Below are 72,089 nucleotides of genomic sequence, written 5' to 3'. Positions count from 1 at the left end.
GTTTCACTTGAGAATATATTGGTAGCAATCAGCACTTACTCGTTTCTTGTGGACTATATACCTTTTTAGAGTGAATCATGTTGGTATAAAGAATTCTATCCACTCTTGTACTTTGGTCAAGCTTCATATCCCGAGTAAAGTTCATGAGAATTCTGGCTGATTATCCCGGTCAGTTTTTTGCTCCAAGCGAATTTAAGCTTCACATGTGAAAATCAAAGTGCTATGATATCTCGGCCAGGGAAACATTCCCCAGCAGATTTTAATAAACACTTGAAGGTTGAAATGCTGATATATTTCGACCGGGAATGTACTCCCGAGTGAATCTAAACTGATGTCTAGAGGCTAGAATATTGATATATTTCGATCAGAAATGTACTCTCGAGCGAATCTGCATTAATATTTGAAGGCAAGAATGTTGATGTATTTTCGGTCGGGAATGTACTCCCGAGTGAATCTGAATTAATATTTGAAGGCCAAGAGGTTGACATATTTCGCTTGGGAATGTACTCCCCAGCGAATTTGAAATAATGTCTAAAGGCCAGATGGTTGATATATTTTTGTCGGGAATGTACTCCCGAGTGAACCTGAATTAATATCTGAAGGACAGAAGGTTAACATATTTCGGTCGAAAATGTACTTCTGAACGAATCTGCATTAATATTTGAAGGCCTAGAGGTTGATATATTTCGGTCAGGAATGTACTTCTGAATGAATCTGGATTAATATTTGAAGGCCAGGAAGATGATATATTTCTGTCAGAAATGTACTCCCAAGCGAATTTGAAATAATGTCTAAAGGCCAGAAGGTTGATATATTTCGATCGAGAATGTACTCCCGAGCAAACCTGAATTAATGTCTAAAGGCTAGAAGGTTGATATATTTCGATCAGGAATGTAATTCCAAACAAATCTGAATTAATATTTGAAGGCCAAGTCATCAGGATAATTCGATCAGGATGCTATTCCCAAGCGGATCTGAGCCTTAATCAGGAATATGCTTCCATACAAATTTGATTCTGCTCAGAGTCTATAGTCTCCAGCTATTTTGACGAGAGCTAGACCAATCTCTTCTCAAGATATCCTAGTTGACTATTGTCGAGCGGAGGGAGCACACTCAACTCTTAGGGGTTTAAAGTCTCTGGTTCCCCTTAAAGAAGTCAGGCCGGTCACTCCTTAAGGTCCCCGATCGACTGTTACAGAGCAGAGGAAACACGCTCGAATAGTATTGAGTGAAGGAAGCACGCTCAACTATTAAGGGTTTAAAGTCTCTGGTTCCTCTTAAGGAAGCTAGGTCGGTCACTCCTTAAGGTCCCCGATCGACTGTCACTGAGCGGAGGAAACACGCTCGAATAGTACTGAGCGGAGGAAGCACGCTCAACTATTAGGGGTTTAAAGTCTTTGGTTCCCCTTAAGGAAGTCAGGCTGGTCACTCCTTAAGGTCCCCGATCGACTATCACTGAGCGGAGGAAGCACGCTCGAATAGTACTGAGTGGAGGAAGCACACTCAACTATTAGGGGTTTAAAGTATCCGGTTCCCCTTAAGTAAGTCAGGCCAGTCACTCCTTAAGGTCCCCGATCGACTATCACTACGGAGGAAGCATGCTCAAATAGTACTGAGCAGAGGAAGTACGCTCAACTATTAGGGGTTTAAAGTCTCCGGTTCTCCTTAAGGAAGCGAGGTCGGTCACTCCTTAAGGTCCCTGATTGACTATCACTGAGCGGAAGAAGCACACTCGAAAGGAGAATCACCTGATCTATTCCAGCAAATGCATGTATTGATTAAAGAGTAGATGCTTGCATTTTTTCATTATATCCAAAAAGTAAATGAAATATATGGATAAATTACAGGCGTACTTGTTAGGCTCTGTATGGTTGCAAGTGATTTGCACTCCAAGGCCTATCGAGATTCCTTCCTTATGAGTCTTGGAGATAGTAAGAGCTTGAGGTCAGCTTCTGTACAACTTTATATGGTCCTCCCCATTGGGGTGCTAATTTAGTAACATCTCCCATAGGTCTAATACGCTTCCACACTAAATTCCCTACTTGAAAGAATCGGGGGATAACTCTTTTATTGTAATTTTGCCTCATTCTTTACCGGTATGATATAAGGTGCATTGCTACCTTATCTCAGACTTCTTCTATCAAATCTAACTGCATAAGGCGCCGACCTGCATTATCTTCGTCATATAACTGTCTTCGATCAGATTTCACCCCAATGTCGATGGGGACTATTGCTTCTCCCCCATATACTAACTAGAATGGAGTTTTCCCTGTAGCCTCTCGAGGGGTGGTACGGTAGGCCCATAGTACACTAGGTAACTCATCTACTCAACTACCACCAACGTGATCTAATTTAGTTTTAAGTCCTCTGATAATTTCTCTGTTAGTTACTTCTGCTTGCCCATTACTCTGTGGGTATGCTATAGAGGTGAATGTCTGTGTAATGTCATATCCTGCATACCATTCTCTAATTCTCTGTCCATGAAATTGTCTTCCATTATCAGAAACTAATTTATGGGGAACACCAAATCTGTAGAGAATGTGTTGCCATAAGAATTTGATAACCGCATTTTCAATAATTCTTGCTAATGGTTCAGCTTCCACACATTTAGAGAAGTAGTCCACAGCTACCAATAGAAACCTTCTCTGATTCACTGCCAAGGGGAATGGACCTACTATATCCATACCCCATTGGTCATTAAGGCAAGATACTATAGAAGTTTTCAATAGTTGAGTAGGATGATGTGAGATATTCTGATGTCTTTGACAAGACATACATTTTCTTATGAATCGAACCACATCTTCTTGTAAGGTAGGCCAAAAATACCCGGTCAATAATATTTTACGGGCTAGAGATCTTTCCCCCATATGGCTACCACATGAACCTTGATGAACCTCCTGTAGGATATATTGTATGTCTTCTAGTCCAATGCATTTGAGCAAGGGGCTAGAGAAAGCCCTCTTGTAGAGGTGATCCCCTATCAGAGTATATCAAGTGGCTTTCTTCTTAAAAACTCTAGCTTGTTCTGCATTTATTGCTAAGATGCCCTGTTGCAAAAATAATATGATTAGTTCTCTCCAGTTACCCTGTATTTCTGTGTCAGCCTGCCTTCCAATACAAGCTACCAACACTGTCTGTTCTACTGGTCGGCCTAGGCTCCAAGGCACTATTGCTGATGCAAGCTTTGATAATTCATCAGCCACTTGATTTTTTGATCAAGGAATCTTTTGTATATTCACTTCTTGGAATGTAGTTTTCAGTTTATCAAATGCTTCGGCATATAACCTGAGTCGATCATTACTGATTTCGAAGTTACCTGCTAACTGTTATGCTGCCAACTATGAATCAGAATAAAACCATACTCGAGCAGCTCCGACATGCTGAGCTGCTGGTAGACAGGCTATCAAGGCTTCATATTCTGCTTCGTTGTTGGTGACCCTATAATTCAGTCGAATAGAAAGTTGGACCTGACCTTTCCTCGGTGATATAAGAAGAATACCAATTCCACAGCCTTGTCTGGTGGAAGACCCATCCACATAAATTTGCTAAGCCCCTTCTTCTTTTGGACCTTGCACCTCTGTTATGAAATCTGTCAGAGCTTATGCGTTAATGGCTAAATGAGGTTGATACTATATGTCATACTCACTGAGCTCAGTCGTCCATTTGATTAATCACCCAGATGCTTCAGGATTAAGAAGTACTCGTCCAAGGGTACTGTTGGTTAATACTATAATTGCATGCGATAGAAAGTAAGGGCACAGTCTTCTAGATGTTAACACTAATGCATAAGCTAATTTCTCGAATGTAGTATATCTACACTTGGCTCCTTTTAATAAATGACTGGAGAAATACACAGGTTGTTACTCTTTACCCTCCTGTCTCACCAACACTGAGCCAACAGCGTGCTCGTTTGCTGAAAGATAAACCCTTAAAGTATCTCCTACTACAGGTTTGGCTAAGACAGGTAAGGTTGACAAATAGTCTTTGAGTTCTTGAAATGCTTTGTCACACTCCTCGTCCCATTGAAATTTATTGGCCTTCCAAAGTACCTTGAAGAAATGGAAACTTCGATCGACCGATCGAGAGATGAAATAAGACAAAGCAGTGATTCGCCCAGTTAACCTTTAAGCTTCTTTCATATTACGTGGGGACTCCATATTCTGAATTGCTTGAACCTTGGTAGGGTTTGCTTCTATCCCTCGCTCTATCACCATATAGCCCAGGAATTTGCCACTCTTAGCTCCAAATAAATACTTACAGGGATTGAGCTTGAGTCTGTACTGCCGTAGAGTCATGCACGTCTCTTCTATATCCTTGCATAGGTCACTAGCCTGGAGAGATTTAATCAATATGTCATCTACATAAACTTCCATATTCCTACCAATCTATTTTCGGAAGAACTTGTTCATGAGCCTTTGATAAGTTGCCCCTGCATTCTTTAGTACAAAAGGCATAACATTATAACAATAAGTACCCTCAACTGTTATAAAACTAACATTTTCCTGGTCATCCTTGGTGAGAGGGACCTGATGATAGCCTTGATAGGCATCCAGCATACAGATATACTCACACCCAGACGTAGAATCCACCACTTGATCAATGCGAGGCAAATGATAATAGTCCTTTGGGCAAGCCTTGTTAAGATCCCAAAAATCAATACATACTCTCCACTTATTTCCCGGCTTAGATATCAGAACCACATTGACTAACCAACTAGGGAATTGTACTTCTCGAATGTAGTCAGCTTCCATTAACTTGTCTACCTCCTCCTTGATGATCTGATTTTGATTGGCCCCAAAATCTCTCTTCCTTTGCTTGACCGGCCGAGCATCAGGATAAACATGTAATGCATGTTCCATCACAAATGGAGATATACCTGTAACTTCATTGGGGGTCCACGCAAAAAAATCATTGTTCCGCATCAAACATTGTACCAGCTCAGTCTTGAATGGGAGGTTGATGTACGTAGATTGTATACACTTGTTTAGTATGTTTTGGCGCACATTCACATACTTTGTGCATGCTTTGTCTACGTATTTTCGTACTTCCAGCTTTCCTTTTAGCATATTTACTCTTTTTGTTCGGAGATATGCTTTTGTGCATTTTCTATACACAGGAGTCGAATTTGGTGAAGGTTTCGTGTTCAAGGCTAAATCTGCAAACGAAGCAAAGGAGGAAGGCACCATTCTTGTACCTCACACGGCCCTGACATGGGGGGTTGCCCAGGCCGTGTGTGGATCCTGCCCGTGTAATTGCAGCAGGAAAGAAAGTGGCCTTGGTCGTGTGAACCTCACATGACTGTACCAAGATGAGAAGCCAGAGGAAGCCAGGCTGTGTACACTACACGGCTGTGCAAGCCTTCCAGAGCCAAAGAGTGCCCTGGCCGTGTGCTACACATGGTCCGTGCAACAATTCCAGAGGACAAGAATGCCTTGGTCGTGTGCTTCACACGACCCGTGCAAGAGCTCTAGAGCCGGAGGAAGTGCAGGTCGTGTGGATCTACATGGCCATGCAAGGAGTGCAATTGCAGAGCCATACATGGTCGTGTCTCACACACGATTGTGTGAGACAGGCAGAGAGGGGAGTGAGCCAGGCCGTGTCCCACACACGGCCAGGTCCTGGGGCCGTGTGGCGCCCGATTTTCTCCCTCTATATAAAGGTTTCTTCTTCATTTCAAAGGGGATCTTCTCCCTTTTGGGAGGGAAACAAGATTGGGGTGTTCCTTACCATTCTTGGAGGGATTTCCAACGATCTAAGGGCGGATCTTCACCGAATCGACTCCGGCGAAAGCAAGGATTGGATCCGAAGACGCACTTCTTTATAGATAAGTTTTCTTTCTCTCTTTTCTTGGATTTGAGGGGTAAGAATGTTTGTAATCTTCATCTCTTGGGGTTTCTTTCCTTGTTTGATGGAGTAGATTTCTTGTTCTAGGATGGAGGGAGTAATTGTAAGGTTGATTTGATGTAAAACTCTTGTGGATGTGCTAATTTCCTATCTCTATGATTTTGTCCTGTTTGTATCTATTCTTTCTTGTGTGGATTGTTGTGATTAGGGCTTAATTACCATACTTGATTGAATGTTTGAATATCTTGTGGATCTTATAGAGGTAATACCTCATTCGATTTTCCGAGGGACGTTCGTAACAGGAACATGCCCGTGTAAGGACGTTTGAGGGGTAATCTTGAAGGGGAAATTAGGTATTTCAAGAAGGTAGGATAGATTGTATGTGTTTATATATTATATCTTAATGTGGTTGAGGAGTGATGGATTCTATGTTGATTTTCCGAGGGACGGACGTGACAGGCAAGCTCGTGTAAGGACAACATAGGTTCATTCCTAATTGATCACATTTAAGTATAGATTTCAATCCTAGGCCGGTTGTCTATTGCAAGAGAGAATCGGCAACCTTCTACAAATGGTGGACAATTGAGGAATAAGATTTGGTAGATCATTTACATTGAACAATCCTTACAACGAAACCAAAACTCCTAGAACATACCCTTTATCGTTGCCCTATTTCTTGTTTCTTATTCTTTCATTTCTTTATTTACATTTCATAGTTACACTTAGATTTTGTAAATCAATTGATTGGTTGTTTAGCTTACTCACGTTGAGACATCTTTAGTGCTTATTCCAGTCCCTGTGGATTCGATATCATTTATTATTACTTACGACATATCCGTACACTTGTGAAGAGTCAACAAGTTTTTAGCGTCGTTGCCGGGGATTGCACTATAACATTAGAGATTATCAATTGAGTTAGCCTAAACATAACATAACTTTTCTTTTCATTTGCATAGTTGTAACTAATCTTTAGAATTCTGATTTCATAACTTTTTCTTGTATACCTTGTTACCTTTAAATAACTTTTGATCGTGGTAACTGTAATTTTGCATCTCCTATTTCTCTTCATTGCACATCAAACATGGTATTCAGGTTATTAGGAGATTATGGGGCCCCAAGGTCTGCCAAAGGATTAGGGCCAATTATTTACCCTGAAATTCGAGAAAGAGATTTTATGCTTAAACCATCCTTTATCTCGATGATTCAGCAAGCTCAGTTTGGGGGTCTAGAGATTGAGAACCCATATTCACATCTAACAGAATTCTATAGATATTGCTATACTATGAAATATGAGGAGGTCCCGTCTGATGTTATACAGCTACTGGTTTTTCCTTTCAATCTGAAAGATGCTGCGAAGAGATGGTATAATTCTCTGAAATCTCAAAGTATTAAAACCTGGGATGAGCTAGAGCAGAGATTCTTGGGCAAGTATTTTCCCCCTCAGAAGACTACTTATTTGAGAAGTCAAATCTTGAATTTTAAGCAACTTGTTAGGGAGGAGCTACATTAATCCTGGGAAAGATATTCATCTCTTTTACAGTTATGTCCGCATCAAGATATTGAGAGATAGTTAATCATGCACTTGTTCTATGTGGGGCTTTCTTTCTCAAATAAAAGTCAACTAGATATAGTCTCTGGAGGATCTTTTTTGAAGAAAAGCTCAGAGGAAGCCAATGAGATAATTTGCAGGATTGCATCAAATTTTAATGATTGGTCAAGACAGAATAACACAATACTAACAGCTAAATTGGTTGAAGAAAAGGGAAATGGTGAGAAAGGAATTACTCTGAATCATAATGACCTTCAAGTATTATTGCCTTGGTGTTATGAGTCTCTTTCAAAAATTTTCAATGAAGAGACAGTTTCAACGGAGGAGAAGAAAGGAGATGATTTTTCTCTAGAAGATGTAGAAGATTTGGAGAAGGGATTTCAAGAAGAAGAAATTAAGTTGATAGAGCAAGAGCTAACTGTGCCAGAAATAGTGTCACCTCAACTTGAACTTAAGCCATTACCATCAACCCTAAAATATGAATTCCTTGGACTAAATTTCACTTTTCCAGTTATAATCAATGCCAATTTAACTGAGTCTGAAACACAGAGGTTGGTTGAAGAGTTAAAGTTGCACAGAAAAGTAATTGGATATACTATTGATGATATCAAAGGGATTAGTCCTTCCCTTTGCATGCATAGGATTTTACTTGAAGAGGGTTATAAAAATTCAATTGAACATCAGAGGAGGTTAAACCCAAATCTGAAAGAGGTAGTAAAGAAGGAGGTGGTCAAACTTCTTGATGCGGGGATCATTTATCCCATTTCAGATAGCGAATGGGTGAGTCCAATACACGTAGTCCCAAAGAAAGGGGGAATGACTGTTATCAAAAATGAGGATAATAAACTGATTCCAACACGAACAGTAACAGGGTGGCGAATATGTATTGATTATCAAAAGTTGAATAAAGAAACTAGAAAAGATCATTTTCCCTTACCTTTTATTGATGAAATGCTTGAGAGATTGACTAAGCACTCATATTTTTGCTATCTGAATGGATATTCAGGATTTTTCCAAATTCCAATTCATCCTCAAGACCAAGAGAAGACTACTTTTACATGCCCCTATGGTACTTTTGCTTATCGTCGTATGTCATTTGGGCTTTGTAATGCTCCAGCTACTTTTCAGATATGTATGGTGGCAATTTTTTCAAATTTAATAGAGAAAATCATAGAAGTGTTCATGGACGATTTCTTAGTTTATGGGAATGACTTTGACACATGTTTGTCAAATCTTTCTACAGTTCTTCAAAGATGTGAAGAGGCGAATTTAGTATTAAACTGGGAAAAATATCATTTCATGGTTAAAGAAGGAATTGTTTTGGGACATAAGATTTCAGAACATGGGATTGAAGTGGATCAAGCAAAAGTGGAAGTAATAGAGAAGTTACCCCCACCAATTAATATAAAAGGAATAAGGAGTTTCTTGGGCCATGTTGGATTCTATAAGCGTTTTATCAAGGACTTTTCAAAAATTTCTAAGCCTTTAATAAATTTCTTAATTAAAGATGTTGAATTTTATTTTGATAGTGATTGCATGGAGGCTTTTAATAAAATCAAAAGTGCTCTTACTTCAGCACCGGTAATCCAAGCCCCGGATTGGAATCTGCCATTCAAGATAATGTGTGATGCTAGCGACTTCGCAATAGGAGCAGTTTTAGGACAAAGGAAGAATAAGATTCTACATGCAATCCATTATGCAAGTAAAACACTTGATGCAGCTCAAGTGAATTATTCCACCACGAAAAAAGAACTCTTAGCCGTAGTATTTGAGTTTGATAAGTTTAGATCATATCTAGTGGGTTCAAAGGTGATAGTTTATACTAATCATGCAGCCATCCGATATCTACTAGGTAAGAAAGATGCTAAACCTCGGCTTATCAGATGGATTTTATTGCTTCAAGAGTTTAACCTTGAGATTAGAGATAAGAAGGGAGCGAAAAATGTAGTGGCTGATCATCTATCTAGAGTATGGCAAAGTAAAGAAAAGGATGCAGATTTTGACTTACCTATTGATGATATTTTTCCAGATGAGCACCTTCTAGCTTTGTCAAGTGTCAAAATACCATGGTATGCAGATTTTGTCAATTTCTTGGCAAGTGGAGTTTTACCCCCAAATTTCTCCAATCAACAAAAGAAAAAGTTTTTTTCAGATGTGAAGAACTATATTTGGGATGAACCCCTCCTTTATAGGAAATGCAACGATGTGATTTATTAAAGATGTGTACCTGAGGAAGAAGTCAGAGATATCTTATTTCATTGTTATTCTTCTTCTTATGGAGGACATTTGGGGAGTTCTAAGACAGTAGCGAAAATTCTTCAAGCAGGTTTTTATTGGCCAACTCTATTCAAAGATACTAAGAGATTTGTACAGTCATGCGATCAATATCAGAGGACCGGAAATATTACTAAAAGGAATGAAACACCACTGAATTACATACTTGAAGTAGAATTATTTGATGTATGGGGAATAGACTTTATGGGGCCATTTCCTCTTTCATATGGGAACATGTTTATCCTTGTAGCAGTGGATTATGTATCCAAATGGGTAGAAGTTATAGCCTCTCCTACAAGTGATGATAGAACAGTTATCAAATTGTTTAGAAGCATAATTTTTCCAAGATTTGGTATGCCTAAAGCAATCATTAGCGATGGTGGATCGCACTTTATAGAAAGACAGTTTGAGAATTTACTCAGAAAATATGTAGTGAGCCACAAAGTAGAAACACCATATCATCCACAAACTAATGGGCAAGCTGAAATTTCTAATCGTGAAATTAAAGACATACTAGAGAAAATAGTATCTACTTTACGAAAGGACTAGTCATTGAAGCTAGATGATGCCTTATGGGCATATCGTACTGCTTACAAGACTCCTATTGGGATGACTCCATTTCGGCTAGTTTATGGAAAGCCTTATCATCTTCCAGTAGAATTAGAACATAAAGCTTATTGGGCAATTACAAATCTAAACAAGAATCTCAAGGAAGCAGGAGAGAAAAGGAAGCTTCAGTTAAATGAGCTTGATGAATTAAGATTGGATGACTATGAACATGCTAGATCTTATAAGGAAAGGACAAAGCAATGGCATGATCAACACATTCTCCGCAAAAGTTTCAAGGAAGGAGATCTAGTTTTATTGTTTAATTCAAGGCTAAAGCTTTTTCTGGGAAAGCTTAAATCAAGGTGGATAGGTCCATTCGAGGTTAAAAAGGTTTATCATTTTGGAGCGATAGATATTTGGAATAAAGAACTTGGAATGATTAAGGTAAACGGTCAACGGTTGAAGGAATATGTGCATGGTATGAAATTAGAGGAGAAACAAAGGTTGTATTTTTCTGAACCTCGTCCTCCGGATTGATTATGTAGTTAGTTCCATTTTATGTTTCCATTACAGCGTCTTTACTTGATTTTTTGTTTTGTTTTTAGGTTAAATTCTACTTCCATGAGCTGGCCATAATATTTTCATGGGCATGGGAGTGTAGTAGAAGTAAGGAAGAAGAGGAACTTTCCTTTGGAACGAAATAGAGCATGGTCGTGTGCCATACACAGCCAGGCATATGCTGTAGAGAAGGGAGATGCTTGGGCCGTGTCTACATGACACGACCGTGTGGAGTCTCCAGAGAAGAAAAGGTGCATGGTCGTGTCCCAGACACGACCGTATGAAGAATCCAGTGGAGGAGAGCTTCTTGGTCGTGTCTCACACACGACCGTGTGAAGAAACTAGCACAGAAGCATGTACTGACCGTGTCATCCGACACGGCCGTGTGTTGATTCCAGAGAAGGAAGCTGGTGAGGCCGTGTCCCAGACATGGCCGTTCAAGGATAGCCGAGGAAGAGAAGGTTACGGCCGTGCCAATTGGCACGACCGTGTAAGACATCCCGAGAAAGAGATGGGCATTGTCGTGTCTCAGACACGGCCGTGCGAAGAAAAACGAATTAGGCCGTGCAATAATACATGGCCTAGTCCACACCCTTAAAAGCGGTTAGGGAACGGGGTGTGGGCGGCACACGGCCGTACACACCTTTCTTCTTCCTCTTCCTCTCTCACCTTATCTCTAGGGTTCTAAGCTGCCACTTCTAATTTATTCCTCTCATTCTTCTTTTAAAGACTCAAATCTCTTCTACCATGGAAAATGTGATAAGGGAAACTTCTTCTACAAGAAAAGGGAAGGAAAGGATGGTTGCAACAAAAGAAAGAAATTCTTGTTTCAAAGGTATTTCTAATGGCTTTGGTATTATTTTCTCTAGTGAGGAACAACATCTTAGGTATTCTTCTTTATGTAAACACACTCTTGTGAGTACCAAATTTATAGATGATGCAACTTTGGAAACATTAGGGTTTAAGGATGATTTAAATTGGTTATTTGAAAGAATAGGTTGGAGTGGTTTAATGAATATGAAATACCCTACTTACCCTAGAATTGTTTTTGAATTTTTAAGTTCTATAATGGTTGATAATGTTCAAGGTGGGCGTAAACTAAAATTTTGACTATTTAATGAGGATTATGAATGGACGTTAAGCGACTTTAATACTTGTTATGAGTTGCCAAGGAATGATATGTGTATGATTTTACCTCAGTTTGGAAATTCATGTTTTTGGCAACATATTACTGAACAATCACACTTTAACCCTCACAATTCTAGAGCTCTTCACATCATTAACCTCATTTTTAGATATGCTCATTTAGCCATGAAAAAACACTATATTTGGGAGAGAAGATAAAGAGGGGATAGTAAGACTTGTGGACTTGTATTGTTTATGGGCAATGGTTGAGAATGTTGAAATCAATTCTGGTTATTTCTTCCTTAAACATTTAGTAAAACTCAGGAAATCTGACTCTACCACACCTATTGTTTTAGGAGGATTGTTAACTCAGGTTGCTTTGGTGTTGGGATGTGATTTAAGTGAATTGGAAATGATTGATAATTCTTCTAGATTAGACTTGAATTCATGTTTAGCAATAAAGGTGATAAGGCATGAAGAACATGAATATAGTCTTCTTATTAAGAACAGTTTCCCTTTAAGTCTGCCAAATCATGATCTCACTACCATTCATGTTAAGAAAAATTGGCATTTGAAATTAGCAAGTCAACATTCTAAAACATTGTCAACTTTAGCTTCAAAAAGAGTTCCTTTGGTCAATCATGATGTTCATAGTTTTAATTTCCAAGAACTTCATTCTGCTCTGGATAATGTTCATAATGATTTAGATGTGACTAAAAATTTTCTCACTAGTAATGAACCCATAGAAGAGGAACAATTTAAAAAACTATTAGAATGTTTCAAAAGTGAGAGAGAATTGTGTGAAAAGATTTCTCGATTTATGAATTGTTATAGAGCTCATATGGAATTTAATGAGGATTTTCGAGGCTATATGAGATTTTTCCAAGATGATGTTGATAAACTGTTTGAGTATCATATATTTTTTAGAGATGAAGTAAGGTGGTTTATTAATTCCTTTCCTTTTCCTCTTCCTGAATTTTCTGATTTACGACCTCCTCCACCATATTGATTTCATTAGGACGATGAAAAGTTTAAGTCTGGGGGGGTGTTGAACCTGATTTTTCTTTTTCTTTATGCATTCTAGTTTTCAGTTTTTGCTTATTTTCTGCATGTTTAGTTTTGTTTCTGCATTTTATTTTGATTATCTTGCTTTGATTGCTTGAGTTTTGATAGTCACTTGACTATCTTTTGAAAATTTTGTGGCATACATCTTGAGAACATCAAAACTTCACTTACATGCTTTCTTGTCTTCAAGATTAAATGTTAGCACGTTCATTATCTAGATTCATGATATTGTAAATGATGCTAGTAGTATGCTTAACGTACCTCTTTTCTCTATGTTGGGTAGCATGATATAAGCTAAGTATCATATGGAGATAGGTTTTAGTTTTGGCTTGACCTTAAGGATCTTATCTTCACTACACCTATACTTGATGCTTGAATGGTTGATATTATTGAAATAGTCATGATTCATCTTGTTTGTTTAGTACTTAGTTTCCATGGTGATTTCTCAAACTTCATTTTGGTTACTGGATGAGGCTCAACTCATGTAAGCTCATTTGGAAAAATCAAAATATCCCAATATTTGTGCTAAAAGTACATTTGTAAATAAGATTTGCACGATGCAAATACTTATGAAAAAAAGTGTGAAAAAAGAAGAAAAAAAAAAGTGAATAAGGGATATAAAAAATAGTTGTCGTGAGTGGAATCTAGCAAGTCACCCCTTTGAGACCGAGTTAGGTTACTGGGGAAATGACTGCTTAGTTTCTCTTGAGATTGAGCACACCTTTGAGACCTTGGGTTGATTGAGAAATATGAACCAAGTGTGTGGCAAGTAAGTGTCTATCACTAGTTACTTGTCTATCACCAGAAACATTAGGAATTCAAACTTGATGATGACTTGACTAGGATATATATTGAAACTTGAAGAGTTTTTGAGTTAATTTGCACTGTGCATAAGAACTTATGCTTGAGCCATACTTAACTTGTTTTCATGATCATGCTTGTCAATGAAACTTTTTGATAGAGTTAGGAGAATTCATTAGGGATATGAGAACATGGTAGAATATATGAATTTAGATTGCAGCATTTTGCTTGAGGACAAGCAAAGGTTTAAGTCTGGGGGTGTGATGTACGTAGATTGTATACACTTGTTTAGCATGTTTTGACGCACATACACATACTTTGTACATGCTTTGTCTATATATTTTCGTACTTCCATCTTTCCTTTTAGCATATTTACTCTTTTTGTTCGGAGATCTACTTTTGTGCATTTTCTGTACACAGGAGTCAAATTTGGTGAACGTTTCGTGTTCAAGGCCAAATCTGCAAGCGAAGCAAAGGAGGAAAGCATCATTATTGTACCTCACACGACCCTACCATGGGGGGTTGCCCAGGCCGTGTGTGGATCACTGCCCATGTAATTGCAGCAGGAAAGGAAGTGGCCTTGGCTGTGTGAACCTCACACGACCGTGCCAAGATGAGAAGCCAGAGGAAGCCAGGCCATGTACACTACACGGCCGTGCAAGCCTTCCAGAGCCGAAGAGTGCCCTTGCCGTGTGCTACACATGGCCCGTTCAATAATTCCAGAGGCCAAGAATGCCCTGGCCGTGTGCTTCACATGACCCGTGCAAGAGCTCCAGAGCCGGAGGCAGTGCAGGCCGTGTGGATCTACATGTTCGTGCAAGGAGTGTAGTTGCAGAGCCAGACATGGTCGTGTCTCACACACGGTCGTGTGAGACAGGCAGAGAGGGGAGTGAGCCAGGTCGTGTCCCACACACGGCCAGGTCCTGGGGCCGTGTGGCGCCCGATTTTCTCCCTCTATATAAAGGTTTCTTCTTCATTTCAAAGGGGATCTTCTCCCTTTTGGGAGGGAAACAAGATTGGGGCGTTCCTTACCATTCTTGGAGGGATTTCCGATGATCTAAGGGCAGATCTTCACCGAATCGACTCCGGGGAAAGCAAGGATTGGATCCAAAGACGTACTTATTTGTAGATAAGTTTTCTTTCTCTCTTTTCTTGGATTTGAGGGGTAAAATGCTTGTAATCTTCATCTCTTGGGGTTTCTTTCCTTGTTTTATGGAGTAGATTTCTTGTTCTAGGATGGAGGGAGTAATTGTAAGCATGATTTGATGTAAAACTCTTGTGGATGTGCCAATTTCCTATCTCTATGATTTTATCCTATTTGTATCTATTATTTCTAGTGTGGATTGTTAGGGCTTAATTACCATGCTTGATTGAATGTTTGAATATCTTGTGGATCTTGTAGAGGCAATACCTCATTCGATTTTTCGAGGGGCGTTCTTGACAGGAACATGCCCGTATAAGGACGTTTGAGGTGTAATCTTGAAGGGGAAATTAGGTATTTCAAGAAGGTAGGATAGATTGTATGTGTTTATATATTATATCTTAATGCGGTTGAGGAGTGATGGATTCTATGTTGATTTTCCGAGGGACACACGTGACAAGTAAGCCCGTGTAAGGACAACATAGGTTCATTCCTAATTGATCACATTTAGGTATAGATTTCAATCCTAGGTCGGTTGTCTATTGCAAGAGAAAATCGACAACCTTCTACAAATGGTGGACAATTGAGGAATAAGACTTGGTAGATCATTTACATTGAATAATCCTTACAACGAAACCAAAACTCCTAGAACATACCCTTTATTGTTGCCCTATTTCTTGTTTCTTATTCTTTCATTTCTTTGTTTACATTTCATAGTTACACTTAGATTTTGTAAATCAATTGATTGGTTGTTTAGCTTACTCGCGTTGAGACATCTTTAGCGCTTATTCCAGTCCCTGTGGATTCGATATCTTTTATTATTACTTACAACATATCCGTACACTTGCGGAGAGTCAACAAAGGTCCAGGTCGACTGCCACATAGGTCATAGCTTCTGGTCGCCCGATTTGTATCTGTATTTCTTCTTTTTCTTCATATGTCAGACCAGGCAATTTTTCCTGGATAGCATTGACTTCCATCCTCTGAGCTCCACGGGCGACATTGACCTCTGTCCTGATGATCTCCACATAACATTTCCATGCCAGTAATTGATCTCTACGGACTTCTCCAACTTGATCATCAACGGGGAATTTCACCTTCTGGTAGAAAGTAGAAACAACAACCCGAAACTCGTTCAGGGCCGGTCGACCCAATATGACATTGTATGCAGAAGGTGCATCCACCATCATGAAATAAGATCTCCTTGTTCTCATTAGGGGTTTCTCCCCTAGAGATATGGCTAATTTTATTTGGTCGAGTGGCTGCACCTCATTGCCCGTGAAATCGTAAAGAGGAGTCACCATGGGCTAAAGTTTGCTCAAATCTATCTGCAGTTAGTTAAAAGCTTTTTTGAAGATAATATTAATAGAACTACCAGTGTCAATAAAAGTACAGGAAATATTGTAATTAGCTATGATAGCTTTAATTATTAGCGCACCATCATGGGGTACTTCTACCCCTTCCAGATCTCTAGGACCAAAACTAATTTATGGTCCTGCTGCTTTTTCTGTGTTACATCCTACCGCATGGATCTGTAATCGCCAAGCGTGTGACTTCCTTGCCCGGTTTGAATAGCCATCAGTAGGTCCGCCTGCTATCATATTAATATTACCTTGGGCAGCATGACTCCGATTTTCCTCCTGCCGAGCTGTTGTTATCTCGAACTGTGTTGGTTCGAGTGCTCGCCTGGTAATTGCAGCGCCCCCTGTTGTGGCTCAGTCGCACGATATTCCAGCTTGAGCTGACTATTTTGCCTTTGATATGTTTGACGGTTGGGAGATCGTCGACGATACCAATTGTTATTTGCCCTCTGGTTTTTCAGGGTAAAATAATTTTCAGTGTAATGGGTGCCTGACATATGGTAGGTACACCATCTCCTTGGGATGTCTTATGGTATCTCCACATGTTGAATTGGCTGAGGTCTAAACTCTAGCTAACGATGTGGAGGAGGGGTCGCGCGAGGTCTACGTGGTGGATGAATAGGAGTTGTGAGCTTGTCGTTAACTGGGGTAGGGACAGGTACCCCACTTTCTTTCTTACGAGCAGCTTAAGCTTCTTCTACATTAATAAACTCAGTAGCTCGCTCAATTAACAAATCAAAGTTTATTGGAGGATTACGTACCAAATCCTTAAAGAAGTCGTTATCGTTAAGCCCTTGAGAGAAAGCACTTACCAAAATTTCAATAGTGGCATTGGGGACATCAATAGTCACTTGATTGAATCTTTTTAATATAGGCTCTGATGCTTTCCTTAGGCCCCTATTTAATAGAAAAAAAGGCTCCAAGGAGTTTTATGATACCTTCTATTGCTGGAGAAATGATGAAGGAATACTTTTTGAAAATCTTTAAAATCTCTGATGGAATTTTTTGGCAATCTCTTGAACCATCTCTAAGCTGCTCCTCCTAGAGTAGTGAGAAACATCCGACACTTGACTCCATCAGTAAACTACTATAATAGAGAAATACTTTCAAATTTAGACAAGTGATCTTCAAGATTAGTGGTCCCAGAATATTCTCCAATGTTCAGGCTCTGATAACGCTTGGGTAGCGGATCGTCAAGAACTCTCTGAGAGAACAGAGTAACAATTCTCTCCGGGGAACTATTGCTGGTCACCACCTTCCCTCTGCATTTTTCCTTCATAGGTGCTTCATCAGAGGATTCTTGAAGCACCAGTTTTCATCCTCCTTGCTCCATAGGAGTACTAAAGAATGCACGAGGATGTCAAGTGGGAGAAACAGGAGCAAGAGTTATGTAAGCAATATCATCTTCCTCCATACCTTTGTTTTTCTGGCAATCCATGGTTGAAATTACAAGATGTACAACTACAGGCAAGGTACCTCCCGTATTAGCTTGATGTTGTTGCTACAATGCCTTTTGGACTATGGCATTGATGAGTAACTCCAGATCTTCTTGAGTCATAGTAATGGTGTTGGGTTTTGCAGCGTCCTCCATCACATAGTCTCATATTCAGGTAAAGTTTCCCACAGACGACGTCAAATTTGATCATGTATAAAGTTTACGGGATGAAGTGATGGGCGATGATGGGCGGTGATGAACAATAACTCCGATGTAGTGAACAGAGGAGGATCCGAGAAAACCACAGCGAATCTCACAAGAGCTTAAATACAGAATAATAGATCTGAGAAAACCAAAGTGAATCAGTGAACAATACCTCACAAAAATGAACTCCGGCGAGGTACCCTTGTCGGAAGGCGAACTCCGATGAGGAACATCGTGGATCAGCAATGGCTCGGCGGTCCAATGGATGAACTTCTCTTCCTGCGCACTATGAGACCAACCAACAAAGCGTTAGCGACTTAAGACCGAGGTGGGTATCCCTGGCTAGGCCCTCCGGTGCTCAAGTCAGTCTCTCAGAGAAGAAGAAGTACGGGAAAATGGAATTAGGGTTTGATTCTGATGCAATGCGTATGTTTGCGTACCTTGCCAGTGGAGAGGATTCCCCTTTTTATTCCACCTCATCTAACTTCCACAGTCATGAGGTGGACCTTGATTCGTTAGAGTTTGTTTAGGAGATGATATAAACTGAAACTATGATAATAGTTTAAGGAATCTTTTTCTTACCCCAGATGTACCTTCTTTGCATTTAATATACCTATGGAGACTTCTAGAAGCTATTTGCTGCCAAATTAATTAAGCTGGCATATGATCACATATTTTTATGGTTCACCTGTTACATATACTTGGTTAGTCACATAATCCCATTATATATATATGAGGACTATCTTCTGTTGTACTAGTCTCGACCGGTATTTTATACTCGATCTGTTATTTATACTCGACCGGGATTCTACTATTATAAATATGCTTGAAATCGTGTAAGGTTGAAGACCTTTATGCTCGATCGGCTTTCCATATTTGAGTAGTCTATTGTGTCCGGCCCCAAGTACTGAACTTAAAAAGATTATATTGACAATAAAAGATTATGAAAGTAGTCGTCGATTGTCAGAACAGCAGTTGAGCATCATTGAGTCATTTTGGCATAGAGCGCAACTTCGAAGATTAATTGTAGAATTGTTGTTTTTCTACCTCTCCTCGAACCAGGCTTATATAAGTTGTTGAGGGCGCCTCCCATCCCCATGCGAGTCGCCTCCAATCAAGACTTCTATCTCGAATCCACAATGTCGATAACCTCCGCAGCGCTTGCTGCTTATCCACTCGAAGACGCCTCCAAGATCCATGGAAGGTGCCCTCCATCAAGCATCCAAGGTGCCTCCAGTAGCCTTGGAGGGCGCCTTCTGCCCTGCTATGCGGAGTCTTTGACTAATGCACTCGAGGCGCCTCCAAGCTCCATGCAGGGCGCCTCGGGTACTGTTCATCCGAGGCTTTTCTTGTGCAACTCCCTTCCTACAAAGCATATTAGTCCACAAACAAAGTATACCCTGCAAAACAAAGTTAGCAAAATAAAATAAGATAAATACATGTAATTGATAGTCATCGAATTGTCCGATTCTAACTTCGAGTTTCTCGAAAACCCTAGGTTGAACCAACGCCTACTTTTCCCTCTTCGCGGAATGTGTCCTCACCTACTCATCTCAGAAGAAGTTACCTGTTGCCAGATTGATCCTCCATACTGTTAGAGTGTATACTGAAAGCCTAAGCTTTTGTAAACATTTATTTTGAATAAAGAATCATATTTGGTCAAATTGTCTACATTTAGTTGTAGTTGTTCAATTAATTTATATTGTAGATAACATAGTATGTGATGCCACAAACAGAAGATGATGTTATCAGTACCTTATAAATTATAAACAGTAGCTCACGGTCAAAATGGAAAGGAATAAATCATTGGAAGGTCATAGTGTAATTAGGAATTAGTTTATCTTAACTATATAATTACACTAGTACACTTAGAGTGTATTGAGTAGGACCATTAGAGGTTGTTTCTTTTATACTGACTTTATAAAGGAACAAAGACCTCAGTTATTATGGAAGTGTGTGCTCTTAATCCTAATATAATAACAAACACATATATTTGATATTTATTTCTTTAATTGATCAATGGGTGAGATTTAGTTTGATAAATCAATAAGCCCGATAAGTTGGGAAATGATATCACTTATAGTGTGTGTTGTTGATTATAGAAGAAAACTGTGTTCTAGAAATCTAGGTTGGTAATGTCCCCAAGATGAGCTCATAAGGATTGTCATGTTAAACCCTGCAGGTGGACTCAGTCCGACATGATGATAAGGTTGAGTGGTACTATTCTTGAATTAAGATATTAATTAAATGAGTTGTCAGTAACTCACTTAATTAGTAGACATTCGACATCTTAAACACAGGGAGACTAACACACTCATAATAAGAAGGAGCCCAAAAATGTAATTTGGGATTGGTGCGGTAGTTCAATAATAGTTCTTTAGTGGAATGAATTATTATTGATAAGATTAAGTTGTGTGTTCGGGGTGAACATGGGATGCTTAATTTTATCGGGAGACCAAAACCAATTCCTCCTCTCGGTCCCTATCGTAGCCTCTTATTTATAGAGAACAATACCCACCTATACCCACCTTCATACCCATGATATAGAGGTCGGCCAAGCTAGCTTGTGGATCAAGCTAGGGTCGGCCAAGCCTTGGTTCATGGGTGGCCGGCCCTAGCTTGAACCCAAGCTTAGGTGACCGGCCCCCATTAAATTAAAAAGAATTTTAATTTTAAATTTTTCTTATGTGAAAGATATAATTTATTGGAGAGATTAAAAATTAAAATATCTCTTTTAAAAGGATCTACAAAAGATTAAAGAAAGAGATTAGATCTCTTTCCTTATTTGTAGATTGGAAAGATATTTTATTTTTCTTCTTTATAAATTATTCACATGTAGAAAAATTAAACTTATAGAAATTTATTTTTATCAACCATTAAGGAATTTTAAAGGGAAATTTTATTTTTTAAAAATTTTCGAAGACAAATAAGGAATTTTAATTGTTGATTGAAATTGCCTTGTTTGCTCTTATTGAGGTGGTCGGCCATGATATAATTGATTAGGAAATTTTATTTAATTTTTCTTAATTAATTGTTGTCAAGGAAAGTTAAGGAAATTTTATTGTAATTAAATTTCCTTATTTACCAAAGCTAAGGAATATAAAAGAGGGGGTTGGGTGCCTTCATGACACACAACTTTTATTATTCTCTCCCTCTTTTTCCTTGGTGTTGTGGCCGGCCATCCTCTCTCCCTCTCTTCCTCTTTTGTGGTGGCCGAAACTCTTTCTTGCTTGGAGCTTTTGTGGTGGCCGGATACTACTTGGAGAAGAAGAATAAGAAGGAGAGAAAGCTTGCATCCCTTGGAGCTTAGTTGGTGGAAAAAGTTCTTCATCCTTGAATTTTAGTGCTTGGCCGAAACTTGAAGGAAGTAGAAGAAGGTGCTAGGTGGTCCTCATCTTGGAAGATCGTTGCCCACACAACGTCCGAGGTTAGAAGAGAAATACGGTAGAAGATCAAGAGGTCTTTCTAAAAGGTATAACTAGTATTTTTTCTTTTCTGCATCATACTAGTTATTTTTGGAAATAATACCAAATACAAGAGGCATGCGATTCTAGTATTTCGAATTTGTTTTCGATGTTGTGTTCTTTTATTTTTCTTTTCCTTGTGATTTGATTGTTGTTTTCGGTTAACCTAAAGTTATTTAAGGAAATTAAATATTAACTTTCCTTAAAAGGCTTTGTCTAGGCGGTGGTGGTTGTTCCCATATCCAAGAAGGTCATGTGCCTCGCCATGCAGTCCTGGAAGCCAATTTTGGAAACTAATATTTAATGAAATTAATAACATATGTGATTTGGATCGAACGTGTTAAGTTCCGCAGGAGATCCGAGTCTAAACCTAAAAGAACAAATAGATTAAACTTTGGATCAAACGTGTTAAGTTCCGCAGGCGATCCAAGTTTAATTTAAAAGAACACATGGTAGCTAGGAAAAGGTTCAGACCTTTGTATAAATTTTTTGTACAGTGGAACCATTAGGTTTTCCGAGTACTAACCAACACATACCAACTAGACTTTTGCTCAGCGTTCGAATCTTCTGGTCTTCATGCTGGACGTCCGCTCCATTGCCCATCCAGACTTTCACTCGGTTCGCGACAATAGGATTTCAACCTAGAGTCCCCGACTCTAGGATTTTGCCTAAAGCACTCGACCTGCCAAGACTTTCCGCCTAGGGTTACCACCCCCGAGGGGTTTCCATTTACATAACCGCAGCTAGGGCTTTTGCCTAAGTACGCTTAGGACTTTTCTGCAATCTAATTCAAACTCGTTAAACTATAAATAACCTTAACTTTGAACCCTTTTCCATTATCAAAACTTAGGTTCAATCGTTTAATGCTTCCCGCACCAATATTTCAATCACCAAGTGTTCGGTCAACCTTTGACTCACTTGGACCTTTTTCCTGTCCTAGCCTCATTAGGACTTCCATTGTCTAGTTCCCAACTAGGTCTTTCACTACCTAGCCTTGCTAGAACTTCCATTACCTTACCCTGCAAGGACTTCCATTGCCTAGTTCCCGACTAGGTCTTCCACCTCCTAGCCTAGCTTGGACTTTTTGTTACTTTGTCTAACCTCTTGTTAAAACTTTCTCAGTCAAGTATTCAATCCTCCCTTGACCTACTTGACTTCTCTTTGACACATTGTCAAACATCAAAACTCAAGCTTGAACTAACCCGAGCTTAGTCAAAATGATCAACCTTGACTCGAGGATGATTGCACCAACAATCTCTCACTTTTGATATTTGATAGTATATTTAAATTAGGCTAATCCATATTAGCCAAACTTCTTTCATCCATGTTAAAACAAAAAATGAGGGTTTCCTAACTTGAATCCCACATTCTTGCCCTTTGACACTCATCAAAAATCTTCTCCCAAGATTTATTTAACTATGATAATGAAGGTTCCCTACTTTCCATTGTCTCTAATGCTTAACCTTGAATATACATCCATTATCCTTCTATAAATCTCTTTTTTTACCCAAATCATGCCTTTAAAGTGTATCTCCCGCTCAAAGTATGCTCCAACTTATATTATTGTACTAACAATGATTTGGAATTTCTAAACCTTTAGAAGATCCCAAAATTGAAGTCATGAGATTAAAAAAATTAATCCTAAATCTAAACCTCCTACTTAACTCTAAATTAGTCCCTTTTAACCATTCATTTCTAATTATCATAAATAAAATTACCTTTAAATACTTATCTAAACATTTCAGAGATTTACGAAAAATTAAATTAACTAAATGCAACTTAATCGACTGAAATTGAACCATTTCAGCCAAATATAGTCATTGTCAATCAATTGGTTTCAGCTACCAATCTATTTTGACCCGTGTTAATCGATCAGTGTTAGCTCTCAATCTATTACTGCATGAGTCAATCGATTGGTAACAGTCCTAATTGATTGGCATATCTGATTTTTAGATTTAATTTCATACCAAAATTCAAAAATGCATAAATAATTCTACGATATTCAAAAAATCATAAAATTTTACATAGACATTACTTATATCCAATACTATCAGGGAAAAATAGTTTTCTACGAAAATATGTCCCATTTTCAAATAATGATACAACATTGAAAATTATTACAAATTTTAATGTTTCACTCTAACTTTGTAAAAGTATTTAATTAATCAATGACGATTTCTAACAAATATACTTTACCAAGATTTTCTAAAATATTTATATTTTTTAAAAAAATAATTTTCAACAATGATCTTTAGGCGAAATGCACATGACTTGTACATTTACTTTCCCCATGATTGGACAACACAAAATTCATATATTTTAATGAAACTAAAGCTCAAATAAATGCACTAAATTAACATCTTCAGTTTTTTTCATTGTTCTAACATCTCATTTGTACCTAATGTATCTCAATCCATATACAAGTCAACTTTATAGTCTTTGTGAGATGTAAAATAGGTTTTCTTGAAAACTAAGGGATCATGCATCTCTAACTAGGTATTTTAACTTTAATCATTCTACCTAGAATGTCAATTAATGTCATTATCCTTAATCATAAGGAATTAAAATATGCATGATAGTGAATATGTCATACATCAAATGAATATTTTTCAAAAAAGAATATAATAGCTTAATGATGTATGTATAACATGACATATAATATTTTTCATAACAAAGTGAATGTTGTTGGTGCAACCTTAAGGTCAAGGTTGACCTGGTTGACCTGACTCGAGTTGATCTGACTCGAGTTGTGTTTTGATGTTTGACGATGTTTGACGAGAAGAGAGTTGTATTCTTGATGTTTGACAAGAATAGGTGTTTGGAAGATTGTAGGTGCAACCTTAGGTCAAGGTTGACCTGGTTGACCTGATTCGGGAAAAGTCCAAGCAGGAAGCTTGGCACGCGAAAAGTCCAAGTATGGAGACTTGGCACTGGAAAAGTCCAAGCAGGGAGCTTGGCACGCGAAAAGTCCAAGTATGGAGACTTGGCACTGGAAAAGTCCAAGCAGGGAGCTTGGCACGCGAAAAGTCCAAGTGTGGAGACTTGGCACGGGAAAAGTCCAAGTATGGAGACTTGGCACTGGAAAAGTCCAAGTATGGAGACTTGGCACGGAGAAGTCCAAGCAGGGAGCTTGGCACGAGGGAAAAACCTAACTGGGATGTTAGGCAGGTGGAAAGTCCTGGTGAGTGAAACCAGGCAGTGGGAAAGTTCTAACTGGGATGTTAGGCAGTGTGGAAAGTCCTGGTGAGTGAAGCCAGGCAGTGGGAAAGTCCTAACTGGGATGTTAGGCAGTTGGAAAGTCCTGGTGAGTGAAGCCAGGCAGTGAGAAAGTCCTAACTGGGATGTTAGGCAGTGTGGAAATCCTGGTGAGTGAAGTCAGGTGAAAGTCCTGGTGAGTTAAGCCGGGCAAGGGAAAATCCAGATGGATCAAGGGTGATCGGACATCTGCTGTTGGGAAGTCCAAGTAGATCAAGGGAGTGATTGGATACTTGGCACGAAGAGGAAAGTCCAAGTGGGTCAAAGGGATTGACCGGACACTTGGTGGGGAGTCTTAGCAGGTCAAGGGAGTGACCGGATGCTAAGCATGATGTACCAATAGGTCAAGGTTGACCGGATATTGGTTTGGAAGGTTTGGGACTTGGTTTGGGCAAAAACCAAGCTTTGGATAGGTCTGCAGACCGATCCAGTGATACGTTTGTGTATCTGATCGGTCTGGTGACCGATCATATAACAAACAGAAGGCACGCATCGATTCTGTGGGCTTACTGATCGGTCTGGGGACCGATCAGCATGGAGCCTGATCGGTCCCCGGGACCGATCAAGGACGCTACCACCTGAGCTGGGATCGGTCCGGGGACCGATCAGATTCCACACAGAGAGTTGGGCAACTCTCTGTGAAGCCTTCTGATCGGTCTGGGGACCGATCAGCACAGGGCCTGATCGGTCCCCACGACCGATCAGGCAAGCCCCAGACCGATCAGGAGCATGCCTGATCGGTCCAGGAGCTCTGTGGACCGATCAGGCTGAAGCCTGATCGGTCCAGGTCCTAGCCGTTGCGTAGCAACGGCTAGTTTCTGCTGTGTCTTCTTCGCAGGTTATAAAAGGAGTTCAAGGGTTTCTACAGTGAACAACTCTTCCTCCTCTTTTTTGTTCCTAGTTGCTGCTACTGTTTCTCTAGAGCTTTGCTGAGCTCTCATTGTGTTGAAGCTTCGGGTGAGCTTTCGTGCTGGTTTTCTAGCGATTCTAGGAGCCGTGAAGCTGCTGCTTCATCAACAAACTCCGACGAGAAGGCAAGCAAGTGTTGTTCACATTTCTGTTAGTCTTGTTCTTCTTGTTCTATTTTGTTGTACTCCTTATTGCTGTTGCAAAGGATTTGTGGTGAGGTTTCTCCACCCAGAAGGAGTTTTCATTAGCCGGTTCTCCGGGGTTTCATCCACCGACGGATTGATAGGCTTCGTCCACCTTACGGACACGCCGAGGAGTAGGAGCCCTAATCTCCGAACCTCGTTACATCCTTGTGTTAAGGTTTGGTTTTCTTCTCTTTCGTTTCTTTGTTGTATTTTCCACTGCGCTAACCCTAGTTTGTAGAAAGAAACGGAAGATTTGGGGTCGGCTATTCACACCCCCCTCTCTAGCCGCGATCATCGGTCCTAACAAGTGGTATCAGAGCGAGGTCGCTCTTCGACGGATCAACACCCGGGGGAGCACGGGCTAGAGATGGATCTCTATGGAGAAGATGTCACGATTCAACCTTTCTACGAGTCTCACGACAACTTCACATATTGGAAGGTAAGGATGATGTATTTTCTTAGGACTAATATGTTAAATTGGTTTTGTGTACAAGAAGGGTTTTCCCCTCCGATGGATGAGGAAGGAAAACCTATCAAGAAGAAGGAGTGGACGAAAGAGCAAATCCGACAATCCGAAATCAATGACGAGGTAACAAAAATTATTGAATTTGCTTTACCTAATAATGTTTTGTGCAAGATAGATAGGTACAACAACGCCAAGGAATTATGGAACAATTTGGCAAAATTCCATGAAAAGGAGCCTAGTGAGCCAAGTAGATCACATCGTGGAGGTGAGGAATTAGAAGTTGAGGGCTACTCAACATCTAAAGAAGAAGAGGAGGTGAGTTCTTCTTCAAAATCGAAGCACGAAGAAGAAGCTTCTACCTCCGGGAGGGATGAAGAAGAGAGCATCCATCCATCCTCAACCCTAGGTAACTCAAACACTTTAAGTTCAAGTAAATTGCATATAATGTGTTTTAAGTGTAGGGAATTTGGACATTACAAGAGTAAATGTCCAAAGAAGATTAAGAAGACACCACCGGCGCCAAAGATCAAGGAAGTCAGAGTCCCAAAACGCAAGGGCAAGGAGCACGTGGTGTGCTTCCAATGCAAGCAACGGGGACACTATAGGAGTCAATGTCCAAGGGGGAGGCAATCTCACAAGGACAAAAGACCAAGCACGTGTAAAGGGGGAGCGAAGGCAAACCCTAAGGTATCCTCTAAGGTTCATTCTTGCACTTCTAATAAGATACATGCTAGTAGTCTTATTGCAATTGTCAAGAATGATAAGCATGTTAACTTTAGGAACCAATATATGTGCTTAGGTGCTAAACATGTTAGCCTAGATAAGGATAACACTAGGAAAGCCAACCCTAGGATCAACTCATCTAAGGCTAAGGAAAATCTAGGTAGAAATCCAAAAACTACTCGACATATGCCTAGGAGTACCTCAAGGAACAATGACAAATTAAAACTTGAGGTATTAGAAAAGGAGAATCAAGTCTTGAGGTCAAGACTTGATACTTTGGAAAAGGCTCTTAAGAACTTGGAGAAGTCATCTCTAAGGTTTAAGGGTCAAAAATCCAAGTCCAAGGACAAGAAAGGTTTGGGTCACAAACCTAAGTCCCAAACGGTCAAGCCCACTTATCACAATGTTCCATTCGATTATGGAACAAAATCTAGGGCTAGGAAGACCAACACCAAGGTCACAAGGGGAGTCACCCCTAGAGTTGATCTTGATGAGTCCCAAATGGCCAAGGCTTTAAAGCCTAAGAGGGTCATTAGGAGGGTTGCTAGGGAAGTCATCCCTAGTGAATATTTAGTGAACCCAATGAGCTCAAATAGGTATTGGGTTCCTAGGAGCGTGATTTCATCACGCTAAATGAGTTAGGGTGTGCCAACCTTACTTGAATAGGTAGTTAACCTAATCATGGCAAAAGGTGGCACTTTAGGATTTTTCAAGGTGTAATCAAACCTTGAAAATGAAATTGAGAATTATTCCTAAGGTAATTAGGATGTGCCAATCACATTTGAGGAGTTCTCTTAGAGTCAATCTAATTGGCACATAGTGATCGAAAAATCTTTGGTATATGATTTTAGGTCTATTACACTTAGGAATATAGAACCTATGGCAAAATGATCAAAATTATCAAAAATGGCAACTAAGGCTAGAATTAGGTATTTCCTATACCTTTATGTTCTATTTGCCATATATCATTTGCCATATGCCATGTCATGACATCATTTTTATTTTATGATCATTTAAAATATCATGATAATGCTTAGGTTATTTATATGTCATGCTTTATTTAAGTTTCATACTTTATGCCATGACATCATGACATTGGCACATGTTATTATGTATGATATCATTTTATGCCATGTCATCATTTCTTGCATTTATAATCAATGAAATTGATCTAAGGATAAACAACACAATTTGATATGGAGATCAAGTTGTTGTTTTAGAAAATGCATGAAAACTTAGCCTAAGATAACCTAAACCCATATCTCACATCAAAATTGACTTGGATGTGTTTGATACACTTTAGATGTGTGTGAGATATTAGGATCATGAGTTAGGATCAAGGTACATAGTTCTTGTACCTAGATGAGCCTAATTCAAGAGATTGGAGGATCATAGGGAAAACTTGTATACAAGTCATGTACATATAGTCCTAAGATTATGGTCTTAAATTAAAGGGTTTAAAATCATTTTAAAATTGATTTGAAAAACTTTGATGAAGCTTTTCTAGTGATAGCATTCATCATTGAGCAAGATGATACAAAGATGAGTTAAACTTTGAACTATTTCAAAAGTTTTTGAACTTTGTATCAAGATTTGAAAATGGAACTTATTTTCGTAGAAAACTATTTTTTCATGATAGTATATGTTATGAGGAATGTATCCTCAAAATTTTATAATTTTTGAAATTTTCTGTGATTTTCTAGAGGTTTCTGAATTTCGGGAGAAGAAATCAGAAATCTGATATCAGACTTGTGGACCGATCAGGAGGTTGCCTGATCGGTCCAGGGGATGCTGGATCGGTCACTGTGGCCGATCCAAGGAATCCCTGATCGGTCTGGTGACCGATCAGGGCGTGCCAAATGCTGATTTTTCGACTGTTTTGTCGGAAATTTCAGCTGGGAGTTGGTGTTTTGGATTTCTAAAGGTTTGAAACTCACCAAGACATTGTTAGTGCAATGGTCAAGGGGGAGTTAACCTTTAGGGGGAGTTTTACCTATTAGTCAAGGGGGAGTTGACTTTTAGGGGGAGTTTTTACTCCTAAAAGACTTGAGTGATATGGGATTATCACTAAGTTAATTATTAACTCTAGTGTCAAGGGGGAGATTAAGAGTTTCAATGAAAGGTATGGGACTTTCATTAGGAAGAAACTCTTGACCTTGATTCCCTCTTTTTGATGTGTGTCAAAAAGGGGGAGAGATGTCCCAAGGGGGAGAGTGTAGGTTTTGGAAGAATGTTCAAGGAAGAACATTGGAAAACCTAAGTTAGGCTATCGGGTTAACCTAACTTGATTTTGGATTTTGTCAAACATCAAAAAGGGGGAGATTGTTGGTGCAACCTTAAGGTCAAGGTTGACCTGGTTGACCTGACTCGAGTTGATCTGACTTGAGTTGTGTTTTGTTGTTTGACGATGTTTGACGAGAAGAGAGTTGTATTCTTGATGTTTGACAAGAATAGGTGTTTGGGAGATTGTAGGTGCAACCTTAGGTCAAGGTTGACCCGGTTGACCTGATTCGGGAAAAGTCCAAGCAGGGAGCTTGGCACGCGAAAAGTCCAAGTATGGAGACTTGGCATTGGAAAAGTCCAAGCAGGGAGCTTGGCACGCGAAAAGTCCAAGTATGGAGACTTGGCACTGGAAAAGTCCAAGCAGGGAGCTTGGCACGCGAAAAGTCCAAGTGTGGAGACTTGGCACGGGAAAAGTCCAAGTATGGAGACTTGGCACTGGAAAAGTCCAAGTATGGAGACTTGGCACGGAGAAGTCCAAGCAGGGAGCTTGGCACGAGGGAAAAACCTAACTGGGTTGTTAGGTAGGTGGAAAGTCCTGGTGAGTGAAACCAGGCAGTGGGAAAGTTCTAACTGGGATATTAGGCAGTGTGGAAAGTCCTGGTGAGTGAAGCCAGGCAGTGGGAAAGTCCTAACTGGGATGTTAGGCAGTTGGAAAGTCCTGGTGAGTGAAGCCAGGCAGTGAGAAAGTCCTAACTGGGATGTTAGGCAGTGTGGAAATCCTGGTGAGTGAAGTCAGGTGAAAGTCCTGGTGAGTTAAGCCGGGCAAGGGAAAATCCAGATGGATCAAGGGTGATCGGACATCTGGTGTTGGGAAGTCCAAGTAGATCAAGGGAGTGATCGGATACTTGGCACGAAGAGGAAAGTCCAAGTGGGTCAAAGGGATTGACCGGAAACTTGGTGGGGAGTCTTAGCAGGTCAAGGGAGTGACCGGATGCTAAGCATGATGTACCAATAGGTCAAGGCTGACCGGATATTGGTTTGGAAGGTTTGTAACTTGGTTTGGGAAAATACCAAGCTCTGGATCGGTCTGCAGACCGATCCAGTGATACGTTTGTGTATCTGATCGGTCTGGTGACCAATCAGATAACAAACAGAATGCACGCATCGATTCTGTGGGCTTACTGATCGGTATGGGGACCGATCAGCATGGAGCCTGATCGGTCCCCTGGACCGATCAGGGACGCTACCACCTGAGGTGGGATCGGTCTGGGGACCGATCAGATTCCACACAGAGAGTTGGGCAACTCTCTGTCAAGCCTTCTGATCGGTCTGGGGACCGATCAGCACATGGCCTGATCGGTCCCCACGACCGATCAGGCAAGCCCCAGACCGATCAGGAGCATGCATGATCGGTCCAGGAGCTCTGTGGACCGATCAGGCTGAAGCCTGATCGGTCCAGTTCCTAGCCGTTGCGTAGCAACGGCTAGTTTCTGCTGTGTCTTCTTCGCAGGTTATAAAAGGAGTTCAAGGGTTTCTACAGTGAACAACTCTTCCTCCTCTTTTTTGTTCCTGGTTGCTGCTACTGTTTCTCTAGAGCTTTGCTGAGCTCTCATTGTGTTGAAGCTTCGGGTGAGCTTTCGTGCTGGTTTTCTAGCGATTCTAGGAGCCGTGAAGCTGCTGCTTCATCAACAAACTCCGACGAGAAGGCAAGCAAATGTTGTTCACATTTCTGTTAGTCTTGTTCTTCTTGTTCTATTTTGTTGTACTCCTTATTGCTGTTGCAAAGGATTTGTGGTGAGGTTTCTCCACCCAGAAGGAGTTTTCATTAGCCGGTTCTCCGGGGTTTCATCCACCGACGGATTGATAGGCTTCGTCCACCTTACGGACACGCCGAGGAGTAGGAGCCCTAATCTCTGAACCTCGTTACATCCTTGTGTTAAGGTTTGGTTTTCTTCTCTTTCGTTTCTTTGTTGTATTTTCCGCTGCGCTAACCCTAGTTTGTAGAAAGAAACGGAAGATTTGGGGTCGGCTATTCACACCCCCCTCTCTAGCCGCGATCATCGGTCCTAACAAATGTATGATATGATGTCATAACATGTGATAGAGCATGCAAATATGATAGTTATAGTGCAAAAAAAAAAAAACCCAACACAGAGAAAATACCTAGATTTGTTATCTAAGTTTCAATAACTAATTTGTTAGGTCAAATTAACAATTTGCTTATCTTGCAAAAAATGTCATTAGGCAAAATACTAACTAGTAATCTAGTTACTATATCATGAGCATTAAATTTTTGAACTTGCTCCTCAACCCATTTATTTTATGAGGAGTTTTCCTTTATTACCCATTGGGGTTTCAAACCCTTCCATTAGAGCAAACCATTGCTCTATGTCCATCATCAAGAAGTTCTCCATCCTTGATTTTCAAAGATCGAAACTTTCCATGTGGACGTGCTCAGATGTCAAATCTGAATCCATCTTAGGAATCCATTTTGAAGTTGAGCTCCTTTGATAATTAGTCTTTGATTTGTTGAAATTTAGGGCTTCAACTTTCAACTTCCTCTTCTTCTAGCTCATGCTTCTTCCACCGACGATTAGTCCGATGAAGAGTTACCTCGCTATGATGCTACTTGTTACGACACTTATGAACTAGAGGGAGGAGGCGCAGGGGGGATGAATAGGTCGCTTCACTTCTTTAACTTTGAATGACAGCAGAAACTTGAATGCAAAACAACCACGGTGCTAAATCCTTCAATTTTACTTGGTATCCACCTTTATGAGGTGACTAAACCAAAGGTTCATTCCTCACACAGAGCATCCACTATGAACACATCCTTCTCATAAACTGTTCAGAGACAGAGAAGTCTCATACAAGTTTATGTACGTGAATACAACAAGAAGAGCAAAACCATATACAAAGGAAACCAAAAATGACTTTGCAATAATAAAATCTTCCTTAGATTCCTATTTTGTTGTTTAGAAATGCCTCTTGATCAGTTGGAAATGCAGCAACACTTCGCTTCAAACTTCTCAAGAACTGGTAGCTCATTCTCTTCGCGAAACTACCTTTTCTAGGGTTTGTTTTGGGTGGGAAAACACCTAACAATAGATTGGCCTTACCCCCAATAGATTAACACATCCGATTGACCATTCAACATGCAGAACAACTATTTTAAATTCTATATAATGGATTGGTGAGTCATACCAATTGATTAACAACTTTTAATTGATTAACCTAATCATTCATAAGCTTTATATTCTTCACGACAACATTTCATGGTGGTAAAAGGTGAATACGCTCGCTCCCAGCGCTCCTGCCAACCCATCTCAGGGCCAACATAGAGGAGGTAAATCACGGGTAGCTACTAGTCTTTTGGATAGTGACTAGCACATAAGGGAGGCATTTATCTTGGCTATGCCGAGATTCGAATCTCAAACCTCATGGTGGCAACACCTCATGCGCTAGACACTAGACCATCCCGAGGGAACTTCATGACAACACTTCAATCAATTAGCCTAATCAATTAATCTTTGTTGAATTTATTGCACTAATTGATTTCAATACTTTCTGTTCTCTCACGAAAATACTTCCAATCGATTGGTCATGCTAAATCGATTAGGCTAATCAATTCGGCAACCTACTGTGCTTCGTGAAAAAGGCTCACAATTGATTTCCCCAATTGATAGACCATGCTTAATCAATTAAGCTAATCGATTCAAAACCTACTGTGCTTCTTGAAAACTAGCCTTCCAATTGATTACCATAATAGATTGACGATGTTGAATCGATTAAGCTAGTCAATTCAGAAACCTTCTGTTCCCTTATGAAAACCTTACCTATCGATTGTCCCAATCAATTCGGCAATATTCAATCAATTATGTTGGGAGATTGTTGGTGAAATCGTCCTTGGATCAAGGTTGATCAATTTGACTAAACTCAAGTAGATTTGAGCTTGAGTTTTGATGTTTGGATAATATGTTTAAAAAATATCTGAAAGAGGTCAAGTAGGTCAAGGTTGACCGGATACTTAATGATATATGAGAGGAAAGTCAAGTAGGTCGTGGAGAATCAGATACTTGACTAGAAATGTCCTAACTGGAGGTTAGCCAAGGTAAAGTCCTAATTGAAGGTTAGGCAAGGCAAAGTCCTAACTCGAGGGTTAGGCAAGAAAAAGTTCAAGTGGGTCAAGGAGGATCACACATAGGCAAAGGGAAGTTATAACTGTGATTAAGCAAAGGAAAGTCTAAGTGAGTCAAGGAGGACCGCATGTTGGCAAAGGGAAGTCCTAACTATGGTTAGGTAAAGGAAAGTCCAAGTAGGTCAAAGAGGACCGCATGTTGGAAAAGGGAAGTCCTAACTACAATTAGGTAAAGGGAAGTCCAAGTGGGCCAAGGAGAACCACACGTTGGCAAGAGAAAAGTCCTAATTGTGGTTAGGCAAAAGGAAAATCTAAGTTAGTCAAGAAGGATGACACTTGGCGATGGAAATCCAATAGGAAGTTGGCATGAGATGGAAAGTCTAAGTGGGTCAAAGGTTGATTGGACACTTGGAGAAGAAGTCCAAACAGGTCACGGTTGACCGGATGTTGGATAAGGGAACCCTAGACTCAGGTTAAGTGAGTTAGGGTTGGGTAATCGATTAGATAATCTATTGGGTAATGGATTGGGTCAAAACCAATCGATCAGGTGATCGATTGGGAGTCGTTATCATGAGAATAGAGAGGCACTAAATCAATTGGCTAATTGATTTAGTCCTCTTCAATCAATTGGGTAATCGATTGAAGTGGAGTTTTTTTGCGAAGCACAGTATGTTACTGTGTTGAATCGATTGGGAAAGTACTCAATCGATTGGGAGAAGCTCGTGACAAACAGTGGACTTATGAATTGATCAGGTGATCAAGTAAGCCACGTGAATTGATCAGGTGATCCATTGGAAGAAGTTCGTGAGCAAACAGTGGGCTTCTAAATTGATTGGGTGATCGATTAAGAAGCTTCATAATTGATTGGCTAATAGATTGAGAGAAGAAGAAAAGAGTCGTTGAGAGGTTTAGATGGTTGGATTTGCTTGGATATGACGTGTTATCTATTGGGGGTAAGGCTAATTGATTGGGAACCCTAATCTATGGAATATAAAGGCATTCAAAGATTCAAATCATCTCTTCTTCTTCCCCACTATTCACTACCAGTTCTTGGATGATACAAGGTGAAGTGTTACTGCACTTCTGAGTCTACAAGAACTGTTTCCAAGTAAGAAGAAAACAAGCAAGGTTCTCATTGTATTTGTGTATTCATTTCCTTGTTATTGTCATATTTTTCTTGCTGTGAGTTTGTATGAGGTTTCTCTACCTCTAGATTGTTTCTGAGAAGGAGTGATTTTCATAGTGGAGTGTTTGCACTGTGTGGATCCTTGGATTAGTCACTTTAAGAAGGTGGAGACCAAGTAAATCCGAGCGTTAGCATTGCTTTGATTTTTTTCACTGCAACAAATCAACAAGACGAAGCGATTAGAGCTAATCGCCCCCTCTAGCTCCCAGAGTGTCTAAACAAATTAGGCCAATCGATTTGGTATCTTTCGTTTTCTTGCAAAACTACTACTAATCGATTGTTTGAATCAATTGTTTTGAGCTAATCAATTACCCTAATTGATTGACCAACCCTAAACTCTGAATCTAAGGTTAGAGTCCTTTTGTCCAACCCTAAAGTCATATGTAATTTGTTGGGACTTCCCCTTGCCTAGCATTCAGTCAACCTTGAGATGCCAAGCTTTTTTTTACCAAGTGTCCCATCAATCTTTGACCCACATGAACTTTCCATCTTGTGTCAAGTGTCCGATTCTTCATGACCTACTTGGACTTTTTTCTTGCCAACTTCCTATTAAACTTTCGATTACTAAGTGTTTGATCAACTTTTAACCCACTTGCACTTACTAATAATATAACAAGAATACAAATATATATAGACAAATATAATAAAAGTAAACTACTTTATAAGAAACTTACTTTGATCACTTTATTATTATTTTGAATTATCTTTTGATAGTCTTAAAATACAATCGCACTTTCTTCCAAAATCGATTGGAAAAATCTACTTGAAACCCTTCTTTTATAGCCTCAAAGTCAGTCGATTGATCATCACTTTTAAGTCAATTGCTCTATTAAATTCACACTACAAGAAAATCCTCATTCAACAACACTCAAACGACAACGATTTTATACTAAATCGTTGTTTTTTTTTCCTTTTAACAACGGTTTTAACAAAAAAATATTGTCTTTTAGCAATTTTTTTAGCCTACGACAATGGTTTTTAAAAATCGTTGTCTATTTATACTTTTTTGGGGCTACGACAACGATTTTTAAAGGCTACGACAACATATTTTGAAAATTGTTGTTTATGTGTACTTTTTGGGGATTACGACAACGATTTTTGAAAATCGTTGTCTATTAAGTGTTGTTGAATACCGTTATTTTTTTTTCTTTTGCCACTTTTTCCCCTTCGTAATTTTTGCCGCTGCGTTTTTTCCTTCCCTCGCTACAAAATTTTTTGCCGCCTCATTCCGCCCCTTTACCTTCTCGATCTCAAAGCATTTCCGTCCAACCTACGATCTCTTCAACTACTTCGTGTTTTTCTTTTTGATCTCTTCTCGATCCCTAAGCATTCCCACCCCCCACCCCCCCTACCACCACCTCACTGCCACCAGAATCCCCCCAACGTCCTCGACAAGCTCTTCTTCATCCTGAAAGAGGAAGGTAGAATGAATCTGCGCTTCTTTTGTTGTCTCCTCTTCTTCATCTTGGAAGAGGACGCGAAGGGCTTAGGGCATCTCAAATCTTAGCGGCGACTCCTCTCCTTGCTTGTGCTCGGTCCCTCTTCGCCAAAACCTCTTCCCTCCACGTCGGTCTTCTTCCTCTTCCGGAGGGTGTTGTGATCAGTGTGTGATGACGACTGGCAAGGCGGCGGCGGCGACGTCTCCGAAGGTGGGTGCCACGTTCTCCAACCGCCTCCAGCACATGGAATCCATGTCCCTGCACCCCTCAGGCATTGGTCGGATCTCACACCTTAACGTCGTCATCCTCGGTGAGCCCTTAGAATCCGAGGAGAACGACCTCGTCTTCCCCTCACAAGAATTTTTCAGCCAGGTCCTCGTCTCCTCTCCCGAACAAACCTTGATCTTTCGGGAGAGATTGGTCCAAATCAAACCTTTATTCGTCATGCTTTGCTTTTTCCTAACCTTAGGTTTATGATTCTGAAGCTGTGAGATATAGATATGGAATCAAAGGAGATGTGCACGAAAGCTAATATCAAATATGATTGCCTTTTGTTTGGTACATTTTCACATTTGGCTATCTGGTGATAGGTTTGAAGTTATAGCATATGAATCCTTTCTTAATTCACTATTGCTTGCCTTTGATTTTTTTTTTCAAATCTTGATGACACCCTCTATCCGTTGAATTCCGGAATTGCCACCGAGTGCCGCAAGAATATTTTAGGTATGGTCTCTCTTTTGTTTCTATATCAAGTTTTCCCTAAGAATTGAGACATATATTTTATCATTTTTCAAAATATATGCTTGAAAAATTAGGGGTTGAAGAAAGCAATTTACTAAAGTTGTGTACTGTTTTGTATAAGCACTATGGAACAATAATGGCTGGTTTAAAGGTAATTATTATATTCATGTTCGACAAAGGTGCACTTGCAGTAATGAGAAGCTTTCTACTTGTTTTTTAGGCCATTGGATATAACTTCGATTATAATGATTTCCATAGGTTTGACTCTATCATTGTTTTTTATCTTTGCTTCACATGTTTTATTCTATGGTTTTAGTGAAGCAAAGAGTTTACTGATTTCCTGTGGTTTAATAGCTTTGTCCATGGAAGATTACCATATGAAACATTAAAGCCAGATCCTGTTATAAGTCAACTCTTGGTGAGCCTTCCAGTTCGAAAAGTTGTGAGTTTCTGGGGCATGGATGTTGAAACTCTCTGATTCAACTTTGTTTTTTTTTTTCACTTCACTAACAAGCTCATGAATCAACCTAAATGAATAGATATTCACTAATGGTGATCAAGCTCATGCTGCTAAAGTGCTTAAGAAGCTGGATCTGGAAGATTGTTTTGATACTGTTATGTGCTTTGAGACACTAAACCCTTCATCTAGAGAAGATAATTCAGCCAACATCTTCGACATAATTGGCTACTTATCGAAACCTGATCCAAATGTTGATCTACCAAAGACATCAATATTGTGTAAAACCATCCATTGAAGCCATGGAGCATGCTCTTAGGATTGCAAACATTGATCCCTAGAGAATTGTAAGTTGCATTTATGAATGGGTCTTCATTTCTATTTGGCTGTTGATAACCCATGTTGGGATTTAATAAGTATCTTGACCTTCTAGTTGAGATCTTAGAAATCAACATAGTCATTACTTTCTATCACTAGTTGTTACATCATTGCATGCTATTATTTCCTAAGAAAAACTGTGTACTAGTCTATTATGTTACAAGATTGTTGAAGAATACTCTCTAACTTGATTGGTTGGGTGTTATATATATATATATATATAACAATTCTCTCTCTCTCTCTCTCTCTCTCTATATATATATATATATAGAGAGAGAGAGAGAGAGAGAATTGTTATCCTACAGACCTATTGCTGCGGAATGCTACGGACTTGTTAATGTGGTAAAATCGCGTCATATTTTTTTCTAAAAATATCTGTGTCATTTTTTCTCCCTCACCAAGGGTGCCATTTTCCCCCTTTCTTCACCGTCCTCCAATGTCGTCGTCCTCTGCCACGACCTCCCACTTGACTCCGCCCGTGGCACCGGTATTCGCCTCTTCCTCCCCTCACCCTCTTTGCCTCCCACCGGATCCAAGCTCCCGGTCATCGTCTACATCCACAGTGGTGGATTCATCATCTTCCGCGTTGCTTCCTCCCCCTTCCATGGCCTCTGCTCTCGTCTCGCGGCTTCCCTTCCCGCCGTCGTCCTCTCTGTCGACTACCACCTCTCTCCGGGGCACCGCCTGCCCCTGCCTTTGAGGACGCCCTCTTCTGGCTCCGGGCCCACGCCATGGGGGCGTCTGCGGAGGGAAACCTCCCCTTCCTGCTCACTGAATGCGCCGACTTCTCCCGCTGCTTCCTCATGGGTGACAGTGCAGGCGCAACCATCTCCTTCCACGCCTCCCTCCGTGTGGCGGCGATCCAGGACTCCTTGGCCCCGCTGAGCATCACCGGCTTGGTGTTGGACTAGCCTTACTTCGGAGGAATCGAGCGGACTGATTCCAAGGAGAGGCTGAAGAATGGAAAGATCCTATCTTTGACGGAGAACAATTTAATGTGAGAGTTGGTGTTGCCAGAGGGCGCTGACAGGGACCATGAGTACTCCAACCTATTCAAGAACAAAGAGAAGCTATTCGTCGGACTACGTGATTTCCCACAGTGCTTGGTTAGAGGACACACACACGATTCCTCGCCTATGGAGCCATGTCCTCTCCGCGCCCTTTCCTCCCTCGTCATATGTTCTTAACAGCACCTATCCGAGGGGTTGGTGGGGGAAAATAAAAGGGAGAAAAATGAGGAAATTTATAGACAAAATATGACATGATTTTACCACATCAACAAGTCCGTAGCATTCTGCAGAATAGAGTCCGTAGGATAACAATTCTCTCTCACTCTCTCTTTCTCTCTCTATATATATATATATATATATATATATATATATATATATATATATATATATATATATATATATATATATATCTATATATATATATATATATATAGATATATATATATTTCGATGAATGTATAAGAGCATTGATTGCCATTTAGATTATTTAAGCTCATCTTATTACTTCATATCTTGTTATAAACTTTGTAGAAAATGGTAAATGGTGGGAGAGTGAATAGCCGGACATGTATCAATTTTACAAAGAATGTGCAAGATAATTTGGCCAGGGGGATTTTGTCATGATCTTGCTCAGATATGCCAGATATCAGGAATGGTATGACTTCAACATTTTCACTACAGCATATGAATTAAAACATGCAACTTAATTCTTAATTATCTTATTTGAAGAAGAGCCACATAGATCATTATTTTTATCTACATATTTTATAGGAATTTTCTCTACATCCTATGCTTCATCCTCTAACTGCTAGGCCTAATCATGTTGAAAGAGCGCTTTCATCACGCTATCATGATGCAATGACCATACTCCAACCTCAGGGAAAGGAGCTTGATTTTCTCATTGTCATATTGCCTAATAATGATGGTTCTCTTTATGGTATGATGTCTTTCTTGCACTTGATCTTGTTCGACACAACTTGATATTTTTGCTTGTTGACAAATATCAATTGGCTAAACCTTTTAGCTTTAATTTTTTCCCTTTTCTTGTTCGCTTTATTATTATATGCCATAGTTATTACAGGTGATCAAAAGTAGATATGTGAGACTGGTCTTGGTTTAGTTTCACAATGTTGTTTAACAAAGCATGTTTTCAGGATGAGTAAACAGTACCTTACCAATGTTGGCCTCTAGATCAATGGAAAGGTGAGTACGTGGAAGGTGGATCTATTTTTCTTGTTATGCTTTGTGTTACTAAGGCTTGATTCATAGGTTGGAGGAAGGGACACAGTTCTTGTCGATGCATTGTCAAGGCGCATTCCTCTTGTTAGCGACCGAACAACTATAATATTTGGTGATGACGTAACACATCCTCATCCCGAGGAAGATTCTAACCCTTCTATCATAGTTGTAAGTAATTTTGTCAATCTTCATTTCCTGCTCTATGTATAGTTGCCTTGATGTATTCTTACTATCTTGATAATATTTGGTTTGTCAGATTGTTGCGTCTCAAGACTGGCTCGAGGTGACAAAATATGCTGGATTGGTCTGTGCTTAGGCCCATCAAGAATTAATTCAAGATCTGTTTAAGGTCTGGCAAGATCCTTAGTGAGGAACTCTTACTGGTGGCATGATAAAGTATGAAATACAATCTAAAACCAGTTTTAAATAGAATGTTGATTTTATTTTTCAATTTACTTGGCTGGGTAGAACATCTGTCATGCAAAATCCAGGGAGCTACTTATTTCCTTCAAAAAGGCTACTAGACAAAAGCCTCAACGGATTATATTCTACAGGTATGAATCTTTGGAAAAATTTAAAACACACTTGATTGTTTAGATTAATATAGCAAGTTGTACATTCAGGGATGGAGTGAGCGAGGGTCAATTCTATCAAGTTCTACTATATGAACTAGATGCGATCAGAAAAGTAAATTTTCCAATCATTTATACTATGATTCTTGTTTCAGTATTTTTGTACTCAACACTCCATTTGTGTTTCAGGCCTGTGCCTTTCTAGAACCAAACTATTAATCTCCAGTGACTTTTGTGGTGGTCCAAAAATGTCATCACATTAGACTATTTGCTAACAATCATGGTGATCACTAATTTGTTGATAAGAGTGGAAACATATTGCCTGGTTAGTTTAGTTAATAGCATGGATGCATCATTTTCAGGACAATTCTATTTTGTATATTTTTTTCAAACCTTGTTTTCTCAATGGAGCTTTCCATACTTGAAATTCCAAGGACTATTGTCGATTCTAATAATATGTCATCCTATTGAATTTGACTTCTACTTGTGCAGCCATGCAAGCATTCAAGTAACTCATCTCACAACTAATACCTTTTGTATGATGTACTTATTCAGGTAACTGTTGTAAAAATATATGTGTGTTTATTATTCTTTCAGAACAAGTTTTTTCATACATATAATAGTGTATTTCTTTTGATATCAATAGGTTGTTGATCTCCTAGTACCTTATCAAAGAGGTAGAAAGATTGAACTTTTTAATGGAGCTGGTGTGGGAAAGACTAGATTTATTATGAAACTAATGATCAATAATATTGGAAAAAGTTGTCATGAAAGAATCAGCAAGTGAGAAAGAGGATTCCAATGAAATCCTACAAGTTGAAGATTGTGATGGGACTTGGGTTGACAATAATTAAGTGCAATCCTACATGGCATGAACCACCATCACAAGTTTCTAGTCTTTTGGCTATATTATTCATTAGTTGTAAATGGAGTTTATTTGTATTGAGATAAATTTTATTTGAATATGTGACATGTTTCTTCTTTTGTGATTATAATTCTTGTATAAGTAACATTTTAAATGATATTGATATGAGGAATATTCTTTCTTTTGTGATTATGAGCCTTTATTATATATTTATATTGAAATATGATATATTGGTATTAAGAAAATAATAGTTTAAAAGACAACAGTTTAAAATCGTTGTTGTTGTCTATCGCCCTCAAAGACAACGGTTAAAAACCGTTGTCATAGTCCCAAAAACCGTGGTAACTGACAGTGTTATTAAAAGTGTTTTAAACAACAACGGTTTTAAACCATTGTCTTATAATTCAAAGACAATGGTTTTAAACCGTTGAAAACCATTGTCGTTTCATTCTATGACAACGGTTTAAAATCGTTGTCGTAGCCCTCACTTTTAACAACACTGCCAATTACAACGATTTTAAAGGGCCTACGACAACAGATAAAATTCGTTGTCTTTTAATGTTTTTGTTGTAGTGTCAATCATTATACCTATAGAACGACTCTTAACAAATCTATTTGACCACAAGAAGTAGACTGTTCGTGTTCAACAATTGATTGGTGTTTAAATAGTACTACAATAGACTAAAAACTTTCAATTCACTACAATACAGTGTCATCAGTCGACTGTTCAAACTTATCAATCCACTGATGGACAACTAGTTAAATTCATAGTCGAACTCTAAACTTTCTGTTAACTCAATCAACTGATCAACTGGATCGATTCCCTAACTTTATGTTTTCTACAATAACAATCAACTATTTCTATTTATCAATCGATTATTAATATAGCATAACACCACATCAGTTGAGTTGATGAATCGGGGTTTAAACTTTCTATTTATTACAATAACATTCGATTATCATTGTCCATCAGTCAACTATTGCTATAACAGAAACTCCAAATACTATAATAATAACTCTTAAAACAATATAGCAAACCCCTAATCACTATAACAGCCTCCTGAACACTCTGGCAAAAGATTAATTTTATATTTTAACTCCTTTATTTTATCCTAATCTATAGCATCCTCTTCACTGCTGTGCTCGCTGTGGTTATAGACTTTTTATTAAATTATAATCTAAGCTCACAATTTATTATAGGTCATTGAAATTGAAATGTATTTCAATCAATTCACGATTACAATGAACTCCAACAGTTGATTGATATTAAAAGATCAAAATCAAAAATAACAAAAATTTAAATATTTATCGTTCTTTTTTTATTAAATAGCTGGACCACCGCATATGATTTTAGAGTTTTGCTCGTAGTAAGTGTCACAAACTTAATTAAAATAATTTATACTCACACCATCCTCCAATACTTTCCTAATCCTAGAAGATTTACCTACAAGATTTGCTCCCGAAGACCACTGAGAGGTTTAATTATTTGTTAAATTGGACTTTCATAGTATTATAATCATAAAAATGATTATAATATAATCATGGTGGCAATTATAATATAATCATGATCCAGAAGATTAGAGTTAAATTAAAGTTGATTTATATAAAATAATTTTTGATATAGTTAAAATGTTTTTATTAAAGTTATTTGAGAGATAATAAATATTTAAAAAAATAGAAGGTAAATTTATGTATTAATTAATGAGAAAAAACTAAAACAGTATGAGGAAACATTGTATACATTCACTGTATATGGTATTGATTTTTGATTTAAAATATTGTATACATTATATATAGATACCATCATTTCATTTATAAATATGGTCATTTCATCGTTAGTTTAAGCATGCATTATTACTCCTCGTACTACTATTTTCACTATTCAATTCAATTATTGGTTGTTGATGAATTGGAGCGCATGTTTTTTTAATTCAAGGTGTCATGGAAAAAACACAAAAGAAGAAAAGGGTTTTTATATATCCTGATGAGTATTATCTTAAAACATATTTAATGTGCATTGTTTAAATTATATATTGAGTCAACCACATTAATTATGGATATTCATCCAATTTGTACCGGAACCTAGCTTATCCCGCCAACTCATCCAACGTGTTGCCAAAAGATGATGACACTTGTCATCTCAGGCGTCCCATCAAGTTCTGTAAACGACAGAGATGCTCTCAGCTCGAGCAGTGACAGTACATGAAAGAGGACATGATATGATTGTTAGCAAAGAATTGACTCCGATATTTTAAGAGACCTCATTCATGTTTTTTTATTTTGGCTGATAATAATCATAATTATCATACTTAAATTTCTAAATGTTTTACTCAAGTTAAATAGTTACGATAAAGCTATGTAATCTAGAAAATATATCTCTAATCGTCCAAATATGTAAAAAATGGTTGGATAAGATGGTGGTCCAAGTGCGAGTAAAATGATAATATAACACACGAAGTTGAGTATAAAGTTGGACTCTATCCCTATAAAGATGAATTTGTTCCGTACTCGGTGCTCATGGAGCACAATAATCATCTCCCAACATACAACAATTTTATCTTGCGATAGCAATCTTACAAATCTCAAAACGATCTATAAGATGAATTTATTGTAGTGTATGTAAATTCTGTTGATAGACTTCTGAAATTCAATGAGATAATAAGTAGATAATTATTGAAGTAGACGCATGTAAAATTAAAAAGGATCAGTTTATTATTTAACCATAAATGTAACTTGTTCAAAGCAAGTTCAAAATTGAATCGATTTCGAAGTAAAAAGGTTCCTTTTACTTTATTGGTTTCGTAAAAATATCAAAGTAGTTGGCCATATATGACTTCACATGTTACATTGATTAACGAAGTAAGTTATTTATATGACTTCATAGTTTTTGTATGTATACGACTTCACTGTGACGAAGTAAATATTTTTTTAAACTACACCACTATTTAATTTTGTCGAAGTATTTTGTATTGTATTACTCCACTATTTATTTATATTAGAGAAGTAATTAATTATATTTTACTGCAACATAATGTTAATTGAACAAAATATTTCCACCACTAAAATTAAATAAATATACAACAAATATCTAACAAATACAATCCAAAAAAGTAATAAAAAAAACATGTTTAATCAACTTCACCCAAAAGAGAGTATCCATAAATCTTTAAATTCAACCCAAAAAAAGAGTATCAACGACTCTTAGATATTCATATAGAAGTAGATAAATTCGCTTTATTCACTTCATATTTCATCACACTAAGATTGATTATAATGTTGATTCTTGATTAATATTGTAAACTGAAACATTAATAAAAAAATTGAGGCTCAATGTAAAATGACTTAATATAAAATGACTTAATATTTCATAAAAAATAAATTTATTTTTTTCTTTAATTATAGATCTTCATTCAATACTATCTTTTTCACCAGCTTATTACACAATATTTATATTAATACCACTTTATTTTAGATTATCCTAATGAAATTAAAAGGATAATATAATTAGTCACAATGTACATAATAAAAATTATCAATTGATGTCAAATTATATAGTGACAATACATACCAGTTTGTTTTAATATAATTATCACGGCAAAAGGATGGCTTGCTATTAGGATGGATCTATATCACTTGTTAATTAAATAAATTGATTTGTAGAGCAGTGGGACAAATCTAGCCAAAAATGTCCCTCCAGTTTAGCTAGGTTCGATTGGAAATGAGACTCATATATTTCTATAAGATATACAAAAGAGTAAAGTTATTAACAAAAGACAAAAAAAAATTATTGAAAATTAATGATTATGATTTATGTAGGGTAATATATAAATTGGAGTGATCAAGCCGGAGTGCATGTTTTTTAAATGTCAGTATAGTAAATACATATAAGAGTGCTAATATTGGATGAAAAATAATCGTGAGGATCTTCAAGGCAAAATCAAGTAAAGAGAATATCTATAACTTGTACCATTTATCAAGTATGGATGATGACTTACAGGTAAGCAGAGCCTATTTCTATCCCGAAGTCTTGTGTTATTTTAAAATTTATTGGGATCGATTAGGCCTGGGTCGGTACGGTATATCGTACTCAAAATTGAATACTGTATATCGTACTAAAAAAATCGGTATTTTAAGAAATGATACCGATACCGTACCGACATTTTGGTATACCGAATTTCGGTATACCGAAATGTCGGTACGGTATCGATAAAATACCGTCATGCCGAAGTTATATATATATTACATATAATATATAAAAAATAATTCTCTTGTAATGAAGGGCAATAATCATATAAGAACAAGAGTTGGGATTTCGGATCCAAATATGCAAGATTGAAGATTAAACCAGTAGCTGGTGGTCCCAGGGTGATGTTTCACCGGAGACTCGTCGAAATCTTGCCAGAAATAACTAAATGCTAGCTGGAAAAATAGGAGAAGCATATATATGCTTCAATCCCTACTAAAAATACCATAAATCCACCAAAGAAATAAAAGCTAAAACTCACCGGAAAATCGGACAAGAAATTGCGTAAGCACAGCTCTCAGAACAGAACTCGGTGATTAGATTTCTTCAGATTCAATGAAGAGAAAAAAAATATTAGGGCTGGAGAAGAAGTTTCTAAGTTGTTGTGCATCTTCTCCGGCGACTACGTGCGGTGGTCGTGCGGTGGTCGACTATGGAAGGAGAGAATCGCGAGTCGCGACGTGTGCGCCGACGATGCAAGGAGAGAACATGGTTTGGGGTCGTTTAGGGTTTGGTTTAGGCTTTAGGGGAATCTAAATTAATCATTTAATCTATAGTTACTCGGTATTTCGGTATACCGAAATATTTTAAATCGTTACCGTTACCGTTACCGACAAATTCGGTACGGTATGATACCGTACCGAATTTTTCGGTATACCGAAAATTTTGATATATACGGTATTTTTCGATACGATTTTTCGGTATTTCGATATTTCGATATTTTTTTCCAGCCCTAGAATCGATGCGATGTTAGAGGGGTGAATAACTTCTAGTTTTCCGTATTATATAGGTTGTATGATAGAAACTTGAGGGAGCCCTCCCCTAGGCATAAGAAGGTTTTGCATATATATATCAGTGTAACGAAATATTTTCTGATGAGTAACTATTATTTTTTGACAGATGATTACGATTCTTTGACAATACTATCGCCTAAAAAGAGTTTGATCAGCTTGGTGCTGACGAGGTTTAAGTTGGGAGTCATTCTCATGTGAGGTGAGGTGCTAAGTTCCGTTGAAGTTCGATCAACATGTGTCGGTCAGATTTATATTTGGAATCATGCCCATGAAAAGTGAGGAGCTGAGGTTCGGAGATCCAATCGGCTTTAAAGCTGATCGGATTTATATTGGGAGTCATGCCCATGAGAAGTGGAGAGTTGAGCCCCGGAGGTTCGACTGACTCTGGGGCCAATCGAGTTTATACTGGGAGTCATGCCCATGAGACGTGAGGAGCTGAGCCCCAGAGATTCAACCGGCTCTGAGGTCAATCAGGTTTATGCTGGGAATCATGCCCATGAGAAGTGAAGAGCTAAGTGTCGTAGGTCCGACTGATTCTGGGGGTCGATCAGGTTTATGCTGGGAGTCATACCTATCAGAAGTGGGAAGTTGAGACCTAGAAGTTTGACCGGCTCTGGAACCAATCGGGTTTATAGTGAGAGTCATGCCCATGAGACGTGGGAAGCTGAGCCCCGGAGGTCCAACAGGCTCTGGGGTCGATCGAATTTATGTGGGAAGTAATGCCCATGAGATGTAGGAAGTTGAGCTCTGGAGGTCCGACTAACTCTGAGACCGATCAAATGTATACCAAAAGTCATACTAATAAAAAGTAAGGAGCTGAGTCCCGTTGAAACTCCGAGAGAGGTAACCTCGTTTCATATTCTTTCTTTCTATTCTCTATTCTTCAATTCCTCAAGTTCCCTTTTAGTTAAATCCAGTTCTTCAGTGAATGGCAGTCTTCTCTTTGTTTCTGCCTCATTATCTGACATTTTATCAATTTTAAAACCCTCGGACTCTTGTTCCAATTTTGCTTTCATATATGCTACTAATTCATCCTTGACTTTAGATAACAATGCAGAGGATGTATCTAGTTTCAATTTTAGATTCTTTGTTAACGTCAACAGCTGATAAGGCTATTGAGCCTCTTCTTCAGCCTATTTTAATTCCTTCTCCCATGTTAGGCAATCTTCATCTCGTACCAAGGTCGCACCAATTCTATGTTCATTTGCCTCAAGATATGCAGCACTAGCTGATTGCAATGGTCCTTTTGTTGAGTTGAGCTCCATCGTAAGTTCCTCTACTTTCTTCTCAATCTCCATGGCAACAAAAGTAGCCTAGCTCTTTAGATTTCCTAATTGCAATATCCCTTTCATTAATCAATGAAACCATCTTTTCTTATAAATCTTTTAGTTCCTTAACCGATGACGGTCTCTCAGTCATTATGGCTTCATGTCTTTCTCTAGCAAACTCTAATTGTGCTCAGGGGCGTAGCCAGGATTTTCAATTAGGAGGGGCAATTTTTAAAAATTCATAAAACGATGAAGGAATAACTTACAATTCTTGAAAGATCATTGTTTTTGAGAAAAATAGAGAAGATAAAATAGAGAGGAAGAAATAAAAAAAGGAGAATTTTACTTTCTTCATTAGCAATCTTGACTAGTTTCGGTGAGCTCGGCAATAACAAAAAGAGAGCAAGGTAAGACAAGACATGACTATTTTGATGTGCCAATAAAATTCTAAAAAAATATCAGAAGAGGAAGAAGATAGGAGGGTTGATGGCTGGTTGATCTTGTTGCTAGAAGAGGGCAGCAACTGGTGTTGCATTTCTTACTTACTGGAGAAGAGAAAGGAGAAGAAAAAGCTCTTGTATGGTACGGTCGGAATGTAACATGCATAGGGAGAAGAGGGAGAGAAAAAAAATATGAAAGTATCGTAAAAAATATTCTAATTCTTTTTAAATCGTTCGAACTCATTTAAACATTAAATTTGATTTGGTCATAACTCAACTTCAAATCAATTTCAATTTAAACCAACATAATACTTATCTCCATATCTACTCGTTGAATTTAGTTCAAACTTGATTCAATTTTAATTTAGCTTCCTTATTTTGTGCCCTACGATTTAGTTCATTTATTTATTATTATGTATTTTATTTTTAAAATTCAATATTTAACATTCCAAATCATGATATTTTCTCATAGAAGTGGTACTAAGGGATAACTTAGGTTATGAACTTTTCAAATATATGATCAATTTCAGTTTTCGACATTAAATGATATATATATATATATAATTTTTTAATAAAATGTGAGAGGGGGCGGCCGCACCCCCTCTCCCTAAAGTGGCTACGCCCCTGATTGTGCTTTAACCACACTGTTTGATTCAATGGGAATACCTTGCTCTATTTCATCGAATCTCAGATAGGACAGTTCCGTGCCTTGTCTTGCAAGAGCCTCATCTTGCTTGGCTCTCTCTAGTTTACGTTTTAGTTCTTCTATTGACCTCTCAATGCCTTCCATCTCTTTCAGTACCTAGGCTTAACCTCTTCAGCAGAATCTAATTCTCTTTTACATTTAGCAATTTCTCCTTGAACCTTTTCTAGTTCAAAATTGGCAGTCTTTTGTTTCTGCATATAGCCAAATTCCATATGTTAATGATGAAGCAATCAAGTATGTAAGAAATTTCAACGAAGTTATAGGCATCATCATTCTCGGTAAGAGCATGAAGACTATTAGTGTGAATTGTGCTTTATTAGCTCTCCATTCATAGGTTCCTCCAAATTTGTTCACAACTGCCATAATAGGATCTTGTGTACTTGTGTTGACAAAACCTTATTTGTGACTTCTCTATTCTTAAAAGATTTAGTTAACTCTACTGACTTCGATTTATATTCTAAATGCATGATAGATGAATAAAATAAAGCGGTAAAAATTTACAACGATCTTCCGTAGATTCACAATTGGCAATGGCGAAAACTCGCTGTCGGAAGAGCGATCACAAGATCGGAAAGCCCTCCGCAATTCCACAAACCAAATCTCACCGCCTTGGATATTCACCTTTTACTCTCGTCTCCAACACACCCTGATTCTCTTCCTTGATCCTTGGACGCATCCCCTTTATATAGGGAAATAAACCAGGGGCATAATGGACCTTTTCCATTATGAGTAGTGGGGAACATCGGCCATGTTCCCATATCCCCACTCTCCCCATTTCCAACATCTCCCACTCGTCCAAGGTAAGTCACTAACACTAGTTCATTCAGGTAAGTCACAAAGACTTAATCAGTCACACAAATTATTAGAGACTTTGGTCACATAGACCATATGAGAACATCCAATCCATACTTAGAGAAAATGGTTCGTGCGACAGCAAGCACACTGAGCGATAGTTGCTAAGAATATTGTTACACCTTGACTTAGCCGCTCGTTGAGCAATCAATGCTAATAAAGTTGTTACACTTTGCTTAGCTGCTCAAATAAATTAGAGACACACTCTGAATGACACTTAGCCACTTTCCTGGTGGCACATAGCCTTTATCCAGGATCCATCCAATCTTCAAGTGACACACAGCCATTATCTTGAAGATATCCATGTCTTGCTATTTACCCAGATTAAATAATTTTCATTTACATCGATATGAACATCTCTTATCCCTTATAATGACTATTATGTCAAGAGCATGTTCCATAACCAATATTCACATTCATTTCTATACATACAGAAATGGGTTGACCAGTTAATAACAACAAAAGATGTAAATATATTTAATCTTCCTTTTTAGCTAGAATTAATTCATTTTAATCAGTCGCTTTCCTAGTTATGCTCCATAAACCGAATCATCCATAGTCATAGGATACACGCTAAAGTAGCTGACACTGATTAAAACTTCAAGTTAATAGCTAAATAGTCACTAAGGCAAAAATTTGAGATTAACATATAATCTCAAAGGTCTCACATAGTAGAGATACTGGGATTCATTCTCTTACTACCTTTATTGTCGCATTAGCACATGTGGCATGAATCACATGCCACGATGTTATTCTCTTTACTAAAAAGAGCGCATGTTGTCTTCAAATTTAACATCGTACATATTTTGATCTAGACATACCTAATGTCTAATCCTGAATTCAACATATGAATTCTAATCTGGCTTTCAACAGGTTCAGTAAATGGTGGGTTCATTTACTTAGATCATTATTTACACATAAATGATCTCATCTTGACACAATTATCAAGGCGACCTCAACTTATGAATCTGTCTCTAATTTCATAATTTCAGCTACGTAAGCTGTTTTATAAGTAACGGTCTTACCCCCATTTGTACTTAACAAACAGAGATGATTATCCATGTGAGTGGACCAATCTCCACCTGCCAACATGCTCACTGAGATCTTATATGAATGTAATAAATACAACATATACACTGAATAAATTATGGCAAATTACACAATCATAACACAAAGTCTGATTGTTATTTCAATATTGTTACATTCTACGAAGTCCCAAAGACTTTACATGTTCTTTAAATGACTCTTTAGTCATTGGCTTAGTAAAAGGATCTGCAAGCATAACACGTGTAGGGACATACTCAAGGATGACTTTTCTCTTAGCCACAATATCCCTTACAAAATTATATTTAATTTCTATATGCTTGCCTTTGCTATGATATTTGGGATCCTTGGAAAAAGCTATTGCAGCTTGACTATCACAGTAGACAGTTACTGGACTCCCATTATCCTCAGCAATTTTCAGATGCTTCAGAAACCTTCTCAACCAGACTGCTTCTTGCACAGCTGCTGAATATGCCACATATTCAGCTTCCATAGTCGACAAAGCTACACAAGCTTGTTTCTTGCTGTTCCATGAGATGGTGCCACCATTCAGCAAGAATGTATAGCCTGATGTGGATTTTCTATTATCCAGGTCTCCAGCCCAATTTGGATCTGAATAACCTTTCAGACTCATATTTGATCCTTGAAAACAGAGACAATAATCCGTTGTCGCCTTCAAATATCTAAATTGTTGGTGCGGTTAGCACTAACGATTTAACCCAGGTTTTGATGAATGACAAATCAGGTTAAGTTAGTTTGTTATTGTCTGACACGTTGATCAAGTGTGCAGGAGAAGTCCAGACAGGTCGATGGGTTGACCGGATGTCTAGCACGAAGCCCAGCTAGGTCGACGGGCTGACCGGATAACTGGCACGAAGTCCAAGCGGGTCGACGGGCTGACCGGACGCTTGGCGAGAAGTCCAGCTAGGTCGACGGGCTGACCGGATAGTTGGCGAGAAGTCCAGATGGGTCGACGGGCTGACCGGACGTCTGGCAGGTAAGTGAGGTAAGTCACTGGAGGGGAGTGACTGCGAGGACGCGTTCCCGGGAAGGGAACATTAGGCGTCGATCCGGCTTAGATCCATTTCGGATGTCTAAGTCGAGATCGTGACTAGATTCCGGTCTCGGAAAGACGGAATCTAAGTCATACTATTTGTGCTAATTCATACTATTATAAAATGTGCTAACAATCTATGTCGCAGGATATATATTACCTCGGACTAACTTTGTTTTACAGGAAAAGGGAGTTTTCTGGAACAAGGTGGTCCGGGCGCCCGGAGGGGATCCAGGCGCCCGGAGGTCCGGGCGCCCGGAAGGGATCCGAGCGCCCGGAAGGCAAATTATATCTAGCCAAGTCGTCGCCACGTGGAGCATCTCGGTTTGAGCAGCTACGTCACATTCCAGGCGCCCGGAAGGAATCCAGGCGCCCGGAGCAACATATAAAAGAAGCCCCAGGCAGGAGCTTCAGAATCATCAATCTGATAACTCTTCTACTGCTGGTCCTGCTGCTCTACTGCGATGCCAACAAAGCTCCGACAAAGTGCTCCTTCGGTTTTTAGTTAATTTTCTTGTCGGTATTACTTTGTTTCACTAGCATTCCCTGTATTCATTTTGTAATTATATTCGAATTGATAGTGATTGCCCAACGAAAGTGGTCAAGGACCACGGGCCTTCGAGTAGGAGTCGTCACAGGCTCCGAACGAAGTAAAAACAACTGTGTTCATTTACTTTTCCGCTACGTATTTTTACTCGACTTTTCGAATCGATATTCACCCCCCCCTCTATCGAATCTAACGGTCTTACAAGTGGTATCAGAGCAGGTACCGCTCTGATTTGGTGCAACCACCAATCAAGCAAAGGGGGGTCATTTTAAAGAAAAAAAAAATTAGATATTGTTTGTCTTTTAAATAAAATCTTACGCCTTTCATTTTTTTCCCTCCAAAACGGTTTTTGAAAAATACATCACCATCTTTTCACCATTATTTAGTATTTAAAAAATATTACATTTTCAAAATTTTGAAATAATATTTTTTTCAAATATTTTATTAATATTTTAATAATATTTTATTATTTTTTTCTGAAAATAGTGAAATATTATTTTTTTCAGCACTGCAAATCCAAGACCAAGTCTTGGGATTTTTTTTCTATTTCTCTGTGTGCAAGAATAATGACTCTTCAAGAATGACGAAACCCCTGCGAACCACCACCATACGATCATGAAGACTTCAACTACTGGAAGCGATTAATGGAATGCTTCTTAGGAAGTGTAGACATCGATTATATGCTAATTTTGAGGAAACCTTCTCAAAACTCGGAACTGAACAAAAAGGTAAGTAACATTATTTGTAATGTTTTACCTAACAATATTTTATGCAGATTAGAAAAGTACAAGAATGCATATGAGATGTGGACCCAGTTGATCAAGCTTCACGAGACGCCGATGGAGCTAGAAGATCAAGTTAAAGTCAAATATGGACTCGAGTCAAATCCAACGGAGAAGCCTACTGAATTAGGGGTTGCGCTCAAGGTTAGTAATATTTACCAAAATACCCCTGTTAATAGTAGTTTAAATAATCAGCATGATGATAAGTATGAAATTAGTCCAAGTATGGTGCATGATAATCTAGATTTAAATGATTTAAATTCAAAATCACAAAATAATCTAGACTCTGATCAAGTCAATCAAGACTCTGATCAATTTGGCATCAACCTTGACTTGGTCAAACAGAACAATGACCAAATCAATTCAAATAATTTAATTAATTCAGAAAATTTGGAATTAGGTGAGCATTTAGACATAAATAAGTCAAACATTAAAATAAATTTGAATTTAAATGCTAAAAATGAGAAAATGGATAAAATCAATAAATACCTTGATAAAATATTTAATAATCAAGATAAAATCAGTCTAGAAAATGCTATCCAAAACCAAGATAATTTAATTAATAAAAAATTAAACTTTAAAGATAAAACTAATCTAATAGATTCAATTAACCATATCAATTTAAAAGGAAAAGAAAATATAAGGATAAAATCAAACACTTTGATAAAATCAAAACGGAATTTAACAAACTTAAAATTAAATGTTAAAAATAATATATTAAACAAAAATAAACTAGAAATTTCAAAATTAACAATTAATAAAAAGCTAAAAGATAAACCGTTAAGAAAATATAATTCAAACCGTTTAGTTAATTCAAATTTAAAAATAAATAAAAACTTAAACTTTAAAAATAAGCTATTAAAGAAAGATAATTTGACCAATTTAATTAATTCAAAATTAAAAACTTAAATTTAAATTACAAATTAAACATTAAAACTTAACTAAAATCAACTCTAATTATACAAAAATCTTAAATTAAAGGCGAATAATTGAGGGGGAGGCTCCAGAATAGCTGGCACCTCCAAAACTAACTTACCCGACAGGGTAACCCAAATAAACTAACCCGACAGGGTAATTAGGTTTAGTTAAAAAGGGACCAAGTTTAACTTGAATCATGGTACTGGTGATGTTTTTTGATGATAGTACGTTGGGGAAGCTTGGGCATCGCATGTCTAGAAAGATATGGCTTCAATCTGGTGCATTTGGCCAAGTGGAACCGACCGAAGCTACCTTTAAATGGATCCTAACTAGTTAGACCAAGGATTAGTACTAAGCTCCATGGATAGGACTATTCGGAAAACCTCGAAAGGTTGGTTACTTCTAATGACGTCCAAGTGACTCACCAAGCTTAGAAGTTTATCCGAAGAATGCCTATTTGTTGAGACCAAAGCTAAACCTGAATCTAACACTGTTGGTGCAACCTTAGGTCAAGGTTGACCTGGTTGACCAGACTCGAGTTGACTTGACTCGAGTTATGTTTTGATGTGTTGACTAGTTATGACGATGTTTGACGTGAACAGAAAAGTTGTATCTTGATGTTTGACAAGGATACAAGCTTGGGAGATTGTGGGTGCAACTCGTGGTCAAGGTTGACCTGGTTGACCCGAGGTGAGGTGACCTGACTCGGAAAAGTCCAAGCAGGGAGCTTGGCACGGGAAAAGTCCAAGCAGAGAGCTTGGCATGGGAAAAGTCCAAGCAGGGAGCTTGGCACGGGAAAAGTCCAAGTATGGAGACTTGGCACGGAGAAGTCCAAGCAGGGAGCTTGGCATGGGAAAAGTCCAAGCAGGGAGCTTGGCACGGGAAAAATCCTAGTGAGTGAAGCTAGGTGAGTTGGAAAGTCCTGGTGAGTGAAGCCAGGCAGTCGGGAAATCCTGGTGAGTGAAGCCAGGTGAAAATCCTAGTGAGTGAAGCTAGGTGAAAGTGAAAGTCCTGGTGAGTGAAGCCAGGCAGTTGGGAAGTCCTGGTGAGTGAAGCCAGGCAGATTGGAAATCCTGGTGAGTGAAGCCAGGTGAAAACCCTAGTGAGTGAAGCTAGGTGAAAGTCCTGGTGAGTGAAGCCGGACAAGGGAAAATCCAGATGGATCAAGGGTGATCGGACATCTGGTGATGGGAAGTCCAAGTAGGTCATAGGAGTGACCGGATACTTGGTACGGAGAGAAAAGTCTAAGTGGTTCAAAGGGATTGACCGGACACTTAGCGGGGAGTCCTAGCAGGTCAAGGGAGTGACCGGATGCTAGGCGCAATGTACCAACAGGTCAAGATTGACCGGATGTTGGTTTGGACTTGGTTTGGGCGAAAACCATGAGCTGGATCGATCTGGTGATCGATCCAGTGATACCGCGAATATTCTGATCGGTCTGGTGACCGATCAGTAACACATCAGTAGCATATTGTGTGATAACTGATCAGTCTGGTGACCGATCAGGAGTCGATCAGGAAGTTCCCTGATCGGTCTGTGGACCGATCAGGAGGTTCCCTGATCGGTCCATGGACCGATCAGAGACGGAACAGAAGCAAAGGCTAGGGAATAGGATCGGTCTGTGGACCGATCCACATGGAGCCTGATCGGTCCACAGACCGATCCAGGCACTAGCCGTTGCGACGCAACGGCTAGATTTCTTCTGTGTTTCTTCACTTTCTTCACAGGTTATAAAAAGAGGGCTGCTGCTGCGAGCCTCGTCTCTTCTTCTTCTTCTCCTACTTCTAGCTTGCTGCTGCTTGCGATCTGAGCTTTGTTGAGCTCTCCCCAGTAAGCTTCGTGTGAGCTTCCAGTCGACGGTCAGCTGCTGCTGTTGTCCGAGAAGTTGTTGCTTCACAGGCAGTCGACGAGAAGGCGAGTTAGTGTTTGTACATTGTTCTTGTCTTTCTACTTGTATTTCTTGTACTCCTTCTTGTTGTTGCAAGTTTTGTGGCGAGGTTTCTCCACCGAGAAGGAGTTCATATTAGCCGGTTTTCCGGGGACTCATCCACCGACGGATTGACTGGACTCGTCCACCTTACGGACACGCCGAGGAGTAGGAGCCCTAATCTCCGAACCTCGTTACATCGGTTTGTTTGAGGTTTGTCTTCTTTTCCTTCGTTTCTACGTGTTATTTTCCGCTGCGCTAACCCTAGTTTGTAGAAACACGACGATTTGGGGTCGGCTATTCACACCCCGCTCTCTAGCCTCCGTACGAAGGATCCTAACAAGTGGTATCAGAGCGAGGTTCGCTCTTCGTCGGATTAACACCCGTGGGAGCACAAGCTAGAGAATGGATCGACTCGGAGAAGACATCACGTTTCCACCCTTCTACGAGTGCTGCGACTTCGCGTATTGGAAGGTAAGAATGAGGTATTTTCTTATGACTAACCTTGAAAATTGGAGTTGTGTTCAATTAGGTTTCAAGCCTTTGATGGACAAGAAAGGAGAAACCCTAGAGAAGAAGGAGTGGACCAAAGAGCAAATCCACCAATCAACCATCAATGATGAGGTAACGAAAATCATTGAATTTTCTTTACCTAATGATATTTTGTGTAAGATAGGAGGATACAATAATGCCAAGGAGTTGTGGAACAACTTGGCCAAACTCCATGAGGAGAGCCCCACTTCAAGCCATGAAGAGGAGCCTAGTGAGCCAAGTAGCTCACATCGTGGAGGTGAGGAATTAGAAGTTGAGGGCTACTCAACATCTAAAGAAGAAGAGGAGGTGAGTTCTTCTTCAAGATCAGAGCACGAAGAAGAAGCTTCTACCTCCGGAAGGGATGAAGGAGAGAGCGTTCATCCATCCTCAAACCTAGGTAACTCAAGCATTTTAATTTCTAGCAAATTACACATAATGTGCTTTGAGTGTAGAGAATTTGGGCACTACAAGAGTAAGTGTCCAAAGAAGGTTAGAAAGACCCCACCGGCGCCAAAGGTCAAGAAAGCCGGAATCCCGATACGCAAAGGCAAAGAGCATGTGGTGTGCTTCCAATGCAAGCAACGGGGACACTATAGGAGTCAATGTCCAAGGGGGAGGCAACCTCGCAAGGACAAGAGACAAAGCACGTGTATTGGGGGAGCTAAGGAAAACCCTAAGGTAACATTTAAAGCTCATTCTTGCAATTCTAGTAGGATGCATGCTAGTAGTCTTATTGCCATTGTCAATAATGATAAGCATGTTAACACTAGAAATCGATACATGTGCTTAGGAGCCAAGCATGTTAGCCTAGATAAGAACAATTCTAGAAATGCTAACCCTAGAATTAACTCATCTAAGGCTAAGGAAAATCTAGATAGAAATCCCAAATCATCTAGACACATGCCTAGGAATACCTCAAAGAAAAATGATAAATCAAAACTTGAGGTATTAGAGAAAGAAAATCAAGTCTTGAGGTCAAGACTTGATTCTCTAGAAAAGGCTCTTAAGGATTTGACTCTAGGGTCTAGGGGTCAAAAACCCAAGTCCAAGGACAAGAAAGGTTTGGGTCACAAACCTAAGCCCCAAATGGTCAAGCCCACCTATCATAATGTTCCATTCGATTATGGAACAAAACCTAGGGCTAGGAAGACCAACACCAAGGTCACAAGGGGAGTCACCCCTAGAGTTGATCTTGATGAGTCCCAAATGACCAAGGTTTTAAAGCCTAAGAGGGTCATTAGGAGGGTTGCTAGGGAAGTTATCCCTAGTGAATATTTAGTGAACCCAATGAGCTCTAATAGGTATTGGGTTCCTAGGAGCATCTTCTCTACCCCATAGATGGGTTAGAGAGTGTCAACTCCGATTAGAAGGTAGTTAACCCAACTTTGAGGAAATTGACACTCAAGGAGCATTTTCAAGGCTTTTGGGAACCTTTGAAAATGAAATGGAATATTTACTCATTGGAAGAGTAGAATGTGCCATCATGGAAAATGATGATGTTAATTTCAATTGGCACAATTTGGGAAACTCTAGAGAACTCTTGAGGAAAAATGAAACATGCCAAGATTTGAGGATAAATTTGATCTTTAAGTGGCATGAATGAATCTAGAGTTCAAGAAGTGTCAAAATTAGGATTTTGGCATATTAGGGCAATCAAGGGTTAAAGCTTAAGTATTAGCTAAGGCTAAGGATACTTAGATAGGTAATCTAGGTATGTCTTATTCATGCTAAATCTTGCCATGATTATTTGCCTCACATGTCATGACATCATGGTTAATTTTATCATTTGATATGTCATGATAAAGTTTAGGTTCTTTATATGTCATGCTTTAGTTTAAGTTTCATACTTTATGCCATGACATCATGACATTGGCACTTTAAAAATTCTTTTAAAAAATTTTAAAAATTATTTTAGAAAAAATATTTTAAAAACTATTTAAAACGTCTTTTAAAAACCATTTTAAATTAAAAAAAACTATTCTTAAACTTTAAAAAGTATTTTTATTTTTATTTTCCTTAAACATTATTTTTCTTAAAATTATTTTTCAACTTAATTTAACCTAACTGAATATTAAAACTTAATATTGAAATTTCAATTAAAATTTAAAAATTTAACTTAAACTTAAAACTTAAACCTAAATTAATCACTAATATTAATTTAAATCCAAAATCAAAACTGAATTGAACGTATGTTAATTGCCATTAAATAATTATAGAAATCATTTTAAAATCCTTTTAAACACTAATTTATAAATCCTGTTAGAAATTTCTTAAAAATAATAAAAATAATAATTCTTTTAAATCCATTTAAAACTTAGACACCTAACTTAAAAATTAAATTCCGTTAACTTTAAACTTAATTATGTAATTAATAAGTAGAACTTAACTGTTTAAGTTTAACTTCATTTGAGAACTAAAATTGACTTGAATTAAACCTTACTTAACTGTGTCTAATAATTTTAACTTCATGCTAACTTAAAATCCCACTTAAAAGGAAGTAAATAAAAAAAATATAATTATAACTAACACTTTCATTGATAACTCAATCAATTAATATGAAATTTAAATTATTTTATTAAGCATTAACTTATTAAATCAAGTAAAAAATAATCAATAAATTATTGATAATGCTTAACTGTTATTGAATTAATAAAATCTTATCTTATTTAACCTTAAACTAAAGTTAAGTACCTGAATCTAAAATTAATTAATAATTGATTAATCAAATTCAAATAAACAGTTATACCAAGGATACTGAGATAATAATATATGTATTACTAAATTAGACAAATGTGTTAGGGCTTTGAAATTTAACACAACCAAACCTTAGTATTAAAGGGGAGATATTAAATTAAGGGGAGTAACCAATTCAGGGGGAGGTTCAATTTTTTCCCCTAGAAAAATTAATAAATAAGGAGGATTAATAAATTAAAGGAATATCAAATTCAGGGGGAGGTTTATTTTTTAATTATCTCCTTAAGCGTTATTTTTTAATCTTCTCTTTAAAATCTCTCTAGAAAATTCTACCTCATTTAAAAAATTTACTTTGAATATTTTTAGCAAATATTTTCAAAATTTTATGTTAGGTTCAGGGGGAGGAATTAATTAAAAATTTCCCTTTATTTAAAATATTTTAAAATTTGTGTTTGAAAAATGTTTAAAACTATTTTTGAAAACTAACTCTTATAAAACTAAGTTGTTTTTAAGAATTGGGCTTTACTTTTTATTGAAAATTGATTTTGAAAATTAGACTATCTACACTTGAAATTTAAAAATCTAGTTCTTAAAATTTGATTGTACTTAATTTTGACAATTTGATTTGAAAGTTAAATTTTACAAAAATTAGTTTTTAAAAAAAATTGCTTTGAAAATTGTGGAAATTAGATTTTTCAAAACTTAAGTTCACAAACTAAACTTCTCAAAATCATTTTCCTTAATTTTGAAAATTGAATCTTTTACAAACTTAGTGTTGAAAAATAAATTTCAATCTGTTTTGAAAAATAGATTTTTCAAACTTAATTTTGGAATTTTGATTTTGAAAACTTATGTTTGAAAAGCGTTTCAAAGTTGAAACCTGTTTTAAAAATTTAAAACTTGATCTTGAAATTTAGAACTTATACACTTATGCTTGAAAATTAGACTATCTACACTTAGCTATATTTCTAAAAGCTAAAAGATAATATCTTTAAACAAGTTTTCAAAAGTTTAAACTCCCCCAGATTAACTTGACATTATTTCTTACTTTGTCTGAAATCTATGTGTATGCTTACTTAATCCATGCTTATTTTTGATGAATGTCAAAGGGGAGGGTTAGGTGGTTAAGTTAGCTAAACCAATTTGAAAATACTAACTAACTTAAAAACCACATAAATGCATGTTGTTACTTGCATATGTTTTCACTAACTTAACCAGGTTGTCATTCCATCAAAAAGGGGGAGATTGTTGGTACGGTTAACACTAACGATTTAACCCAGGTTTTGATGAATGACAAATCAGGTTAAGTTAGTTTGTTATTGTCTGACACGTTGATCAAGTGTGCAGGAGAAGTCCAGACAGGTCGACGGGCTGACCGGATGTCTAGCACGAAGCCCAGCTAGGTCGACGGGCTGACCGGATAACCGGCACGAAGTCCAAGCGGGTTGACGGGCTGACCAGACGCTTGGCGAGAAGTCCAGCTAGGTCGATGGGCTGACCGGATAGCTGGCGAGAAGTCCAGACGGGTCGACGGGCTGACCGGACGTCTGGCAGATAAGTGAGGTAAGTCACTGGAGGGGAGTGACTGCGAGGACGCGTTCCCGGGAAGGGAACATTAGGCGTCGATACGGCTTAGATCCATTTCGGATGTCTAAGTCGAGATCGTGACTAGATTCCGGTCTCGGAAAGACGGAATCTAAGTCATACTATTTGTGCTAATTCATACTATTATAAAATGTGCTAACAATCTATGTCGCAGGATATATATTGCCTCGGACTAACTTTGTTTTGCAGGAAAAGGGAGTTTTCTAGAACAAGGTGGTCCGGGAGCCCAGAGGGGATCCGGGCGTCCGGAAGGCAAATTATATCTAGCCAAGTCGTCGCCACGTGGAGCATCTCGGTTTGAGCAGCTACGTCACATTCCAGGCGCCCGGAAGGAATCCAGGCGCCCGAAGCAACACATAAAAGAAGCCCCAGGCAGGAGCTTCAGAATCATCAATCTGAGAACTCTTCTACTGCTGGTCCTGCTGCTCTACTGCGATGCCAACAAAGCTCCGACAAAGTGCTTCTTCGGTTTTTAGTTAATTTTCTTGTCGGTATTACTTTGTTTCACTAGCATTCCCTGTATTCATTTTGTAATTATATTCGAATTGATAGTGATTGCCCAACGAAAGTGGTCAAGGACCACGGGCCTTCGAGTAGGAGTCGTCACAGGCTCCGAACGAAGTAAAAACAACTGTGTTCATTTACTTTTCTGCTGCGTATTTTTACTCGACTTTTCGAATCGATATTCACCCCCCCCCCCCCCTCTATCGAATCTAACGGTCTTACATAAATATCCTTTTTACTGCCTTCCAGTGTCTCGGTCCTGGGTTTGACTAGAAGCGACTGACCAAGCCCACAACATAGCTGATATTGGGACGTGTACACAACATAGTGTACATCAAACTACCAATAGCACTGACATATGGTTTTTTATTCATCTCAGTTATTTCCTCTGGAGTTTTAGGGCACATACTCTTGCTCAACACAGTACCTTTCACAATAGGTGTATGTTCTATGTTGCAATTAGACATGCTGAAATGATGTAACATCTTATTTATATAAGACTCTTGTGACAAACCCAAAAGTCCTTTAGAACGATCTCTTATGATCTTCACCCCTAAGATGTATTCAACTTCTCCCATATCTGTTGTATCAAATTGTGATGACAGCCACTTCTTGACTTCATTCACATATCCAATGTCATTTCCAACTATCAGCATATCATCAACATATAATGATAAAATGACATACTTTCCTTTTTCCCTTTTCAGGAAAACACAATGATCCTCATTGATCATCTCGAAACCATAAGATAAAACGACTTCGTTAAATCTTATGTTCCATTGTCTTGACGCTTGCTTTAGCCCATATATAGACTTTCCAAGTCTACATACTTTTTGCTCTTGGCCTTCAGCAATGAAACCTTCTAGTTGAACCATATAGATTTCTTCGTCAAGATCACCATTAAGGAAAGCGGTTTTTACATCCATTTGATGTAATTCCAAGTCATAATGTGCCACAAAGGCCAAAATAACTCTTATTGATACAAATTTCACTACAGGAGAAAATGTCTCTTCAAAGTCAATACCCTCCATTTGGGTATATCCTTTTGCAACTAAACGAGCTTTGTATCTATTAATCGATCCATCTGCTTTCCTCTTTACTTTGAGAATCCACTTATTCCCAATAGCCCTTTGGCCCGGAGGAAGATCGACTAAGTCCCAAACATGATTTTGAATCATGGACTCCATCTCTTCAACCATTGCAGCTTTCTATTTTTCTCTAAATCTACATCCCAATGCTTCCTCAATGGATTGAGGTTCGTCATCGTCAATTGGAAGTGTTACCAATGCCTTATTCTCAATCTCAAACCTCTTCTTAGGTTTGATCTTACGAACACTTCTCCGTAAGTTGGGCTGTTGAGAAGTCAACTCATGACTAGGCATATCACTCCCACTCGGTTGACTAGACTCAGTTATCCCTTTTGACACCTCTCTCATTGATAATATCTCTGTTAGAGTATATACTAAAAGCCTAGCTTTTAGTATAAATATTTATCTAGAAATAAGAATCACATTGGTCAAATGTCTACATTTATGATAAATGTAGTTGCTCAATTAATTTATATTGTAGATAACATGGTGTGTGGTGTCACACACAGAAGATCATGTTATTGGTTCCTTATAAATTATAAACAGTAGCTCACGACCAAGATGGAAAGGAACAAACCATTGGAAGGTCGTAGTGTAATTAGGTATTAGTTTATCTTAACTATATAATTACACTAATACACTTAGAGTGTATTGAGTAGGACCATTTGAGGTCGTTCCTTTTATGCTGACTTTATGAAGGAACAAAGACCTCAGTTATTATGGAAGTGTGTGCTCTTAATCCTAATATAATAACAAGCACATATATTTGATATTTATTTCTTTAATTTATCAATGGGTGAGATTTAGTTCGATGAATCAATAAGCCCGATAAGTTGGGAAATGATATCACTTATAGTGTGTGTTGTTGATTATAGAAGGAAACTGTGTCCTAGTAATCTAGGTTGAGAATGTCCCCAAGAGGAGCTCATAAGGATTGTCATGTTAAACCCTGCAGGTGGACTTAGTCCGACATGATGATGAAGTTGAGTGGTACTACTCTTGGAGCTAGATATTAATTAAGTGAGTTGTCAGTAACTTACTTAATTAGTGGACATTCGATATCTTAAACACAGGGAGACTAACACACTCATAATAAGAAGGAGCCCAAAAATGTAATTTGGGATTGGTGCGGTAGTTCAATAATAGTTCTCTAGTGGAATGAATTATTATTGATAAAATTAAGTTGTGTGTTCGGGCGAGCACGGGATGCTTAATTTTATCGGGAGAACAAAGCCAATTCCTCCTCTCGGTCCCTATCGTAGCCTCTAGTATATAGAGATTTATACCCACCGCATACCCACCTTCTTACCCATCCAATGGGGCCGGCCAAGCTAGCTTGAAACCCAAGCTAGGGCCGGCCAAGACCAAGTGGATGAGCCATGTAGGTGGCCGGCCAAAGCTTGGGTCCCAAGCTTAGGTGGCCGACCACTAGAATATTAAAAAGGATTTTTATTAAAATTATTTCTTATGTGGATATCATGATTTTAAAAGAGAGTTTAAAAATTAAAAATTTCCTTTTATAGTTTTCTACAAAAGATTAAGAGAAGAGATTAATCTCTTTCCTTATTTGTAGTTTAAAAGGATAGTTTTAATTTTTGGTAAAAACTTTCCTAATTTGTAAATCATCTACATGTTTAAAAGAGAGTTTAAAATTTGAAATATTTCCTTATTTGTTGATTAAAGCAGGATTTTAAATTTTAAGAAAACTTTCCTTTTTAACCATGTTCATGATTAAAAAGAAAGTTTAAAAATTAATAATTCTCTTTTATTAGTTTCTACAAAAGATTGAGAAAAGATTTGATATCTTTCCTTATTTGTAGATTAAAAAAGATTTTAATTTTTAGAGATAACTTTCTTTTTATCCACATGTTTAAATGAAAGATTTTAATTTGTTAAATTTCCTTTTTATAAACCAATCATGAAGGGATAAAAATTATTGAGAAATTTTTATAAATTTTTGGAAGCAAATAAGGAAGTTTTAATTGGTGTTTAAAATTTTATTTGCTTGGAGACTTCTTGGTGTGGTCGGCCATTGCAAAATTGAAAAGAAAAATTGTTTTTAATTAAATAAATTTTCCTTTTCAATGGCAAAAGAATTAAGGAAGTTTTATTAAATTTTCCTTATTTGCCAAGACCAAGGATTATAAAAGAGGGGGTAGAGGAGGCTTCAAGGAGAACAACTCTATTATTTTTCTCCCTCTTTTCATCTTTGGGTGTGGCCGGCCCTTTCTTTCCTCTCCTCTCCTTTGTGTGGCCGAAACTTTCTCATGGTGGAGATAGCTTTGGTGGCCGGAACTAAGAAGGAGAAGAAGGAGAGAAAAGAAGCCTCTTTTCTAGCATCCCTTGGAGCATGGTGGTGGTGGCCAAACCTCTTCATCCTAGGAGAAGTTTTGATGGCCGAAACTTGTAAGGAAGAAGAAGGTGCTAGGTGGTTCTCATCTCGGAAGATCGTTGCCCACACAACGTCCAAGGTTAGAAGAGGAATACGGTAGAAGATCAAGAGATCTTTCTAAAAGGTATAACTAGTAATTTTTCTTTCCGCATCATACTAGTTATTTTTGGAAATAATACTAAATACAAGAGGCATACGATTCTAGTGTTTCGAATTTGTTTTCGATATAGTGTTCTTTTGTTTTTCTTTTCCTTGTGATTTGATTGTTCTTTTCGGTTGACCTAAAGTTATTTTAGGAAATTAAATATTAGCTTTCCTTAAAGGTTTTGTCTAGTCGGTGGTGGTTGCTCCCATATCCAAGAAGGCCATGTGCCTCGCCACGTCAGTACTGGGAACCAATTTTGGAAATTAATATTTAATGGAATTAATAACTTAGGCGATTTGGATCAAACGTGTTAAGTTCCGCAGGAGATCCAAGTCAAAACCTAAAAGAACAAATAGATTAAGTTTTGGATCAAATGTGTTAAGTTCCGCAGGCGATCCAAAATTTAATTTAAAAGAACACATGGTAGCTAGGAAAAGGTTCAGACCTTTGTACAAAATTTTTGTACAATGGAACCTCTAGGTTTTCCGAGTAGCAACCAACAATCTCATCCTCCTCAAATAGAGGAACATTTTTTATCAACATCACCTCTGATTGGGAACTCTGTTTCAAGAAAAGTCGCATCTCTAGAGTCTATTTCGGAGATGGTTCCATCTAGTTGCTCACCTATGAAAACATAACCTTTGGAGGTCTCATGATATCTTATAAAGATACATTTCTTACCTCTAGGCCCTAGTTTTCCATACTTGTGAGAACTATCATGAACATAAGCAGCTAACCTCCAGGGTCTCAAATTACTTAAATATGGTTTTCTGCCTGTCCAACGTTCATATGGGGTAGATGGAACTGACTTTGAAGGCACTTTGTTAAGTATATAGGCTGCAGTTAATAATGCATCTCCCCAATAGGAGATTGGCAAATTAGCTTGCGCCATCATAGACCTAACCATTTCAAGAAGAGTCCTATTTCTTCTTTCAGCTACCCCATTTTGCTGTGGAGTTCCAGGGATTGTCAGCTGTCTAATAATCCCTCTATCATTACATATTGTCTTGAACATATCAGACAAATACTCCCCTCCACGGTCAGTGTGTAAAGCCTTAACTTTACGTTCCGTTTAATTCTCAACTTCGTTCATATAACGAATGAAGCAATCTAATGCTTCAGATTTGTGAGAAATCAAATACACATGACCAAACCTAGAGAAATCATCAATAAATGTAATAAAATAGGAAGCTCCATGTCTAGCCTTCACATTCATTGGACCACAAATGTCCGAATGAATTAACTGCAATGTTGATTCAGATCTAATAGCCTTACCAAATGGTTTCCTAGTTGCTTTTCTGGCAAGACAATGCTCACATATAGACAATTGAATCTTAGCTCGAGTGCCCAATATACCCTCTCTAGCTAACCGATTCATACGTTCTTGTCCTATGTGTCCTAATCTAGCATGCTAAACCTCATCAGTTATATCTGCATCACTAGTTAAAGCAATATTTGAAAAATAAACATCAATAGCATAATTGACATCTGGTTCTACATCAAGAACCGTAAAACCATTTGTTAAAAAAACTATATCTGATTGACACTGAGTCAATCTTAAGTTCAACAGACCGACTGTAAAAATTAATACAATACCCTAAATCAAGAAGGCACGTAACGGAAACAAGATTTCGTCGAATTTCAGGAGCATATAGGACATCATGTAGAAATAAAACTCTACCACCATGTAGGTTGAGTTTGCAAGTGCCGACTCTTTTGACTTCAACTCTTGCATTATTTCCCACATAGATCCACTTGTTGCCAGCTGGTACCCGATGGTACTCAACAAATGTAACTCGTTCCCAAGCTACATGTTTGGTTGCTCCCGAATCTATAATCCACAAAAGATAAGAATCAGCTAACAACACTGAACTAGCAACAAAATGCTCTTGAAAAGAAGACACACTTGGATTTACCTTTTTTGGCTCAGTGCACTCCCGAGCAAAGTGACCCTTTTTGCCACAGTTAAAACAAGTCAACTTGTTTTTAGGTTTATTTCCAGTCTTCTTGACTATCTTCTTGATTGGGCCCTGTCCCACACTAGCAGCTTCCTTCTTCTTTCCCTTCCCTTTCTTGAACCATTTCTTTTTCTTGGATCCATATGATCCTGCAGAACCTACAGCCACATAGGCTTGTCCAGAAATCCTTGCAGATTCAACTCTCTCCGCCTCCAATTCTACATGGCGTGAGACGTCAGTGAAAGTCTTGATACTCTCACTGTGAGTTAAGGTCTGCTTCATGGTCTCCCAAGAATCTGGAAGTGAACGAATAACTGCTTGAACCTGTTGTTCATCAGTCAACTCATGACCAGCAGTTTTAAGCTCCCGAATCATGTTCGACATCTCCCTGAGGTGTTGAACCATTGATACATTCGGACACTTTTTGTAGCTGTCAAACTTGATTGTCAGCTGGCGAAGCTTGCTCAGACTTACTCCACTATATTTTTCTTTAAGGGCAACCCAGACTTCATGAGCCGTAAGATATGACTCATATTCAAAAGCTAGGTCATCTACCATTGAACTAACTAATATACCCTTTGCAGTGGAGTCCTTTTTCTTCCATGCCTTATAGGTGTTAGGATCGTTCGTACTCGGCTAGAGAGGGGGGGGTGTGAATAGCCGACCCCAAATCGTCGTTTCTTTCTACAAAACGTGTTAGCGCAGCGGAAAATACAAAGAAACGAAAGAGAAGAAAACCAAACCTTAACACAAGGATGTAACGAGGTTCGGAGATTAGGGCTCCTACTCCTCGGCGTGTCCGTAAGGTGGACGAGTCCAGTCAATCCGTCGGTGGATGAGTCCCCGGAGAACCGGCTAATACAATATACTCCTTGTGGGTGGAGAAACCTCGCCATAAACGTTTGCAACAGCAAACAAAGAGTACAAGAACAGTAAGAAAAACAATACAATATGAATACAATAGCACTCTACCAATTGCTTGCTTTCTTGTCGACTGGAGGTGAAGCAGCAACTTCACAACCCAAACGCAGCAGCTGGTCGACGACTGGAAGCTCACGCGAAGCTTCGGAGGCGAGCTCAATCAAAGCTCAGTTGAAGCAGAAGCTTTAGCAGCAGAAGAACAGAAGTTCTAGAAGAAAAGAAGAAGTTTTTTTTTTGTGCAGCAGCAGCCCTCGACCCCTTTATACCTGCGAAAAAGACAGCGAAGAAACTAGCCGTTGCGTCGCAGCTAGAACTCTGCATCGATCGTCGGAAGAGATGGATCGCGATCGATGCGTGGACCGATCAGCTCCTGATCGGTCCCAGACCGATCCCGCCTCGATTCTCTCACGAGAATCGCGCCTCTCGATGGTCGTGGTGACCGATCAGATACCTGATCGGTCCCGGACCGATCAGAGCTCTTCACTGATCGTGCCAGAGGTGCGTGGACCGATCAGAACTCCACGATGCTACTCAGTGGAATCTGATCGGTCACCGACCGATCAGAAACATCGATATCCTGGATCGGTCTGCAGACGATCCAACTCCTAGGTTTAGAGTGCCCTCTCTAACCTAGTTCGGAGAACGAGCTACCGAGCCTCCGAATCCATATGCCAAGCTTCACTCACTTGGACTTCTCAACACCGGATGTCCGATCACCCTTGATCTATCTGGATTTTCCTTGCCGGCTTCACTCACCGGACTTTCCACCGCTTCACTCACCAGATTTCCACACCGCCTAACATCCCGTTAGGACTTTCTCACCGCCTGGCTTCACTTACCAGGACTTTCCAACTGCCTAACATCCCAGTTGGACTTTCCCACTGCCGGCTTCACTCACGGGACTTTCAACCGCCTAGCATCCCAGTTAGGACTTTCCCTCGTGCCAAGCTCCTGCTTGGACTTTTCCGTGCCAAGCTCCCTGCTTGGACTTCTCGATCCAAGTCTCCATACTTGGACTTTTCGCGCCAAGCTCCTGCTTGGACTTTTCCATGCCAAGTCTCCATACTTGGACTTTTCAGTCAACCAGTCAACCTTGACCTAGGGTTGCACCAATAATCTCCCAACCATCTATTCTTGTCTCACATCAAGAATAGAACTCTCACGAGTGTCAAACATCAACATGCAACTCAACTAGGTCAACCTTGACCTAAGGTTGCACCGACAATCTTCCCAAGTCAAACATCAAAATACAACTCGAGTCAAGTCACCTCGAGTCGGGTCAACCAGGTCAACCTTGACCTAAGGTTGCACCAACAATCTCCCCCTTTTTGATGTTTGACAAAACCCATAATCAAGTTAGGTTAACCCGATAACCTAACTTAGGTTTTCCAACCATCTTCCAATGTCCAATGTTCTTTCCTTGAACATTCTCTGGACATTCTCCCCTTAGGTTAACCCGATAACCTAACTTGGATTCTCCAATAATTCTCCCCCTTTTTGACACACATCAAAAAGAATTCCAATGTTCTTCCTCGAACATTCCTTGACATTCTTCCCCTAGCTTAGGTTAACCCGATAACCTAACTTGGATTCTCCAATAATTCTCCAATGAACACTCTCCCCTTTTTGACACACATCAAAAAGAAAAAGGAGGGTATCAAGGTCAAGAGTTTCTTCCTAATGAAAGTCCCATACCTTTCATAAGAACTCTTAATTTCCCCCTTGATACTAAACTCAACAATCAACTTAGTGATAGTCCCATATCACTAATCTCAAAAGTCTTAAGGAGTAAAAAACTCCCCCTAAAAGTCAACTCCCCTTTGACAATTAGGTAAAACTCCCCCTAAAGGTCAACTCCCCCTTGACCATTGTACCAACAATGTCTTTGTGAGTTCCAAACCTTTAGAAATCCACAAAACCCAACTTCTAGCTGAACTTTCAGACAACAGACTGAAATCAGGCAAGTTGGCACGCCCTTATCGGTCCCCAGATCGATCAGAGTCCATCTGGACCGGTCCAGTGACCGATCCACACCTCACTGATCGCACTGGATCTCACTGGATCGGTCTGCAGACCGATCCACGCTTCCCTGGATCGGTCCGCAGACCGATCAAGGCTCTAAACACAGATTTCTGATTTTCCTCTTCCAAAATTCAGAAACCCTTTAAAAATTCCAGAAAATTTCAAAAATTATAAAACCTTGAGGATACATTCCTCATATCATACACTATCAAGGAAAAATAGTTTTCTATGAAAATAGTTTCCATTTTTCAATCTTGATACAAAGTTCAAAAACTTTGAAATAGTTCAAGTTTAACTCAACTTTGTATCACAATGTTCAATGATGAATGCTATCACTAGGAAAGCTTCATCAAGGTTTTTCAAATCAATTTTAAAATGCTTTTAAAACCATTTGAATTTAGGACCATAATCTTAGGGCTAGATGTACATGACTTGTACACAAGCTTTCCCTATGATCCTTAATTTCTTGAATTAGGGTCATCTAGGTACAAGGACTATGCACCTTGATCCTAACTCATGATCCTAATATCTCACACACATCTAAGGTGTATCAAACCACATTCAAGTCAATTTGATGTGAGATATGGATTAAGGTCAACTTAGGCTAAGTTCTCATGCATTTTCTAAACACCAATTTGATCTCAATATCAAATTATATGTTTGTCCTTAAATCAATTTCATTGATTATAATGCAAGAGATGATGACATGGCATATAATGATATCATAAGTAAAAACATGTGCCAATGTCATGATGTCATGGCATAAAGTTTGAAAACTTAAATAAAGCATGACATATAAACTAGCCTAAGCATTATCATGACATTTCAAATGATAATAAAACTAAACATGATGTCATGACATGTGAGGGCAAACAATCATGGCAAGATTTAGCATAAATAAATATACCTAGATTACCTATCTAAGTATCCTTAACCACTTTGCTAACCTAAAATTTAACCCTTGATTGCCCTAAAATGCCAAAATCCTAATTTTGACACTTCTTGAATTCTAGATTAATTCATGCCACTTAAAGATCAAATTTATCCTCAAAACTTGGCATGTTTCATTTTTCCTCGAGAGTTCTCTAGATTTTCCCAAATTGTGCCAATTAAAATCATTCTTTTCCATAATGGCACATTTTACTCTTCCAAGGAGTAAATGATAATTCCATTTCATTTTCAAAGGTTCACAAAACCTTGAAAATGCTCTTTGAGTGTCAATTTCCTCAAAGTTGGGTTAACTACCCTTCTTATTGGAGTTGACACTCTCTAACCCATTTATGGGGTAGAGAAGATGCTCCTAGGAACCCAATACCTATTTGAGCTCATTGGGTTCACTAAATATTCACTAGGGATGACTTCCCTAGCAACCCTCCTAATGACCCTCTTAGGCTTTGAAGCCTTGGTCATTTGGGTCTCATCAAGGTCAACTATAGGGGTGACTCCCCTTGTAACCTTGGTAATGGTCTTCATAGCCCTAGGTTTTGTTCCATAATCGAATGGAACATTGTGGTAAGTGGGCTTGACCACTTGGGACTTAGATTTATGACCCAAACCTTTCTTGTCCTGGGACTTTTGACCCTTAGGCCCTAGAGTTGACTTCTCTAAATTTTTAAGGGCCTTTTCTAGGGTATCAAGCCTTGACCTCAAGACTTGATTCTCCTTTTCTAATACCTCAAGTTTTGATTTGTCATTCTTTCTTGAGGTGTTCCTAGGCATGTGTCTAGTTGATTTAGGGTTTCTACCTAGGTTTTCCTTAACCTTAGAAGTGTTAATCCTAGGGTTAGCATTCCTAGTAGTATCCCTATCTAGGTTGACATGTTTAGCACCTAAGCACATGTATTGATTTTTAGTGTTAACATGCTTATCATTATTGACTAATGCAATAAAATTACTAGCATGTATCCTACTAGAATTGCACGAATGAGCCTTAAAAGATACCTTAGGGTTTGCCTTAGCTCCCCCTATCGATGTGCATCCCTTGTCCTTGTGAGGTTTCCTCCCCTTCGGACATTGGCTCCTATAGTGTCCCCGTTGCTTGCATTGAAAGCACACCACGTGCTTCTTGCCTTTGCGTGTTGGGACTCCGGCTTCCTTGACCTTTGGTGCTGGCGGAGTCTTCCTAACCTTCTTTGGACATTTGCTCTTGTAATGTCCATGTTTCCTACACTCAAAACACATTATGTGTAATTTGCTTGAAATCACAGTGTTTGAGTTACCTAGGGTTGTGGATGGAGATGAGCTTTCTTCTTCAACCCTTCCGGAGGTGGGAACTTCTTCTTCTTGCTCCGAACTTGAACAAGAGGAACTCTCCTCCTCTTCTTCCTTGGATGTTTAGTAGCCCTCAACTCCCAATTCGCTCCCTCCATGATGTGAGCTACTTGGCTCACTAGGCTCCTCTTCATGGCTTGAAGTGGAGCTCTCCTCATGGTACTTGGCCAAGTTATCCCACAACTCCTTGGCATTGTTGTATTTACCTATCTTACACAAAACAT

The 72,089-nt window shown here is 38.6% G+C and overlaps 2 pseudogenes; both read left to right on the top strand.

Annotated features, from left to right (window-relative positions):
• The first annotated feature begins 36,065 nt into the window (after positions 1 to 36,065).
• On the top strand, positions 36,066 to 37,433 carry LOC122023172 (annotated as a pseudogene).
• A 1,684-nt stretch (positions 37,434 to 39,117) lies between these two features.
• On the top strand, positions 39,118 to 40,953 carry LOC122023171 (annotated as a pseudogene).
• Positions 40,954 to 72,089: the final 31,136 nt, after the last annotated feature.

The sequence above is a fragment of the Zingiber officinale genome, chromosome 9B, assembly GCF_018446385.1.
Source record: "Zingiber officinale cultivar Zhangliang chromosome 9B, Zo_v1.1, whole genome shotgun sequence".
Lineage (NCBI taxonomy): Eukaryota > Viridiplantae > Streptophyta > Magnoliopsida > Zingiberales > Zingiberaceae > Zingiber > Zingiber officinale.
Note: the sequence above shows the minus strand (reverse complement) of the source record. Positions and strands in the feature narration are given on the sequence as shown.